Genomic DNA, 72,089 nt, shown 5'->3' with positions numbered 1-72,089 from the left:
GTGCACTAAAAGGACTTTGAAAAAAATAAAATAAAAATAACTAAAATAAAAGATAATGTTCGACTACGAATGTTAAGTCATGTAATTAAGTATAAGTTGTCAAAATCTTTACAATGAACATTCCACAATTTTTTAACCCATTAAAAATTGGCAGTAACAACATAATTTAAAAACAACGTGAACTATTAAAAAACACATAAAATTCAATAATGAAGTTAGTTAAAATAGACCACAAAATTTTGACTTTGACATTAAGCATCGATAAATTTAACTGTAATGTAGAAATAATATAAAGTCAGTATTTACATGGAGTTTATTTAGCAATTTACAAAATACCCTTAAAATGATTATTCTTAATTTAAAAAAAAAAAAAAAAACGCACACACACACACACACAGAATTCAACAATGAAGTTGGCTAAGTATTTGTAGACTACAAAATTTTGACATCATCTCTTTTATATTTCAAGCATTTAATAAATTTATTTGTAATGTAGGGATGTTATAAAATCAAGTTTTCAACGGAGTTCATTCCCAAATTTAGCATACAATCATTATCCTTATAATTTTGTTATTTATTTTTAAAATCAACGATATAACAATTGAATGAATACTTCTCATAATCTCTATTAATAACTGAATTAATAATTTTGATAGCCACTAACATTTGAATTAACTTTTTTATCATTTAAATTTTTAATTTCTATTAATAATGTACTAATAATTTAATAGTGATTTAAATAATAGTTTCTATAACTGGTGTTAATAAATTAATTAATTTATGAGACAATAAGTAAAATTATTAATATTTTGAAAATTTTACATAAATAAAATGATCGGTATTTTTAAACTTCTGCAGAAATTTATAATTTATTTTTTGTATCTAGTAATAGTAATTGAGTTAATATGTTTATAAAAAATAAAAATAATTGAATTAAAAATTTTGTCGCTCCTAATAGTTATTTAATGACTTGAAGTAACTAATATAACAACTAATATTTTAAAATTGTAACATAAATTAACAAATTACTATCTAAAACCTCCTTATAATAATGTTGTAATTTAATTCTAACCAATAATTTGAAGTAATATTTTTTGTAATTACAATTAAATTTATATAATAATAAGTATACTAATTATTAAAATATTTTTTATTAATATAATCCATAAAAATATTATGAATGTCATTTTGTAGCTATTTTTAAATATTCAATTTTAAAAACTACATTCAAGTTTATACTTTTTTTTTTCTTTTTTTATTTTTATTTATTTTTGTATTTATTATTTTATTTTATTTTATTTGTTTTACTAAAAGGGAGCAGCACCTCCATTTATTAATTAATAAACCCTTACTTTTTGTGGAGGAATACTATGGTTATAAGATAAGTAAAAGAGAGATTACAGAACAATTAAATAAAACTCTTCGAGAAACAACACTAACAACCAACCAAACTAGAACAACAAAATTAAATAAAGCTAAAAAAGAAGATAGAGACATAGAAACAATCATAAAAAATAAAAAAATCAAAATTCACCAAACAAAATTTGAGGGATGAACTAACGACGAACGGAAGTGAGACCCCACATATCCATCCAAAGAATACCTTTCAGATAACGTGGTAGAAGGTGTTATTTTTCGTAAATTGCATTATTTCCCATTTCTCCTTTTTTAATAAGAAAAGCAGTTGCACTATTATCTTCCCTATATTGATGTGTCATCATGACATTCACTCCTTCTAACTCCACCACGAGCTCCTCCCGAAATCCCAAAGATACCACAAAGTACATCTACCTTTCCGAAACCAATCAACTACAATTCGCGTATCACTTTCAATAATCACATTAAAATAATGCAATCATTTGCACAAACGAATTCCTTCAGTGATCGATTTTAATTCCACACTATTATTCGTACAATTGTCAAAATATCTTGAAAAAACCGCTTTTGCCATGCCATGGCAATCCCGAATAATTCCTCCACCTCCTGAAGTACCCAGATTGCCCCTATTGCTTCCATCACAATTAAGTTTTATCCACCCTCCTGGAGGTTTAACCCACGAAATAATTTTTTCAGGCCTGTCGCAAACTCCCTGATGCTTAATTTGAAACTCGTTCAATATCATAATGTCTGACTTCTTCAATTCTTGAAAAGAATTGGTGCTCTCAGCTATAAAACTAACCCATAATCAAACACCTTTCAACATCTAATCTGCACTTTGATAAACTCCTTCCATTCTTACTTTACATCTTCGATTCCAAAGGCACCACGTAATCAAACACGGAATCGGCCTGATTAAAATACTTTTAATAAACGATTTTCAAGCATAGTGGAACCAATTTGCCATTCTGTTTTTCTAGGGAAGGGATTGTTGGAAAGGATTCCCTAACACCACACTAGCCCGACGCCAAACGTCTGAAGCCACTTTGCCTAAAGAAAGAATATGATCAATGTTTTCCTACCTAAAAACTAGGCTGTAGTCCCAAGAGGAGGGCTGAATTGGGTTTAAAATTTTTTTCTTTTTAATTCCTTTTAAGAATTCTCAATCACTTTTACTTCTTTTAATGAGTTCTTGATTTCTTGTTAATTTATACAATACACAACAAATACTTAAGTCCTTATACAATTCACAACCACACAATTTATTTAACTAATCAAGTAACCAACCAATCAACCACAATATCCAAGTAAAGATATTAGATTCAGCTTTTGTTTGTTTGTAACCTTATATATATGAAAGTTTGATTCAACCTCTTAAAGTAAAGATTTATAATGCAAGTTTGTTGATATAAAGCCTTGTATTAATGATTTTTCTTTTTCAAAATGAAGTGCAATATAAAATCCAGTACTATTTCCAAAAGCTTAGACGTTAAATAAACTTTCAGTAAAAAGAGTCTTTGGGTGTTTCACCAATCTCTGTACTCCCTTACGGTTTCCGTAAAGTATGGATCAACCAACGTACTTCCTGTCGGTTTCTGCAATCCCAAAAACAAATTAAGCTTAAGTTTATTTAATATCAAATCCACGTAGTGTATATAATTAGGAAATTCAAAACATCCATGTAGTTTATATATGTTGAAAGTAAAGAGAGTAAGAGAAAGAGAGTGACACCAGATGTTTACGAGGTTCGACTTATCCCTAGCCTACGTTCTTGCCTTTAACAAACCACCAAATGATCCACTAAATCAGTTCTTTTTCCAAGCGGAACAACACCGTTACACACTCCTTCAATAGGCTAGAGCTCGCCTCTCCAAGTAATACCCCTCACTCGATCACTCCATCAATTAGGCTAGAGCGTGCCTCTCTAAGCGATACCCCACGCTTAGCCAATGATTCAAATACCTTGGAATCGTTAAAAATACTGCAAAAATACAAAAGAGTAGTTGCATACAAGAATACTCTCAAATAGAGTAGATTAGTACAAATTCAGCACTATGTACTTCAAGAATTTAAATATCAATATAAAATAGGATTGAAGCTCAAGTATAAAATTTACCAATATTTTGCTTAGATAAGGATTAGCAGTAGGAATAGATTAGGAAGATTAGCTCTTTCAGAAATTCAACAATATCAACGGGGCAAGGATTTGAGCAAGAGAGAACAACCGGTTTGCAAGATAGCTTTCAACAGATTTTTCTATTCTTTGGCTCTTGATATTATTTGATTTGAAAAACCATGTACTTATAAAGGTTTTAGGAAGAATTTCCTTGTTCCTCATGTAGCTTGGAGTGTCCACCAAGTTTTTATAACATTCACATTTGAAAAACTAGTTTTTAAAATTTTCTCATTGAAGTTTAAAAATTTGAAATCCTGTGGAGTCAGTCGGCTGGACATGTAACTGGGTAGTATATTTCACAAGGTCAGTCGGTTGGATAGCAGGCTAAGGCCTTTTTGTTTACTAGAAATAAATTCTATTAATTTTTCAGTCGGCTGGCTCGACCATGTTAAAAAATGGTCAGTCGGTTGGGCGTGTCAGTCGACTGACTAATCTTAGTTCAAACTGTTAGTCGGCTAAGAAGTTTATTCATTATAGTTTTTTTTTAGTTGACTAACCAATCTTAGTGTTTTTTGGTTAGTAGGCTGACTAGTCCATTTTCTGAAAAATTTTCATTTTTCATTTTTAAATCCTTTTTTTATTTGAAAGACTTTAATGTAACTTGTCAAAAATATTTTCCATGGTTTTAAAAATTCGGTCTTCTAAGTCCATATTCAACTTAAAAGAGTTTCAAAAATATTTTAAAATATATTTAAAATATAAAGTACTTACTTAAAGAATTCTAGGGCTTTGAACATTCTTGGCGCTTGAGTCTTCATGCTTGTCTTTTCCTTGAGCTTTTTTTTTTTTTTTTTTCTTTCTTTTGCCTTTCTTGTTTTTCTTCAAACTTTGATATACTTTTAAACTTTCTCTCATTTTCTTCAAGTTTTAAGATATCATCTTGAAATGCATACTTTAAGCTTCATATATCATCATTCTTTGAAGTATAAGCTTGCAATGGATCCTTGACATTGCATTTATATGCGTGATCCTTGTAAAATCCTAAAATATCATTACTCAACGAAATATGTTAAGTTTCTCTTATTTGTTAGTATCAAAACAAGATGTTAAGCCTTGTAAGGCCAACCATTTCTCCCTTTTTTATGATGACAAACAAGGAACAAAAATTTGTATATGCCTTAAAAAGATTCCCACTTACAATAAGTGTCATCTTAACAATATTTGTGATTTCAAGATCAATATCAATACCAATTTCAATATCATACATTATTATGCACACCACATCATCTTAAATTTAAGATCATTCAATGTCAAATACTTGTCCCCCTTTCTTAAAAACTTATTCAATATCAAATACTTCTCCCCCTTTGTCAAAAATTTCTCCCCCTTTTGCTACATATATCATGTTCAAAATTTCAAAAATTTTTAAATACCAAGCTCAATTTTTCAATTTTTGCTCAAAACTTCTCTCCTTTTTGACATCAATCAAAAAGAGTAGAAAAAAAAAAAAAAATCATATTTTGAGCATATGATACCAACTGAGATTTTCATTAATTCTAATACCAATTGAACTTTTAAATTTGTGACACCATTTGAAACATTAAAGAATGATTGAGAATTTACGATACCAATTAAAAAATAATTCACGATACCAATTTAAAAATTAGGGAAAAAATCATAATACAAGCAATGAGTCATAATATTCCCCCCCTGAATTTAATACATTCAATTTTGATACCAATTATGTTTTTTTTTTTTTTAATTATCATCCCATTTTTAAACATTTGATTCATATAATTTATATCCTCATGGATACTTATATCAAATATCAATATCATATTAATGTCACAATTATACTCATGAATATAATTATACTTGTCATGCTCAAATACCAATTTATATATTCATGGATACTAATACATTTTATAGATACCAATGCTAATGTCACATTATGCACAGCTCATGAATACTAAATTATGTAGATGCAAATTTTTCCATTTATCCATGTTGATCCATCATAAGCATAATTTCATATTCATATATCAATATCATATCAAAGTTCATGCTTCAAAATCATACTCAATAACTTCATGCTTAGATTTTCAACATATAATGAACTATAAATTATCAATATTTTCATTGTCTTTAGAGATTTCAAGATGTCAATTTCAAGATATACAAATGTAGCATATAACATATCATATAAGCATGAAGTATATTATTATCATGTGCATTGTACTACATTTTTGCTTGATTTGTTCTTATGTTGCTCAAGTATTTCATTTCAAACTTGTTTTTTTTTTTTTTTTTTAAAAATTACCTTCAATCAGTCGGCTAAGCTTTTGTCCAGTTGGTTGACCTATCCTTTCCCCTTAAAGGTGTTGTTCGGTCAGTTGACTGAACTTATGGTCAGTCGGACGACCTTTATGATTTTTAAGCTAAATACTTATGCAACAAGTTCTATTTGCTTCAGATATTATTTTCTTTTGATTTCATATAAACATCCAAGCTTTATGTATCTTAATGCTTTCTACTTTAAGCCTTGTATGATTCATTCACTGATTAAGGCCAACAATTTTCATCATAAGCTTGAAAAATTTAATCCTTATTCTCTATTTTAGTTTTGTTCAATATCCTTGTATGATTTTTCATAGATTTGATATTAATTGATTTTGAAGGATTTAGTTATAGTATTTCATCTTGGTACCCATACTTTCTTGGATGATTTAACAAGGGATGTTTCTTTTTTCTCTAAACTTGTTTTGTTTTCACGCCTTTCCTCTTTAATGGATATTCAAACTTAACATACCCCTTTTTCTTACATAGAAAACATATGGTATGTGTGTAGGCATTTGAGGAGGTGCTAGCATAATCTTTAGATGCTTTTGTAAAGTATCCCATGTAAAGATTCTTTTTCCTTTTATTTTCAATTTCATTGAATCCTCTGCCTTCTTTATTTAAAGACATTCTTTGTGAACCAATCATTTTGTCAAAATTTTATTTTCCTTTAGTGAAATTGTAAATGATTTTGGCTTGATCCTCAATTTCCTTTTTAAGATCATAAATTTCATAATTTTCTACATTTTTACCATTTTCTTGGTTTTTAGACATCTTAGTAATTTTATCCTCTACTTTAGAAATATATAAAGTTTTCTCATTTTTCATAGAGGATTGGGATTTCAAGTCTTCTACTTCCTTTATCAATTTTTTTTATTCTTGCTCTCTAATTTCTTGATTTTCAATTCTTTATCTTTTTCAGCAAGATTTTTAGATTTTAACTCTTTTATCATAGCTTCATTCTTATTTTCTATTTTCTTGATTTTCGAATTTTTTTCACTTGTAGCAATCTTAATTGATTCTAACTCTTTCATCACTTCATCATTCTTGTCTTTCAATGATGTGTATTGTTTAGTGACTTTGAATATCTTATGCATTTTGAATAAATCATTTTGTAACTCTTCATAAGATGACATGCTTTCATTAGTGGATTCATTAGATGAATCACTACAATAGCTATTCAAGGATTTGGATAAGGAGCTTTCCTCATCGTCCCAAGTCATATAGCAAGTATAAGCAACCTCTTCTTCACTTGATTCATTATCGGAACTACTTGTACTCAAATTGTCCCAAGTAGTGGCTTTCATTCTTTTTTCTTTTTCTTCTTAGAATCCTTTCTTAAGTAGTGGACATTCCGATTTAACGTGTCCATCCTTTTTGCAATTATAACATGTGGGGATTTTATTCTTTGATTTCTTTGTTTTGGTTTCTTCTTCATCTAATTTCGAGTTTTGGATTCTTCTTTTGAATTTGTTCTTTCTTCTAAGAATTCTTGCTAGCTTCTTGGATATATAGGCTAATTCATCTTCATCCATTTCATCTTTATCCTCATCACTAGAGCTTTTGTTTGAAGTTTTAAAGGCTATAGATTCTTGGGCTTTAGTTTTTCCATTCCTTTCATTCATTGACATTTCATATGTGATGAGACAACCTATAAGTTCATCTAAGAAGATGTTTTTCAAATTTTTTCCTTCGGTTATTGCAGTGGCTTTTGGTTCCTATATAGATGGCAGCCCTCTAAGTATTTTTCGAATCATTTCATATTTGGTGTATGTTTTTCTTAAGGCATTGAGGGAGTTTATTATATGTGTGAACCTTGTGTACATACTAGTGATTGATTCATCCATTTTCATCTTAAAAGCTTTATACTCACTTGTGAGCATGTCTATTCTACTATCTCTTACATCAATGGTTTCTTCATAAGTAACTTCTAATTTATCCCAAATCTCTTTGGCTGATTTGCAAGCTATGACCCTATTGAATTCATTCATATCAAGAGTACAATACAATGCATTTATAGTACTAAAATTTATTTGTAGCATCATATGGTCATCGTCAGTCCATTCTTTTTCTTCTTTGGGTATTTCCTTGCCATCTACTATTTTAGTAGGAATTAAGTCACCATGTGTGACAACCTTTCAAGCTTTCTAATCCATGGTTTGTAGATATATTCTCATCCTTTGTTTTCAAAATGTATAATTTAAACTACAAAGGATGGGTGGCCTAGTTGAGGATTGACACTCTCCAAAAGGAGCTACGCTTATGTGAGCCATTAAGATTTTTATATAACTACTTGTTAGGATTTGTTATAACCCCGCTCTAATACCAATTGAAAACTAAGGTGTAGTCCCAAGAGGGGGGTGAATTAGGTTTAAAAATTTTCTTTTAATTCTTTTTAAGAATCCTCAACCTCTTTTACTTCTTTTAATAAATTCTTGAATTCTTGTTAATTTATACAATACACAACAAATACTTAAGTCCTTATACAATTCACAACCACACAATTTATTTAACCAATCAACCAAACCAAACAATTTTCCAATCAACCACAATATCCAAACTAAGATATAAGATTCAACTTTTGTTTGTTTGCAACCCTGTATATATGAAAGTTTGATTCAACCTCTTAAAGTGAAGATTGATAATGCAAGTTTGCTGATATAAAGCCCTGTATTAATGATTTTGCTTTCTCAAAATGAAGTGCAATATAAAATCCAGTACTTTTTCCAAAAGCTTAGACGTTAAATAAACTTTTAGTTTAAAGAGTCTTTTGGGTGTTTCACTAATCAACGTACTCCCTTACGATTTCCGCAAAGTATGGATCAACCAACGTACTCTCTTTTGGTTTCCAATCCCAAAAACAAATTAAGCTTAAGTTTATTTAATATCAAATCCATGTAGTGTATATGATTAGGAAATTTAAAACATCCACGTAGTTTATATATGTTGAAAGTAAAGAGAGTAAGAGAAAGAGAGTGACACCAGATTTTTACGAGGTTCGGCTTATCCCTAACCTATATCATCGCCTTTGGCAAACCACCAAAGGATTCACTAAATCAGTTCCTTTTTCGGGCGGAACAACACTGTTACACACTCCTTCAGTAGACTAGAGCCTACCTCTCCAAGTGATACCCCTCACTCGGTCACTCCATCAATTAGGCTAGAGTTCGCCTTTCTAAGCGATACCCCACACTTAGCCAATGATCCAAATACCTTGGAATCATTAAAAATACTGCAAAAATACAAAATAGTAGCTATATACAAGAACACTCTCAAATAGAGTAGATTTGTACAAATTCAGCACTATGTATTTCAAGAATTTAAATATCAATATGAAATAGAATTGAAACTCAAGTATATAATTCACCAATATTCTTCTTAGATGAGGATTAGCAGTATGAATAGATTAGGAAGATTAGCTCTTTCAGAAATTCAGCAATATCAGTGGGGCAAGGATTTGAGCAAGAGAGAACAGCCGGTTTGCAAGATTGCTTTCAATAGATTTTTCAATTCCTTGGCTCTTGATATTATTTGATTTGCAAAACCATGTATTTATAGAGGTTTTAGGAAGAATGTCCTTGTTCCTTACGGTGCTTGGAGTGTCCACAAAGTTTTTATAACATTCACATTTGAAAAAATAATTTTTAAAATTTTCCCGTTGAAGTTTAAAAATTTGAAATCTTGTGGAGTCGGTCGGCTGGGCATGTAACTGGGTAGTATATTTCACAGGGTCAGTCTGTTGGACAGGAGGCTGAGGCCTTTCTATCTGGCAGAAATAAATTCTATTAATTTGTTAGTCGGCTGGCTCGACCATGGTAAAAAATGGTCAGTCGGCTGACTGATCTTAGTTCAAACTGTCAGTCGGATGGGCAGTTTATTCATTCTAGTGTTTTTTCAGCCGGCTGACCAACCTTAGTGTTTTTTGGTCAGTTGGCTGACCAGTCCATTTTCTGAAAATATTTTATTTTTCATTTTTAAACCCTTTTGTTTTTTTGAAGACTTAAATGTAACTTGTCAAAAACATTTTCCATGGTTTTAAAAATCAGGTCTTCTAAGAATTCTAGGGCTTTGAACATTCTTGGCGCTTGAGTCTTCATGCTTGTCTTTTCTTTGAGCTTTTTTTTTTTTTCTTTTTCTTTCTTTTGCCTTTCTTGTTTTTCTTCAAGCTTTGATATACTTTTAAGCATTCTCTCATTTTCTTCAAGCTTTAAGATATCATTTTGAAATCCATACTTTAAGCTTCATATATCATCCTTCTTTGAAGTATAAGCTTGCAATGGATCCTTGACCTTGCATTTACATGCTTGATTCTTGTAAATCCTAAAATATCATTACTCAACCAAATATGTTAAGTTTCTCTTATTTGTTAGCATCAAAACAGGATATTAAGCCTTGTAAGGCCAACACTGGCTTCTTTGTACGCAAAAATGTCAAGCCAAAACCATCGATATTCCTTTGGCTTGAATTCTATCATCTATAGCCAAACATTTAAACCAAACTCTCCATAAACACATTAAGATTCTTCTGGGCAATAAAGAATGCTAAAACCAGTTGTTCGACACAAAATTATCACTTCTACTCCTCACAGCCTCCCAAGCCCTTTTTGTAGAAAAATTACCATTAGGGGCAGGCTTTCAAATGAAAATATCCTGCCCACTCTTACCAACCGGCACCTGATGCAAAATTTCCATTGTTTTATCTGCACCAACCAATTCAAGTAATAAATTAGAGTTCTAATTATTATTTAGCCAGCAGTCCTTCATACCCAGTTTCTTATTCAGAATATCCTCAGTGTTTACAGATAATAGGCCTAATGACAACCACCTATCGAACCAAAAAGAAGAGTTCCCACCTTTCACCAAAAATCTAACATTATCCATGACTTCCGGAATGGTGACCATAATTGATTTTCAGAGCCGAGAGTCATTTGGTCTCCCATTTCTTATTAATAAATGATCATTGCTGCAATATTTAGCCTTGAAAAAACCTGCCCATAGATTGTTAGAAGTGAGCAACCTGAAGGAAAATTTTATGAGAAGAGATTTATGAATTTCCTTAAGATCTCTCAGGCCGATACCCCCTTCCGAGGTAGGTTTACAAATTTTCTCCCAAGAGCGCCAATAAATCTTCATTTTACCTTCCACCTCTCCCCATAAAAAAGTTAGTAGGAAGAGAGTTAATTGGAGAATATGTGACCTGCAAAACCTTAATAGCAAGCATCAAATGAATAGACAGACTAGACAACATATGTCTTAATAAAATTAATATTCCGCCTTGCGAGAGCAACTTAGATATCCACCCTGCAATTTTTTTTCTAATCTTCTCCACAAGAGGCTCCAATGTCCTAGAAGACAATTTTTCGGAAACCAAAGGCGCACCCAAATATGTAACTGGAAATTTACCTTCCATGAAACTTGTGATTCTCAATAAACCATGTTTCCGAGTAGGAGTGATGAATTTTGAAAGGAATAATGCTGACTTTGTCTTACTGATTTTTTGACCCGATTACTTTTCATACATTTCCAAAGCATAAATAAAATTTCTAATAGACCTCTTCCCACCATTTGTAAAAATAAGAATATCATACGCATATAGCAAATGTGAAACCAATGGGGCCCCAATCGGATAATTAAATTGACCAATACGACCTGTCTCATAGTTCTTCCTAAGCAACCTTATCAAAACCTCCTCCATTATGATAAATAAATAAGGAGAGAGTGGATCCCCTTGCCGCAAGCCTCTTGTAGATTGAAAAAACCCTTTAAAGGTTCCATTTATCATAACAGAAAACCACGGGGACTCCACACAATTTTTTATGAACTTGCAAAACCTCTCAGAGAAACCAAAAGCCTTAAGAACCTCCAAAAGAAAATTCTAATTCACTCTGTCATAAGCCTTAGACATATCGAGTTTTACATCACATTGCTGCCAGCCATTTTTTTGTGCAAAGAATGAACCATTTCTTGAGCAAGCGTAATATTTTCAAAAATACTACGCCCAGGAATAAGAGTGCTTTGTTCATGCGAGACCAACTTATCAACAATCTCGGTTAGTCTAAAAACAATAATCTTGGAAAGAATTTTATAAGCCATGGAGCATAAACTAATAGGCCAGAATTTATCAAAGCTAGAAGGATTATCCATCTTCAAAATTAAAACAATAAATGAAGAGGAAAAAAAATTGGAAAGAGTAGTGCCCTGAAAAAAATCCTTTGTCGCATCCAAGACATTTTTTTTTTTTACAATGTCCCAGCAAAATTTATAAAATTCAGAGCCAAATTCATCTAGTCTCGGACTGCTTTCTTTGGGAATAGAGAACACCATTCTTTTAACTTCTTCTTTTGTCAGTTCGTCGTAGAGGAAATTATTATCAACATCTGATATTTGCCTTTAAATTAACTTGGAGAGATCACATGGTTTAACCATTGAAGACTCTGAAAGAAATTTCTAAAAAAAAAAAGCAGTTGCTTTATTATGAATTGCTTTCGCACCCTCCAATATCCTCACGTCGTTTAGAACCATACGGTCTATATGACCCTTATTCCATCTCTGATTGATAACTGAATGGAAGAATTTAGTGTTTTGATCCCCCTTAACCAACCATTTTTTTTTTTTTTCACAATTTGTCCTAGGCGAGATGCTTCCCTATTCTCCCATACATGAATCTCCAACTTAGAAGTCAAGTAATCGACTTTGACGTCCTTAGAAAAACCTGCTTGCAACTGATTTTCTAGATATTCCATCCTTTCCTCAAAAGATTTTAGATTTTCTTCCACTTTCCCAAAGACATTTTTATTCCATGCACGTAAAGCAACTTTAGTTCTATTAAGAAGAATAACAAGTTTCAAAAGACTCGTGGCTGAGTCATTCTTGATCCAGGCATCTTTAATGCATGACAAAAACAAATCATGCAAGCTCCCCATATTCGGGAACCGAAATAGGGTAGGGTCGTACCGAGAGAATGACGTATTTGTATAAACCACCATAGGACTATGATCTGAGGATTTCAGGCTCAGATATTTAAATTGAGCCAAACCATATAGGTTAGAAAAAACATTATTGATAAGAATTCGATCAAGTTTAGCCCAACTACGAGCCACCCCTTCATGGCCATTGCACCATGATGTACGCGAGTCTGTGTTTGATGAATCAAAGAGACCACAATGATGTAAATAGTCATTAAACTCCATCATAGGTAAAAGTGGTCTTGGATTTTTGCTAATTCTTTTGATATCTGTTCGAATAACATTAAAATCACCTAGGACCAACCAAGGGAAATTTGATTGACACTCCTCCAGTTGTAGCCATAACTCTCTTCTTTCAACATAAAAACATTTGGCATAGAAAAAACTCACAAAAATCCTTTGTCCGTCCTTAAAAAACCATCTAGAAATCTTCTGATTCATGATTGAAATCACCTAAAAGGCATTCATTTCCTCCCAAAACAGCCACAATTTATCTCCCTTATTTTCATTAGATATAAAATGGTGATAAGTTAGAAAATTACCCAGCATTACCATCCGCTCCTCAGCCGCGAAAGGTTCTGAAATAGAAAACAACTTAACATTAAACTTTTTAATTAGCTTCTTTAACCTACCTCTAGACCTGCCCAACCCCCTAATATTCCCAAAAAAAAAAAAAAAATTTGTATCAGTCATAAATTTAATTTATGCGGTTGGATGAAAACCCTCTGAGATTTCCTCACAGAATTTTTTACGAAAATCCATCCCTACTCTGTATTAGACTCATACATTTTTTCTTTGCCCTTTAAAACTGACATTTCACCTTCCTCCCTCTTGGACAAATAGTCCCGAGCCAATTCCTCTTGATGCAATCCTTGGTCCCCACCTTCAGTCAGTTTAATACTATCCACATGATCCACTTTCTCTTGAAATATAGGTTCACCATTTGAAACTCGAGCATCATCATCACACCCGACTTCCTCATACCTCCCTTCATTACTCTTTGTTAAACCCTCATTGCCATTATTTTCCAATCCTTTCTGAGGTACATCAGAGTTTTTCCTTGCATAATTTCTTTTTTCTTGAACCACAAAAATTTATGCTATTTCAAGGGCCCTATCTTTGATCTTCTGCGTCATATGCACATTATTGGGTCCTGCTTCTTGCACCACCTTCTTTGCCCCTTTATCCACATTGGTAGCAGTTTCTATTGCACCGTTATTAGTCTTTGGTTTCTATATCTTTTTTTCTTTATACTTTCCATCCTCCCTTCACTTCTCTCCCACCCTGCAAACAATCGAGGTATGTCTTTGCCTGCAACATTTAGAGCAGAAAAAACCCATCTTTTCATATTTGGCCTCTTGCCAAATACATTGTTTTGGAGATAAAACAAGAGAAAATCCCTTTACCAGCTCCATTGCTAGGTTGACTTCCATGCAAATATGTGCCCTCGATGCTCTCGTACGGTTGATTGTTGCATTATCAGTTCCAAGATAACGACCAAAACGAGTCGCTATTATTTGAAGAAAATCCGTTTTGTAAAGATGCATTGGAACCTCGGTAAGAAAATCCATTGAGGAGCCAATGGAGATTCTTTTTTGGTATCAAAATCCTTCATCCACTTGAACAGTCGAAAGAATTACTGTCCATAGTTCTACCTTCCCTTGCCCAACCATGCAGAAAATCACATTCGTTTTTCATGTGAATTAATACGTGATAATCATCCATAACACTAATTGTTGGAATTTTCGTCAAACCCCATGTTTTCACAATCGATAACCGAATTTTATCAATAGATGGCCGATTCCTAAAAAATTTCATTACTAATGCAAAATGAAATTCGACCTCAGCCTTAACCATCTCTGCTTTTGAGAAAATAAATCTCAATTCCTCATTGATATTAACGAGCAATCTCATAGGAATTTCGAACGCAAGCGTCTCCACATTTTTACTCACAACTTGCGCATATGACTTGTAACGCCCCGACCCTTAATACGGCCCCAAAGTGCTACTATACATACATATCCTATACAAAATTGACAACATACATAACGACCCGCCCTAAACAGGGATATACGGGCATTCAATAATGATCTGTACTCACATATCTTGCAGAAAACATAAATCATTCATATGGATTCTAATAGACATACCAGAGTATCTAAATGTTCCTTTCATATAGTCAACCGTATGTAAAACATAAACTATATTACATTCCAAAAAAAAAAAAAAAAAACAACTAGGCTAACAACCTAGTACTCATACAGAAACTTACGCTAACTAACAGGACCCGACACTCCATAGCCTCTCTAGACGACTAGGGCCGATATCCTGTAGCTCTTGAAAACAAGGTTGTAAGATTGGGTTGAGACACTTCTCAGTAAGGAGGAAGATATTACATCAATGTGTGACTATACAGTTACATTCTTGTTTGAAAACAGTTACATAGATTGCACATTATCAATACCGTAATGTATATATAGTACATATATAAATCCCTGATAATATATAACCTAACATCGTTACAAGTGAGAGTTCTCAAGGTTAGGGTAGGATACAGGCCCATACACTGTACGATCCCTCCGGCCGGTACTCAGACTTGTGACTCTACTCAGTAAAGCTTTTGAATCATGTATATGCATATTTAGAACACTGTCCAACCAAAAACTATTACAACTATGCCAGTAATTCCCTATGGCAAGGGTTGTGCGATAAGAAAACACTGATCGAGCCTTACACATACATGCATCGTTAGGCATCATAACATACTGTAGTCCAACTTGGCCATCATCACCTTGATCCCTTTTGACCAGTGGCCCTTCTTACCAACTACTAGGTACCCGCACTGAACAATAACTACGTGTGATTGCACTGTACATCTGTTTTGGCAACGGTACTGAGCCTACATAATATAAGCTTTTTAAGGCTTCATATACTATTGAGACAAGCTGTGGTCCCAATATCATATATACAATTTACATTAAAACATAATAACCAGTGCAATTCAAGTATTTTCACAATCTCATTCATGCATACTTTCATTCATATTGTGGTAAAAATTGGCTCGTAACTTACTCTTTTCTCATACTTGGCACGATATCTAACCTGCACCTATTTTTTGTATTTTCTGATAATCACTTGGAACCTTAGTCCCCATAGTTCATATACATATATCTCAAATCAGTATAGATTCAATGCATATCATACATCACACTTATTTGGTAAATTATACATTTTATATAAACTGGTTCGTAAAGTATTATTTCTGTTGCTATTAAGAGTTTCAAGCATCTCCTACCTTAGTTTTAGTGCAAATAAAGTAGTTTAAGAAATTTGGAGATCATATACCAAAAACTCCATTTTTTCCAAAACCGTAAAATCGAGAAAACCGTAAGAATCAACATTTTCACCTAGTAAAACTTTACAAATAAGCAGTCAATAAGTACATATAAACATAAGCTACATATCCTGTGGTTTCTTTTTCTAAAAATACTGATGTAAACAAATCCCTTTACCTTTATCCCGAAAACTGGAACACGACCTTATTGATTCAAAACTACGATACGAGATCCTCAAAACCTAAAAATGGAAGAACAATACTTCAATATTACTCAATCTACTACGGATCTACTAAAACGAAAACTGTAACGACCCAATTTTTCATGCCATATTTATTTTTTTTCCTTAATATATATATATAACATATAGCAAATCTTTCTGTATTAACTACTGAAAACATCTTAGACCTAAAGGGAGCACTGAGGAAACTCTGTTCATATTACTTTCCTAAGCAGCGGAAAACATAAAACTATAAAATATATATATATATATATATATATATATATATATATATATACAATACCAAGAATCTAAAAAGTCCCATAATATACATCACAAAGTACCCCGTGATATCATAAAAAACCCTAAAATCTACCCAAACAACCAATACCCAGGAAACACTCACCCTTCAAAAAGGGCAGCGCAATAACCTCTCTAGCAATAACCTCTCTACCTGCGAACCTGATCTGCTCGCCTAACTGGATCACCTAAAAAATGTTAAGTCACTGGGATGAGACGACGCTTAGTAAGAAGAAATATGCTATTACTAGTATGTGGCAACTGAGTTACACATTTAATTTACTGATATAATACTGCACTGCAAAATTGATAGTCTAGTATACTGTACAGATCACATTTATTATAGCTTAAAATTCAATTGGTTATCTAAGTTTTCTAGTTACACATAATTCTAATATTATAATAAAACTGCTGCTGCACTGTATATCTGTATATATATAAACATCTGTAATAATACCCTAGGACCTAAATGTTATGATTTAACCCCTCATGACAGGGTTGTACGGCCCGTAGGTGGGACTTATTCTAGTTGGCCTACCAGGTAAGTCAATCTGAATCTCTATCAATCAACAATTTGGCCCACTGCAGTCTCTCCGGGCACGTTACTACTCTACCTCATCAAATCGGCCACCTCAACCTAGTCTTATGGGGAGACTGCAATCTCTCTCTTGACACAATTGGACGGAATCCACACACTATCTGAGATATGTGACTGCACTCTGATATAAAATAGCAATGGTACCATACTCTGCTATCGAAATCTGACTGAATATTTGCACAGGGTTTGATACTATTTAGTACTAATATATATATATATATATATATATATATATATATAATTATCTTACTGTTTTTACCATGATATTGAAATAACCATAACATTTCAAAAGTGATCTGCATAATCTGTATATCTAGTTGAATAACTGAATAACTGAATAACTGAGTGTTATGGTTTTGTAGTTACGACATTCTGAAAATACTATAACTATATTTTCTAGAAACCGTATATGGATATCTTCTGTTAGTATACTGTAAAACATGGTATTTGTAAAACTGTATTAATACTTACTAAACTGTTATGAACTCTTGTCACACAATTAAGGCATTAGATTCTCATGCTCTAAAATCTGTAACTCCTACTGTAATAATAATAATAATAATAATAATAATAATAATAATAATAATAATAATAATAATAATAATAATAATAATAATAATAATAATAATAATAATAATTTGGAAAAAAACTAAATAATATGCTGATATATATACACACACATAATTTTCTAATATACTTTCTAAAATCCCTAACATAGCATATTTCCTTTACCTATCTGACTGAGAGGCTGACCTCAACTTAACACTCCACTCTCGCACCCCCAGTGTACCAACCTTAAAAACCTGCATTTATATACACATATTCTCTAGTAAATCAATACACCCATAATTCCTAAAATTACCTATTCATAAATCTCTTAACCCATAATTTACTTGGGTTCCTGAACAGATACTTACTAGGGTCCTCAACCCATGACTATAGGGGCCCAAAACACCCTATTCCTGAAAATATGACACCCCAAATTTATTCCACAAAACACCAGTATATTCTTATAGTATACGAAATCTGACCTCAAATAATACTAGTAATACTGAAAATACCTAAAAATCTACTTACCCTAATTTTGGAATGATTCCCAAACTGCTCAAATTGAATTTTCGCTCTATTTAGGTTGTAGAGAATCTCCATAGGATCATTATAGTGGCTTTTGATCGTCAAATCGGGGAGAATCGGAGCCAGAAATCTAGAGAGATGGGAAAGAAACCGTTTTAGAGAGATAGAGAAGAGATATAAAATGAATTTCCCATCAAAAATTCGTTTTAGGCTATATATAAAAATGTTGTCCACGTGACCTCGTCGACGAGCCACGTCACCTCGTTGACGAGTCCATGAAGGCTATTCATTGACGAAGACAGTGCCCTCATCAATGAATTTCAGGCCCTAAAAAATAATCTCTCGGTAAATTTTCATCGACGAGACATGCGTCCACGTCGATGAGCCCAAGCAGACGATTTGTCGAAGAATGCTCCCTGTTCGTCGACGAGAGTCTCTTATATTCCCTTTTAAAATTATTTCCCCTTCTCTTTTCTTTATTATTTAATTCCAATAATTATCTGGGTTATTACAAAAACGAATTCAGATCGTTACCTCGATTTTAGGGACAATCCCAAAAATCTTCAAAATGACGATCTGATTCGCTATAACTGTAGAGTTTCTCCTTCTGATCCACGCGGAAACCACCGATCGTCGAAATGGACGATGAACGGCGAAGAATCGTAGAGAGAGAGAGAGAGAGAGAGAGAGAGAGAGAGAGAGAGAGAGAGAGAGAGAGAGAGCTTTTGGGTTTTCTTAACCCTTAAGCAACCAAAAATGATATTTATAGAGCCTTTGACCGAGTCAAATTCGTCGATGAGGTGGCTTCTTTGTCGACGAGCCAGCCACTCAGTTTGTGGATAAAGCCTTACCTTCGTCGACGAACCCTATCCAGATATTTTCTTTGGCTCACTTGGTATTTCTTCGTCGAAGATGCTCTGAATTTTGGTGATGAAGAACTGAAGGGACTTCGTCGACGAACATAATGCCTTTGTCGATGAACCCTGCTGAAATTTTTTTTTTTACCATTTATTTATTTATTTTACGAGCCTGGGTCTCTACAATCTCCCCTCTTTATAATAATTTTTTCCTCAAAATTTGCTAATCAATACTATGCATATTCTATACTTATAGCTCAGTCCTATCGAAGAGTCGGAAGTCACCACATAATGGCTCCGGCCCAAGTTTATTACATACCCTCACTTATGGCGGAGGAATACTGTGGTTACAGCATAAAGCGTTGGGAGCTTACAATATACATACAAAACTCTCCCGAATGTCATATCTACTTACCAAACGCACTAACATACATACATTCACTTACCTAACTAACTCATCCGTCTCTGAACAACTGAGGATACTTCTGACATATCTCAATTTCTAACTCCCATGAACCTTTTTCCACTACACGGTTCCACCACAATACCTTCACTAGCGGTATTTCCTTAGTTCGTAACTGCTAAACTTTTCGATCTAATATTTGTACTGGTACCTCCTCATACAATAAAGCATCACTGATCTCTAGAGGTTCATAACTCAGCACGTGAGATGGGTTTGATACGTACTTCCTCAGCACTGACACGTGGAACACGTCATGAACTCTAGATAGTGCTGGGGGTAAAGCCACCTGATAAGTTACCGAACCTATCCTTTCCAGGATCTTGAAAGACCCGATATACCTAGGACTTAAATTCCCCTTTTTTTCGAACCTCATCACCCCTTTCATCGGAGCGATTTTCAGAAACACCATATCTTCGACCTCAAATTCCAGCTTTCGTTGACGAATTTCAGCACAACTCTTTTTCCAACTCTAAGCTGCCTTGATTCTCTCCCTGTTCAACTCAACCTTTGAAGAGGTTTGCTGAATCAATTCTGGACCCAGTATCTGCCGTTTACCTACCTGATCCCCATACAATGGAGATCGACACCGATGACCATACAATGCCTCGTAAGGTGCCATCTCTATGCTAGCCTGGTAACTGTTGTTATATGCAAACTCAATAAGCGGTATATATCGTATCCAACTATCACCAAAGTCCAGTACACAAGCTTGCAACATATCCTCTAACGTTTGAATAGCCCTCTCAGACTGCCTATCTGTCTGTGGGTGAAAAGACATATTGAACATCAACTGTGATCCCAACGCATCTTGTAGGCTCTTCTAGAAACGAGACGTAAAACGTGAATCTTGATCTGAAACAATAGAAATAGGGACATCATGGAGTTGTACAATCTCCTGCACATACAACTTAGCCAGCCTATTTAGAGAATAACTGACTCTAATTGGAATGAAATGTGCAGTCCTCATCAGCCGATGAATTACAACCCATATAACATTCTGTCCGTGCATCGTTGCAGGTAATCCTATCACAAAATCCATTGAGATGTGCTCCCACTTCCACTTGGGGATGTCAAGTGGCTGAAGTGGTCCTACTGGCCTTTGGTGCTTTGCCTTGACCTGCTGACATGTCAGGCATTGCTCTACGAATCGGGTGATCTCTTTTTTCATATAAGACCACCAGAAAGATTCCCTCAAATTTTGGTACATCTTCGTACTGTCAGGATGTACAGTGTAGAGCGAACGGTGTGCCTATTCTAGAATGACCCATTTAATCCTGGCGTCATCTAGTATACATATCCTATTACGGAATCTCAAAATCCCATCACCGGAGACACTGAAATCTGGCTTTAACCCACTATGGACTCCTTCCATAACTTCAACTAGCTCTGGATCTTCCTTCTGAGCTGTTCAGATCTTCTCCTATAAGGTTGGATGTACCACCAAGCTAGCAAGAATATCCTAATGATTTCCTTCTACTACCTCCAAGCCCAACCTTTCCACGTCCATACAAATTTGATGCTGAACTCCCACTGCAGAGAATGACGTATCAACGAACTTTCGCCTCAAAGCATCAACTACCACATTTGCTTTTCCTGGGTGATAGCTAATAGTACAGTCGTAGTCCTTTATCAACTCAAGCCATCTACACTGTCTTATGCTCAGCTTTTTTTGGGTGAAAATGTACTTATGACTTTTGTGATCAGTAAAAATCTCACACCTTTCACCATACAAGTAGTGTCTCCAGATCTTCAATGCAAACACTACAGCTGCCAATTCCATATGATAGGTCAGGTAGTTCTTCTCGTACTCCTTAAGTTGACGAGAAGCGTAAGAAACCACCCTGCCCTGTTGCATTAGAACACAGCCAAGACCCTTCTTAGAGGCGTCACTGTAGATAATAATCCACCATCCCTAGATGGAATGGTCAGAACTGGAGTAGTAACTAGTCGCCGTTTCAACTGTTGGAAACTCAGCTCGCACTCATGAGTCCAATCATACCTCACATTCTTCCTCTTTATTCTCATCAATGGACCTGCTAAATTGGAGAACCCTTCTACAAACCATTTGTAGTAACCTGCAAGACCTAGAAAACTTTTAACCTCCTGAATATGCTTCGATCTTGCCCAGTACACTGCTGCCTCTATCGTACTTGGATCCACTGATACTCCTTCTTTAGACTCTACGTGCCCTAGAAATGCAATTTGTTCCAGCCATAACTCGCAGTTCTTCAGTTTAGCATATAACCTCTTCTCTCTAAGCACTTGCAGTACCAGTCTCAGATGAACTTCATACTCTGCAGCACTCCTAGAACATACTAGGATGTCATCAATGAATACTACGACGAACTGATCTAAGTATTCGTGGAAAATCTAGTTCATTAGATCCATAAATGCTATAGGTGCATTCGTCAGACCAAATGGCATAACCATGAATTTGTAATGGTCGCACCGAGTTTGAAAAGTTATTTTCAGAACATCCTCCGTTTTCACCTTCAGCTGGCGATACTCAGATCGTAGATCGATCTTAGAGAAGATCCGTGTGCCCTGTAGCTGGTCAAACATATCATCGATCTTGGGTAGCGGGTATTTGTTCTTTATCGTTACCTTATTAAGTTCTCTGTAGTCGATGCACATTCTCATTTACCCATCCTTCTTGTTTACAAATAGCACATGTGCTCCTTAAGGGAAAACACTCGGTCGAATGTACCCCTTATCTTGCAACTCCTGAAGCTATTCCTTCAACTCTCTCAGTTCAGCTGGAGCCATACGATATGGAGCTTTTGATATTGGCGCCGTACCTGGAGCTAACTCTATACTGAATTCCACCTCACGATCTAGAGGTAATCCTGACAAGTCTTCTAGGAACACATCTGGGAACTCGCACACAACAGGAATCCCCTCCAGTTCACATTCCCCTGCCGGTGTGTCTTTTGCAAATTCCAGATACCCTTGGTGTAATGACCTGCTTAATTTCCATATTTTTTTTATAATACAATAAAACCCATATAATAAATCCAACAAATCATAATCCACCTGGACCCGTGGGTACCAAGGATACATCATAAACACATAATGGAAGCCTAAGTAGCAGGAAACATACAATCATAATATCATAAATACGAAACCATCCATCACAATACCAGAGTTACTACATCTACTGTATTTAAGTATATACATCCTAAAATAAAGACCTAGGGACATTTTCCACAAAAATCCAACGTCCCTACTAAAAATTACCCTTCAGAGAGGGCAGAACAATAGTACTAAATTAGTAGAGCTTTACCCGCTCTCCTATCAGAGGCTCCTGAAATGTTTATAAAATTTTGGGGTGAGACACCTCTCAGTAAGGGAAAATAAACTAATACTAGTATGTGACAACATAAGTACTTCCGTGTTCTATATAAAATCATACATAAACATATCAGTATAACTGTCTGTGTCATATCTGAGAAACATATATTCTCATATCATTGTAGAACATACATGATTTTCATAAATATAATTCATCTTATATAACATAATATGAAAACAATCCTCATAGGTTAGCTGACTGTTGTCATGTATTACCCCCACATGATTGGGTTGTGTGGCCCGAAGGCGGGACCTGACAATGGTTGGTCGACCACTGCCAAGTCAAAAGTACAGTCTGTAAGTCCGATGGGTCTGCCAGACCTGGTTCGTACACCAGGGGTGCTCACACTTCTTAAAACTACATCGACCATCCAATCTCACACCACTCCGTACAACGGCTTTAACACAAATATCATGATGAATCATGAGCACATAACATTGGTACCGTACAAGTGCTAGCCTAAACCAAGCCAACCAGGTTCTAATAACATATAACATATAATTAAACTGTGATACATGGATATTTCATACTATTAATTTCCAAATAAATATCATCATGTCATTTTGCATATATACGTATATCATGAAAATCATCGGCTCGTACGCTGGTATTTCACATTTTACCATAGCTCAGCCCATATGCCGACAAATAATATCCATAGCTCAGCCTGTACGCTGGAAAATCATATCTATAGCTCAGCCCGTACGCTGACAAATCATATCCATAGCTTAGCCCGTACGCCGACAAATCATGCACATAACTTGACCCGTACGCCTACAAACATATAAAAATCTCGGCCCGTACGCCGGTTTTCCATTATAAAAATCCATATCTTTATCATATTCCCAGAAAACAGTATTTCATAATAATTTTCCACTCATGCTACATGAAATAGGTTTTTCGTATATTTAACATACCATTATTTTCATCAGTATTTTCCAAATATAAAACATACATAAATATATTTATTTTCTTGAAACCAAATGCTGTAATAACATACATATATTTTCATAAAATAACTAGTTTAGTTTATCCCCTTACCTGATTCCTGAAAATGCCTCCCAAGAAAACAGTCCTGCACCTGCAGGGTTCCCCGCTCAACATCCTAGAAACCACGTTTTCCAAAATTAAAGTTCAATATTTTTACGCGTACTATACTTCCTACAACTGTCAAGAAACCAAATATTGAGTAGAAAGTCTTACCCTGAATTTGGGATAGTTTCCAACTTAGCCCCACCGACGATCCACTCCAGCAGATTTGAAGAAAACTCTCTTAGGAGTGTCATGGTGGCTTCATATCGTCGAACCGGCGGGAATCCAGCCCAGAAATTAAGAAAGAAGAGAGGGAAACCGAAGGGAGAGGAGAGAGAGAATTTGTTTGCGTGAAATCTGCCAAAAATTTATGTTTAGAACTATTTAAACTGTGGCCTTCGTCGACGAGCCATGTCATCTCGTCGACGAGGCCAAGAAGAAGACTTGTCGACGAACTCTCTCCTCATTGACGAAATTCAGAATCACCCAAAACCCTGTCTCGGTATTTTCTCATCGACGAGACACGTCTTCGTTGACGAGCCCAATTGTAACTTCGTCGATGAGGCCTGCTGCCCCTTTCTTTTCCCTTCCAACTTCTATTTTCTCTCTCTCTGTTAATATTTAAAATACCATAATTTCTCTCGAGTCACTACACTTGGCATCCCTCTAAAAGTAATCTCCTAACTTGCAAAGCTGAGGGGATCCGTGGCGCGAAGTGCACACACGACCTAAAGAATTTGAATTCCTGCTTCCCCGGAGGTCTAGACACCACTTATCTCATGTGGCAATCAATACTGGCATAACTGGTAGACTACCAGTCCATACCCAGAATAATATTGAAGCCATGCATATCAAATAAAATGAGACTAACTAGAAGTACACTCTTTTGAATTTTTATTGGAAGGTTATAGATTACCTTACTACATACAACTACTAACCTTGAAGGCGCAGCCACTAGCAGTTCATAATCTAACTGTTGAGTCTCAATGTCACACAGTTTAACAAATCCTCAGGAGATAAAGGAATGCGTTGCACCCGAGTCGAATAGTATAACAACTTTATTGGAAAGCATGTAAATGGTACCTGTGACAACATCTCCTGTATTCTTTGTGTCACTAGGAGTCAGGGAGTACACCCTAGCCTGGGTTGTCCCTCTTTGCTATCCACCCCACTGTGCATGAACACCTCCTCCATATGACTATTGTGGAGCTCTGCTATTCATCGACATGCGACAATATTTCTTCTGATGTCCTATCCTACCACAATGAAAACAAACTCCATAACCCGACAAAAACTTCCCCGAGTGAGGTCTCCCACACTTGGAACAAGATGAAGTAGTTGTAGTACTCTAAGAAGCACCACCATTGTTCTTTTTCCAAGAGCCTAATTTGCCCCTCCATAAGAACTGGAAGGCGTAGGTCTCTTCTTTGGAACCTGCACCTAAAGGTCCTCCTGCAAACTCTCCTCTACTACTGTGGCTTTGTCAACCAGAGTGACAAAGTCCTGCATCTGCTAGATCGCAGTCTACTTCCTGATCTCTTTCTTCAGACCCCTATGAAACTTCCAAGCCTTCTTTGCCTCATCTAGAATCATGAAAGGAGCAAATCGAGATAGCTTCTGAAATCTGGAAGCATACTACTAAACCGATAGCTGCCCTTGCTCTAGACTCACGAATTCCTCCATCTTGGCATTTCTAACCGTGGCTAGAAAATACCGTTCAAGGAATAGATCTTTGAACTGAGCCCACGTTAGAACCATAGAAGTAGGTTGATGCTCTTCAAGCATCTTAACTGACTTTCACCACCTATCTGCTTCGCCTGTCAGCTTGAACGTCGCAAAGGCTACCTTCTACTTCTTAGTGCAGTTCAAGACGTCTAAAATCTTCTCAATCTCCCCGATCCAATTCTCAGATCAAATTGGATCTGCACTCCCTATGAAAATGAGAGGTTTCAATCGTGTAAACTGGTCAATGGAGCATCCTAACTCAGCGAGGGGATGATCTTGAACCTTATTCGTCCAGACAACCTTGGCTATAAGCTACTGAGCGAAGTCCCATAGCTCTTTAGTAGAGTCATTGCTAGCCTCATGGCCAGCACCCTCACTACTACTGCCTCCAACGTTGGCAGTAATATCCCTGGATTCCATCCTAAAAAGAAATTAGGAAACATCAATTAGAAGCTTAACAACCTACTTATCAGTTACTAACACGAGACTATGAAACTCATTTCTCCTAAGAACCTTCCTAGTATCGACGTACTCTGATGACTCACATTCTCATCATAACTCGAGTTTCGCCCTTCCACTTAGAAACCAAAATCGCCAATAGATTGTCGTGATTTTCTAAACCCTTCGAATGATCTAGAAAAACATAGAAGTTTGTTGATGGATTTCTATCCCCAGGTATACTAAGATAAACTCAAAAATCATATTCACATCCTAAACTCTGGTACAGTCTACTCTACAGAACCTAACAACCCAAGCTCTGAGCATATCCATAACCAAGCAGTGCAATTCACATCACACTTTCGGATGGCTATGGGCTTTGATACCAAACTGTAATGCCCTGGCCCTTAATACGACCCCAGAGTACTACTATACATACATATTCTGTACAAATCCTGACATAGTACATAACCACCCGCCTTAAATAGGGATATATGGGTATTCAATAATGATCTGTACTCACATATCTTGCGGAAAACATAAATCATTCACATGGATTCTAATAGACATACCAGAGTATCTAAATGGTCCTTACATATAGTCAACCGTACGTAAAACATAAACTATATTACATTCCCAAAAAAAAAACCAACGAGGCTAACAACCCAGTACTCATATAGAAACTTACGCTAACTAACAGGACCCTACACTCCACAGCCTCTCTAGATGACTAGGACTGATATCCTGTAGCTCTTGAAAACAAGGTTGTAAGATTGGGGTGAGACACTTCTCAGTAAGGAGAAAAATATTACATTAGTGTGTGATTGTATAATTACATTCTTATTTGAAAATAGTTACGTAGATTGCACATTATCAAATACCATAATGTATATATAGTACATATATAAATCCCAAATAATATATAACCCAACATCATTACAAGTGAGAGTTCCCAAGGTTAGGGTAGGGTACAGGCTCATACATTATACAATCCCTCCGCTTAGTACTCAGATCTGTGACTTTGCTCAGTAAAGCTTTAAAATCATATATATGCATATTTAGAACACCGTCCAGCTCGAAACTATCATAACTATGCCAGTAAATCCCTATGGCAAGGGTTGTGTGATAAGAAAATATTGATCGAGCCCTGTATGTATAGGCATTATCAAGCATCATAATATACTACAGTCCAACTTGGCCATCACCACCTTGATCCTTTTTGACCAGTGGCCCTTCTTACCAAGCTTACTACTAGGTACCCACACTGAACAATAACTATGTGTGGTTGCACTGTACATCTATTTTGGCAATGGTACTGAGCCTACATAATATAAGCTTTTTAAGGCTTCATATACTATTGAGACAAGCTGCGGTCCCAATATCATATATACAATTTACATTAAAATATAATAACCTATGCAATTTCAATATTTTCACAATCTCATTCATGCATACTTTGATTCATATTGTGGTAAAAACCGGCTCGTAACCTCTCAGTTTTATCCTTTTCTCATACTTGGCACAGTATCTAACTGGCACATGTTTCCTGCATTTTCTAACACTCACTTGGAACCTTAGTCCCCATAGTTCATATACATACATCTCAAATCAGTATAGATTCAATTCATATCATACGTCACACTTATTTGGTAAATTATACATTTCACATAAATTGGTTCGTAAAATATCATTTCTGCTGCTATTAAGAGTTTTAAGCATCTCCTACCTTAGTTTTAGTGCAAATAAAGTAGTTTAAGAAATTTGGAGATCATATGCCAAAAACCCCATTTTTGCCAAAACCGTAAAATCGTGAAAATCGTAAGAATTGACATTTTTACCCAGTAAAACTGTGTAAATAAGCAGTCAATAAGTACATATAAACATAAGCTACATATCCTGTGGTTTCTTTTTCTAAAAATATTGATGTAAAAAAATCCTCCTACCTTATCCCGAAAACTGGAACACGAGCTTATTGATTCAAAACTATGACACAGGATCCTCAAAACCTAAAAACCGAAGAACAATACTTCAATATTACTCAATTTACTACAGATCTACTGAAACGAAAATGAATTCAGATCCTTACCTCAATTTTAGGGACAATCTCGAAAATTTTCAAAATGATGATCTGATCCGCTATAACTGTAGTTTCTCCTTCTGATCCATGCAGGAACCTCCGATCATTAAAACGGACAACGAACGGTGAAGAATTGTAGAGAGAGAGAACTCGCTAGTTCTAGAGAGAGAGAGAGAGAGAGAGAGAGAGAGAGAGAGAGAGAGAGAGAGAGAGAGAGAGAGAGAGAGAGAGATTTTTAGTTTTCTTAACCCTTAAGCAACCAAAAATGATATTTATAGAGCCTTTGACCGAGTCAAATTTGTCGACGAGGCGGCGCCTTCGTCGACAAGCTAGCTACTCAGTTCGTGAATGAAGCCCTACCTATGTTGACCAACCCCATCCGAATATTTTCTTGAGCTCGCTTGGTATTTCTTCGTTGACGACGCTCTGAATTTCGGCGATGAAGAACTGAAGGGACTTCGTTGATGAACATACTGCCTTCGTCGATGAATCCTGCTGAAATTTCCTTTTTACCATTTTCTTATTTATTTTACGAGTTTAGTTCCCTACACGACTGCACCTTGGGACTAGCCTGGATGACATTCCCCACCGATGGTACGGCCATCGGCGGGGGGACGACATTGAAGTGCAATATATGAAGATTAGAGTTAGACTTTTCTAAATGGGAAAGAGACTGACCTGCATTGTTTGGCGACTCTCAAAGTAGCGACGATATGCTGTTTCCGTGATCTGTCTTCGACGGTGATGGCGCGTAGTTTTGTCACAAATCGTTGTTCTGTGCTACCTCTCGTTCGTCCCCTCAAAAAAGATTCTTGAGTCTTGGCATTCGCTTCGTAGGGTAGGAAAAGCGGCAACGGACGGCGGAGAGGTTAATTTTTTTTAATAACCTACTGGTTGCAACCTATTGCGAAGAAGAGAGGATGTGATACGGCGGTGGGGCAGATCTACGACGGAGATGACGACTACCAAGCTGCGCCAAAGACGATGGAGACTGCCACGGCTACGACAGAGATGATGGAGGTTGCAGCAGTTATGGCGGAGATGATGGACGCTTCGGCTAGGTTCTTTCAAGAGAGATGCGAAGCAGCAAGTAGGTCTCCGGAGCTGGGTCGTGGGAGCTATGGCGACTAAGACAGAGATGGAGAGAGAGATGGGCACGATGGCGGCAAATGGTGGGGTGGCGACGAAGATGAGCAAAGTGACGGTTGCTGGGCGTGGAGCTGTCTGAGTGTGGCTATTCTGGTGTGGCTTGTTGCCGGAGATGATGATGATGATGATGGTGGTGCCGACATTGGGGAAGGCGAGATAGAGAGTGGCTGAAGAATTGCTGGTGGCGAGATGGAGACGATGAGGTGCGCGAGCGAATGAGATAGTGCGATGGCCAAAGAGCGTTGCCGTGGGGAGTGACGCCGGAGCTGGGTCGCCGGAGTTGCTGTTGCTACTGGGCGTGGCCGTTCTGCTATGCTGGTTTGCGAGAGAGACGAGTGGGGATGGAAAGAGGATACTTAGTATTATATAATAATATTTTAATTTAAAAATATATTTTCTTAAAATTTATGCTGAGTTTCTCATTGATTCAAATTAAATAAAAGCTCAAACATAAATGAAAATTTTATTTCGTTTTATTTTTCTTTCCCTTTACATTTTCTTAGCTAGAACTTCTCAATAGAATTTTAGAAAGTTAGATAAATAATCACAAACATAACAAACTAAAAAAGAAAAGAAAAAGGAAAGATCAAAATTATTGAATTTTCATTTTTCTAACTGAGAAAGTCAAGTAAAGAAAATAATTATTTGAGTCAAACTAATCAAAACATCAAACAAACTAAATAAAAAAAGTCATTAAATGACTTATGTCAATGCATCTCAGAAGATGCATTGACCTAGATGACAACTGTATGGTTTAAAAATGTAGATGATATTTTGGGTTTTAAAAATTTTCAACCAAGTCATTACTAACTTGTTATTTTCTTAAGTGTGGTTAGTTACCTAAACATCTACCAATTTCATCCTCTAAGTTAAGATTAAATCAGGAACTGATAATCTTGGTTTGCTTAAATCAAAGCAGGATTTGGGAGTACATTTATGCGAGCATCACAAAAAATAAGGTTATTGTTGATGGTTTGAAACCGTCACTAATACTTATCAGTGACGGCTCAGTGATGGTTTCGGATTGGTCACTAAAACGGCTGTGACAACTAAATTTTAGTGACAATTTTTAAAACTGTCACTAATAGTCACTATATCAACTTTTAGTAATGGTTGGAGAATCTCACTAAAATTTTAAAGTGATTAAATTTTTTTTGAAATCACTCACTAATCCTTGTAAAAACTTGTAATTATATTGTAGTAATATTGAACCAAAATTAATGAAAAATTCATAAATTGTTCAAAAAACATAAACAAATTGTTCAGAAACATCATATATACATGGTTTGTTCAGATAACAAAAAATACATAAAAAAATGTTGCATCCGACTGTAGTGCTTGACATTGTACTTATCTTCTTGTGACAACCCATAGACTCGTTCGAGTAATATTATAGAAAAAATTAGTATACAATTTTTGAATATATAGGTACGTACTATAAGTAAAAATGATTTGATAGCAATAGTGATCGGACATAGTTAAACAAAAAATGATACAATTTTAAATAGTTAAGTTTGATCAGTCGAAATTAACCCCACTCGGTGGCTACCTCGTACGCCCAACTTGGACACCTGAGTGCTTAAATTGACTAAATTTGATAGGTTAACTTCTAAGAACATACTTTTCAATTGGGGAGGATTTTTTGGGTATCGTCAGCTTCATAACGCTGAGCTCAATGTCATGGACGTGTCAGGCTTGACCCCACTCCATTTGAACTTCGTATGCCCGACTTAGACACCTAAGTGCTTAAATCTACTAAGTTTGCTAAGTTAATTTGTTTGTATTCTAACTTTACTTCTAAGTGCATAAAAAGCTTCTGGGGAGGACTTTTTGGGCACTATCAGTTGCAACACGTCCAACTCAATATCACGAATGTGTCAGGACTAACTCCACTTGATTTGGGCCTCATATGTCTGACTTGGACACTTAAGTGCTTAAATCCACTAAGTTTGTCGAGTTTGTTTGCATTCTAATTTTGCTTCTAAGTACACAAAAAGCTCTTGAGGAGGATTTTTTAGTCACCGTTAGCTTCAATGTGTCCAGCTCAATATCACGAATGTGTTGAGATTGACCCCACTCAATTTGGACCCCGATGCCCGAATTGGACACCTGAGTGCTTAAATCCAATAAGTTTGCTAAGTTTATTTGTATTCTAAATTTTCTTCTAAGTGCGCAAAAAGCTCCCGGGGAGGGGTTTTTGGACACCGTCAGTTTCACCACATCTAGCTCAATGTCACAAATGTGTTGGGATTGACCTCACTTGGTTTGGAGTTCATATGCTTGACTTGGACACCTGAGTGCTTAAATTCACTAAGTTTGCCAAGCTTGTTTTGTATTCTAGATTTACTTCTAAGTGCGCAAAAAGCTCTCAGGGAGGAGTTTTTGGGCATTGTCTACTCCGACACGTCAAGCTCAATGTCACGGACATGTCGAGACTGACTCCACTCAGTTTGGATTTCGTATGCCCAACTTGGACACTTGAGTGCTTAAATCCACTAAGTTTGTTAAGTTTGTTTGTATTCTAATTTTGTTTCTAAGTGCACAAAAAGCTCATGAGGGGAAATTTTTAGGCACTGTCAGCTTCGGCACATCTAGCTCAATGTGATGGACGTGTCGAGATTGACCCAACTTGATAGTTATGGTGTATTCCTAAGAGAGGAGTGAATTGGACTTTTAAAAACTTTGCGGATAATTTATCCCAATTCACACAATAATATCCCGATTAAAATAAAACATTTGAAGATATTTAAGTCTAGTTTCATTATAGAAATAATTTCTATTTTCATTTTCAGTTATCTAAATAACTATAAAAATATCCCCTTATTTTTAAATTTTTGAAATCACGATTTAAAAAAAAAAAATTCTAAACCTTTCCTTCACACATATTTAGAAAAAAAAAACAGCAACATTTTTACTATTTTTAAAAATTGTATAATCTAAAAAGGAAAATAATTTTTCAAACTAACTTAATTTTCTGTTCAAGAAAAATACAAAATGATTGACAACCCGTTGCCTCTTCTTCTCTACACGACTACACATTAATAGTTATATATAGTTGCCTCTTCTTCTCTACATGACTACACATTAATAGTTATATATATTACCACCATTAATGTTTCTTTTTGAAAAAGGGTATGATCCCATTTAACGTGGGGGAGGTGAGGTCAATGACTGGCAAGGGTGAAAGGTACAAATGGGTCTCCCACCCCTTTAATGGGCTAGTAGGAAATTTGGTGGACAATGGTCCACTTGGCTTTTATTTTATTTTATTTTTTCAGCTAAAGGTGGATGACACCTCCAATTATTTATTGATATACCCTCACTTTTGACGGAGGAATATCGTGGTCACAAGACAAGCATTGGGAGATTATAGATAAAATATATTAAAGGCCTTCCAAAAACAACACCAACAACTAACAAAAATAGGACTACAAATCCAAATAAAACTAAATAAGAAACAAATTTAAGCAGACATATCAAAGCAAAAATAAAAAATAAACTAAAATCTAAACCAACTAAACAAAAATTGAGAGGATGAACTAATGACGAAATGAAGTGAGATCCAATCTATCCATCCAAAGGGTACCTTTCAGAGAACGTGGTAAAAGATGTTGTTCTTCGTAGACGACATTGTTTCCCATTTCTCCTTCTCTAGCGAAAAAATCAGTTGCACTATTACCTTCCCTATATTGATGGATTACTATGAAATTCACTCCTTGTAACTCTGCCACAAGGCCCTCCCAAAAATCCCAAAGATACCATAGGGTACATCTACCTCTTCAAAACCAATCAACAATAATTCGCAAGTTACTTTCAATAATTACATTAAAATAATGAAGTCGTTTGCATAAACAAATTCCTTCTAGAATTACTTTTAATTCCGTACTATTGTTCGTACCATTACCAAAATAGCTTGAAAAAGCTGTTTTTACCATGCCATGACAATCTTGAATGATTCCTCCACCACCTGAAGTACCCGGATTGCCCCTATAGCTCACATCACAATTAAGTTTTATCCATCCTACTGAGGGTTTAACCCATGAAATTATTTTTTCAGGCCTAGTGCAAACTCCCTGATATTGAATTTGAAACTCTTTTAAAATCGTAATATTTGATATCTTCAATTTTAGAAAAGAATTAGAGCTCTCAACTAAAAAACTAACCCAGTATTGAGCACTTGTCCATATCTAATCCGCACTTTGATAAACTTCTTCCATTCTCGCTTTGCTTCTTCAATTCCAAAAGCACTACGTAATCAAACACGGAATTAGACCGATTAAAATACCTTTAATAAATGATTTTTGAGTATAGTGAAACCAGTTTGAAATTCTGTTTTCCCAGGGAATTAACCATTGAAAAGGAATCCCCAACACCATACTAGGCCGATGCCAAACCTCTGAAACCATCTCGCCTAAAGAAAGAATGTGATCAGCGTTTTCCTAACTTCTCTGCATGCAGCAATCACAAGTCGAAACTATCGATATTCCTTTGGCCTGAATTCTATCATCTACTGTCAAGCTTCTAAACCAGACTTTTCATAAATATATTTAAGATTCTTCTAGGCAATAGAAAATGCCAAAACTAGTCATTCCACTCCAAATTATCACTTCTGCTCCACACTGCCTCCCATGCCTTTTTTATAGAAAAATTGCCGTTAGGGGCAGGCTTTCATATGAATATATCCTGACCACTTTTACCAGTTGACACATGCAAGATTTCCATTATTCTGTCGGCCCCAACCAATTCCATTAATAAATCAGAGTTCCAGTTGTTATTCAGCCAATAATCCTAAATACACAGCTTCTTGTTCGAAATATCCTCAATACGCATCGCTAGTGGTCCTAATGTAAGCCACCTATCGAACCAAAAAGAAGAGTTCACACCTCTCACCAAAATTTTAACATTATCCATAACTTCCGGAATAGTGGCAATCACTGATTTCCAGAACTAAGAGTTATTTGGTCTTTCCTTCCTTATTAATAAATGATCACTTTTACAATATTTAACCCTAAAAATACTTGATCATAGATTGTTAGAAGTGAGCAGTCTGAAAGCAAATTTCATGAAAAATGATTTTTGGACTTCTTTAAGATCTCTCAAGCCTATACCCCCTTCCGAGGTGAGTTTACAAATTTTCGCCCTAGAGCACCAATGAATCTTCCTTTTACCATTCACCTCTTCCCATAAGAAATTGGCAAGAAGAGAGTTGATGCGAGAAAATGTGACCTGTGAAAAATTAATAACCAACATCAAATGTATCGGCATGCTAAATAACACATGTCTTAATAAAATCAACCTTTTACCTTGCGAGAGTAACTTAAATTTCCATCCTACAATTTTCTTCATAATCTTCTCCACAAGAGGCTCCAAGATCCTAGAAGACAATTTTTCAGAAACCAAAGGTGCACCCAAATACGTAACTGGGAATTTACCTTCCATGAAACCCGTGATTCTTAATAACCTACGTTTCTGAGTAGAAGTAATGTATTTCGAAAGGAATAACGCAGACTTTGTCTTACTGATTTTTTGACTCGATCACTTCTCATACATCTCCAGAGTGTGAACCAAATTTCTAATAGACCTTTTCCCACCATTTGCAAAAATAAGAATATCATCTGCATAAAGCAAATACAAAACCAAAGGAGCCCCAATTGGATGATTAAATTGTCCAATATGACCCATCTCATAGTTTTGCCTAAGCAATCTTGTCAAAACCTCATCCATTATGATGAATAAATAAGGAGAAGTGGATCCCCTTGCCTTAAGCCTCTAGTTGATTGAAAAAACCCTTTAAAAATTTTGTTCATCATAATGAAAAACCACAGGGACTCTAAACAATTTTTTATGATCTTGCAAAACCTCTTAGAGAAACCAAAAGCCTTAAGAACCTCCAGAAGGAAATTCTAATTCACTCTATCATAAGCCTTAGCCATATCCAGTTTTACCATCACATTACTGCTAGCCATTTTTTTGTGCAAAGAATGAACCATTTCCTGTGCAAATGTAATATTTTCAAAATTATTACGGCCGGGAATAAGAGCACCTTGCTCATGTGAGACTAACTTATCAATAAACTCTGTTAGCCTAAAAACAATAATCTTAGAAAAAATTTTATAAGCCATATAGTACAAACTAATTGGTCGGAATTTATCAAAACTAGAAAGATTGTCCATCTTCGGAATTAAAATAATAAACGAGGAGGAAAAGAACCTCAAAAGAGGAGTGCTTGAAAAAAAAATTTTGCCGCATCCAAAACATCTTTGTTAACTATGTCCCAACAAGAAATATAAAATGGTCCACTTGGCTTATATAGTCTATCTTCTTAGATATTTGTGGGTTGCATTGCTAATTGAAGATCACACAAATGTCACATGCAATATGACATAATGTGAATAGTGACTTTCCAATCAAGAGGTTGGTGTTCATGTCACCTCACCAAGTTAACAAGTAATTTCTTTAAGAGAGAACAATTCAATGACTTCAAATGATTGGATAAGATTTTATTTCTATTATTGATATCTTCATGGACAGCATATTGCTAGTCATCAAACATCCACCCAACCCAAATTGTCCTATATTTTTTTCTCCATTTTTTAATTTTTTTTTAAAAAATCTTTAGAACTCATGTGCCATATACTGATGCTAATCTATCCCACTTACTGAGAAGTATTTCACCTCAGAATTTAAACATTTCAGGATATCCAAATGGATGAGCGGAGCGAGTTCTGAGATAAAGGTGGTTTTAGTACTGCCCTAATTGTAGGATAAGTATTTGAGTTGGAAGAGGGATTTTGTGTGAGTCCCTAGAATATTTATATGGATTTTTGGGGATGTATATGTATAATTATGAAGTTAGAAGGACTCTGGTATTGCATATAAGGTTCAAGTGTATCATGTTTTCCGCTGCACGGTTGATATGCATTTATGAACAGGTATATCCCCGATACCCCACTTTTGGTCCGAATTGACTTTTGTTTATAGTTTGTGGTATTAGAGTTTATTAAGTAAAATGTAAATAATAATAATAATATAGCTAAAAATTTTGGGTGTAACGTTACTGCTCTCCAAATTCCAAGGCTATCATAGTCTTAATGTGCTTGCTACTTAATCACCAAATTATCTTATAAAGATAGTACTCATCTTTAGGTTCAAAGTTACATAGCTTGTGATGCACTCTTCAAATCATTGGCCATAAATCATGCAATTTGTCAATTACATGCTTTTTGTGTTGATGGTTTTTGAATATTAAATATTTTGAAGATTTTTTTTAAAAAAATTTACTATGTATAATTAATTGAAACAAATATAGATATTAATGCTAAATTTATTTTTTTAGAACAATGAGATTAATTGATAAAAACTTTTGCTATATTTATGGATATAGATGCCAATTAGGCCTTTGGGATAAAAAAAAAAAATACATTTCCAAATTAAATGTTCTCATTAACAATTTTATTCGTAATCAATCATTAAAAAGCTCAAAATATCATTTGAACATGTCTTCTTCATTCAAGACACCATATTATCATATATGGGTTATTGCTCCCTCCAAATTCTCATTACGTTGCAATTAGCTCAAGGTGCAATTAATTGGCAGATGCTTTGCCTCGACAAGATGCTATGGGGAGTAATAGTTTGTTTACAAATAGTAGTCAACTTCTTAGAGTTATCAAGGTGCAATTAATGACGATGTATGAGCGATGAAAAAATACTCTAATAAATACATGGAATTAAAGCAACAAATTTTATTTATCCATTTTCTGAAGCAAAAGATTGGCCAAAATGTAATAAAATTAGCCACGATTGAACTTTTTTGCAAGACATGCACAAACAATAAGATTACATAGACAAAATTCAAACAATTTCCATTGAATCAATTTATTCAACATTGCGCTATATATATAATATAGGCAATTGTAAACCGCTTGTGCATGCATGGCTTTTGCTGCTGACACTCTAACATTGATCAACAAAAGAAAATAACGATACATACTAGCGATCTTCCTCACATCAAAACTAAAACAATATACATATCCAACTATATATATATAGTCACTCTTTCCTTCGCAGATTAGGCTTCAATGAAACCAAAAACCGAGATCCATCTCAACAGCTGTGAAGGCAAGGCAATGACTTTGGAAGCGCGAACTGAAATTCATGAAAACATCTCTACTGCATTTTGAATGCATTGGTCATCCATCATGATCGATCCAGAAAATGATCCCCCAGGCAAGGCCAAAACTGCAGTCACCCAAAGCTCAAAAATATTAATTAAGCCAAAAAAAAAACAATTAATATATACTTTTTGTATGTGGCAGCTAGCACTATATTTATGCATTATAGACAGAGCAATGATCGTACTTGCTATGCTTTAATTAGTTGCTCCTATTCGGTTGATGAAGCAACTCCTCACTAGATATGGATATGTGGTTGCTGGTTATCTGGAAGAAAAAAAATTAACACCACTTGTTAATATAAATTTTTGTTTTGAAAATTATAATCAGTAAGCTGGATACGGTATCTGTAGTAAGTAAAGTGCGTACTGAGTGGTGCTTTCAGAACGAAAAAGCAAGCTCCAATGACAACGTAACACAGCAGAAGAACCATTCCTTTCAAGTAATGAGAAGTCCCATCCTACAAAAACATCAATAGACCCATGTCAATTAATTAATAAGTTAAGGATCTGATTCATATCCCGAGTTTTTTTATTCGGGTCTGTTTAGGATAGGCGTAAATAAATTTAAATTTTTAATAAAAAGGAATGAAATGGTATAAAAATTAATTTTTATAATTTTATAAATTTGTCATATAAATTTTCATTCTATTTTACTCTTAATCTATTTAATTTTAGCATCGAGATACACGAAATCGAGAGAATAACTATGTTGGGATTAATAACTGACCTGTAAAGTGAAGGCAGTGACGAGTATTGAGAGAGCGAGAGAGCCAGTTTCGAGGAGGCTGAAGTCAAGATCCATTTTGATGCCCATTGTCCATGCAACGAGCACGCTTAATGGAACCTGATGAATATATATATATTTAGAAGAAGATTATAGATAAAAATAAGAATAAAATTAATATCTAAATTCATAGAGTTGTAGTGATCATCATGAGTTCAATAAATTTCTCAAAATGCTTACCACAAACACGGCAATTTGAGTGGCAGACCCCAAAGCAACTCCCAGTGATATATCCTGCATTTCAATTAATCCAACATCTATGTTGAGCATTGGAATCACCATAGAAGCAAAAATTCAAAAAATACATTTGGAAGAAGTAATTACATAAAGGGAGTTTAATTATTTGGGTTTACTAGAGCATTATGTGGACACATGCAAATACTAATATATTTGTTTTGAGTTTTGTATTTTCAATCTTGTTTTAGGTAGGCGCAAGTGTACATAAGATAATACTTACCAACTTGTTCTTAAAGGCGAAGATGATTGCGCCTGCATGCTCCGCAGCGTTCCCAACAATTGGAAGCAATATTATGCTGATGAAGCTCACAGAGATACCCCATGAATCTGATGCATCCTGCACATTTATAAAGATCCAAAAGGAGTTTCATATACATGGGGAGAATTTTATATATAAAAATTATAAAAATAGTTAATTTAGTTACCTCGATAGTGCCGACGACGTACTCAGATAACAAAGCAATTATGGCAGTCATTCCAATCAGCCAAACAAGTCCACTCCAGAATCCTATGGTTGCCACTTCCTCTGACATCTCCTCAGCATCTTCCGCTTCCTGCATGAGATAACCATGATAGGATTAAATTAGCTAGGATTGGAAACTGTTTTATATATATATATATATATATATATATATTCATCATTTTCTTTATTAATTTATCACAAATTCGTTATATACTGGAGATGAACAGGAATTAATTAAAGAAATGATTAACTAGTTAATTAATTAATTACCTCCTGGGCTTCGAACAATTGGCGGTGAGTGATCAACTGGAAGATGAGGTACGCAAAGTAAGCGATGAGCATCACGATGCAACTAGCTCTAGACAAGAGCAGCGTGGGATCGGCGGTGGCAGCCGCCGAACTCCCGCCGGCGTACCGGAACATCAGCGGCAGCATGTGGCACAGCAGCGCCAGCAGCAACAGCAACGAGTTGACGTCGGCTTGCTTCTGTACCCGATCAATCAATGATCAATCAATGAGCACGCATGCAAATTAGTAATGTGCACATATAAATATAAGTAAAAATTAAGCAACGTACTCTGTCAAATTTTTGTTCTTTTTTGAGGTTGGCGAGGCCTCCGCAGAAGAGGGAGGTGCCGAGGACGAGGAGGAGGTTGGAGAGAATAGAACCAAGGAGAGAATACTTTACAACACTTATTTTGTGTTGGCTTAGAGCAAACAATGCTATTATAAGCTCCGTTGCGTTCCCGCATGTGGCATTCAGGAGTCCTCCCACTGCGATTTCAATTCCAAACAAATATATTATTACCAATGTCAATGAATGAATCCTCATGTAGCAGACTGTTTGATTCAACTTCTTCCCTTTTTTTCTTTTGGGTTAATCAAACTAAACTAATTGGAGTTGAATTAATTACCTGTTGGACCGGTATAATAAGCAATTTGTCTGCAATTTTTCGGAACACAAGAAAGAAAGATAAAAAGGAAAAGAGAAAACATCAATATTGGTTAATTCCAAATGGATATGCAGTGAACAGTTGAAGAAATATATTGAAAGGAAACAAAAAATGGGATGGATAAGATTCCTACTCTGTGAGAAAGCTGACACGTTCAGCAAGCGGTGTAAGTCCAAGCAAGCTCAACCCGAAAACCCAGGGCTGTGGTTATGCATTTTCCATGCAAGAAATTCACCATAGAAATTAATTAATTAATTTGAGAAAGATTAAATAGATTAATTGCACAATCATGAATCTCAGCTTTTGTGTTTAGAATATGAATATATATATATATATATATATATATATATATATATATATATATATTGTGGTTCTTAGGGTTGCTCATCAGTCCACAGAAATCTCAGACATCTCCGCATTTTTGCATATATAACAAAAAAGCTGCAGTGGCGCTTTGGCTTGAAACTTTAGGCCGACTTTGTTTGTTTCCTTGTGGGCTGAAAGCAACTGTGAACCACCCATTCACGATTCCTTTAAATTTAGTGTCTCAAAAACAATGAAACAAGGTTGAGAGAGAGCACGATCAAGCAAAAGCATCCCACACCAGTGTCTAAATCAATTTCTAAAACTTCAAACAATTAAATATATATGCCAGTAATAGCAGGATATAGTATATAGAAAACAACTGTTAAATTAATTAATTTACTTACTCTTCCAAACCCATAACACTGCGCGACAATGGCGAGGGGGATGGTCGGGAACAGAACCGAGAGCTTAGTCCCCAAAACAACCTCCTGCAGATTGGCCAGCACCTGCCTGAGCACCCCGAAGGGCAGCTTCGACACGAGGCCAAGGTCCGACCTCTTCCGCAGCGACGAGGACGACATGTTGTGCGCTGTCCGCCCGTGCCGAATCTCCTTGCTCACCCCCTTCACCCCACCGTTCTCCAAGTTCCACGGCTCCTGCAGTCCCGCCATGCTTCCCACTGAAAGTACACAACAACAACAACACAAATTAAGCACAAAGCTGCAAGTTCCCTCGCGCTAATAGCTTGCTAGCTAGCTTTCTTCTCCGCTCAATACTTAGGATGTGGAGTAGTGTGGGCAGTATGTACAGTTATAAATAGGGCGTGAGGTATACGTGTGAAGCATATCATATGGGGTTCCCGTATTTTCCTGGAAGTTTCATTTTTTGGTTTTTGCCTGATTTTATGATTAAAAATACTCCCATTTAAGGGATACGTACAAGCCGGGAAATACTAGAGATTTGGTGCTAAGGATGTTGTGGCGGAAGTGTTCCGAAACAAAAAAAAAATCATTGTGTTTATAAAATAAGGTTTCAATCAAACCATTTTAACTTCGTCGTGATTCATCATTATAGGAAATATAATAGTACGACTGAATGAGAAATAATATTATTTACAAAAAGTAATATCTTTTACCAAGTATCCTTTGATCGGATAAATTGAGTTTCACTTTCTTTTCATCTTTTCTATTTTTGTTTAATTGTTTTAGATTTTTTTATTTTAATTTATTTTATTATTATTTTTGTTAGGTTTGTTTAGATTTATTTTTTATTTAATTTTGTTTAGATTTATAGTCCTATTTTGATGGGTCATTGGTGTTATTTTTATGAAATCTTTAATATTTTTTTTATCTATAATCTTTCAATAGTTATCTTGTAACTACGGTATTATTCTACAAAAAGTGAGGGTATATCAATAAATAATTGAAAGTACCCCCTCCTTTAATTAAGAAAAAAAAAAAACCACTATAGATTTTAAATCTATACATATACATATATATACATATACATATATATATATATATATATATATGGATAAAAAATAGATTCCGTTAATTTATTAATTAAAGAGCTCGAAACCAAGAACCTGCAGACGCAATGCAGGTGACTACCCCACGGCACAGGCTCATGGGGTCCCGTACCCAGGCCTTGATTTGGACGCACTACTGCGAGACCCATACCCGAAATTTCACCACCTTGGAGTAAAAATAAAACCGCAGTTGTAACTTGCATGGTTGCAAGTGTCCCTAAAATTATAAATCTTGATGAACACACACACACACACTCACACACAAACATATAATAGTTTTGACTTTTAGAAAAGGAGTTCTATTTTTTTTTTGGATAGGGGAAATTGTTGTGTGTGCTTGATATATGTATGTTCTAACCTAAGTTTATGCTTTATATATAGTTTTTCTCAGTAAATATATATATATATATATATATATATATATATGCTAGCTTGATATATATATACACATTAAATATTTTTTTTTAAATATTTTTCTTTACTTAATTAGATTTGTAGCTTCCAAAATATATATATTCTCATTCATGCACACAATCTAATAATAGAAGCTATAGTTGCACAATGAGGATTGATTTTCTATTATTTTTGAAGCAAAGAAATAAAGTAGAAGGGAAAGAATATTTCTTCTTGATTAGTGTAAAGTAAATTAAAATTAAAAATAAAGATATTTGTCTATTAGTTTAATTCACTAATTAGGGTTGCCATTTTTATTGATCCTCTAATTTCTTCTATTTTGATTCTTCAACCAAAGTAATAGTAACATGGTAAAGAAAGAAATCGCATTTTCCCTCTTTTGTTCCTTTTGCTTTCTACCAAATATAACCTAAATCAATAATATGTACTTGGATTCTACCAAAAAAGCCTGTTTAATTATCTTAAATGTGTGTTTAATACTACTACATTGTGCTGATTAATTTACCATATTAATGTTGTTTTCATGTACATAAAAAAGTTAATGGAAGAACTCCAAGTCTCCAATTGCTACAAATGTGTAAATGCAATTAGTGTCGTTAATGTTGGGTTCTACTAACATTGTTGTGGAACTAAATTTTTAGTCCATGGATATACATCATAGCAATTTGATTAGGGCAAAAAAGAGTAGAGGAGTCAAATATAGAGAAGATAGAAAATTGATTTGCGATGACTAAAGTAATGCTATATGACTACTAATTCAGGTTTCCAAGGCTTTTTCAATACTATCAAACACTCTAAATATCTAGATTGATAGCACGTAATTAGGTTGATTATCTTTCTACTATGCTTGATTTGTGCATTTGACTTATTTACGTAATTAGGTTGATTATCTTTCTACTATGATTGATTTGTGCATTTGACTTATTTAATCTATCTTATCCATCTTCTTTGGGTCTAGAGGGTTATTTATATAGCTACTATATGAGTAACACCATTTCAATAAGGATAATATTCTTATAATGGGATTGTTACAACATTAAATAGCCATTATAGTCTTCCTCATGATGGACTTCTTAGAGTAATTATAGAAACTAAAAAACAACCTAGTCATTAAAGATGTCATAATGATTTAATTATGAAGCAAAATAATAAACAAATGGATAAAATGTTTTAGTCATAGTAGCTAACAATAATGAGCATATTCACTAGCAATAATTAAAATGAGGGAGTTAGGGAAATTAAATATTGATTCAGGTGAAGTTTACTAAACTTGCCAGTACACCAAACGGTCTTGGACTAAGGTGAACTCTGCGGTTCAAACCTTGTCGCCTGTAGTGCACATCCACGATTTATCTCCTACGTGTTGGCTGAGGGTACGACTAACGTAGACGTGAGATTAGTCTAGTGCAAAAAACCCTAGAAACCCAGCGTATCCAAAAATAAAATAAGGGCACCCCCACTAGATAGGGTTTTTGTAATGGACATGCCTCTTAAGAAGCTCTTTAGAAAACATATTGAAATGTTGAGATGTCCCCTAAAAATATCATTGTTGAGGATGCTTAGTGAAAATTACCCCCATGTGGGCTTTCATCCTATGTACATGTCTCCTCAAATTTCAAGTGTAAAATGACTTTTAGTGCACTATTTAAGAGTAATCTATTAGTGATGTATACAAGATATCTCTAATTTTGTCCAAAATAAATTTCATATTTTTTTTCCTATACCATGTCTTATGCGCAATTGAATCAACCAATAAACAAGACTAGATAGTACCGAAGGCGATAATCTCTAGTTCCAACAAGTCATCTATTCCATTTTCTTAGCTTTCCTTCATATCAAGTCCTTATAAACCCACTCTTCACCAAGAAAATTAGTTACCCCCATCTTCCATATATTGAAGTTCCCCTTACTGTTGAACTTATTTAACTTATTTAACTTATTTGAGTCAAATTGTTAGTAGTTGTAAGAATTTGGCTCTGCTGTTGTGAGTGAGAAGCCCTGGGCTGCAATGGATCAAGTGTGGGGAGGAGAAGAAGAGAATACAAAACAAAGCAAACGATGATAACATAAGAATTCTTTGCGTGATTTTTCTGTATTGGATCAGCAAATATATACAGTATAAAATGGAATAAAAAATGGTTAGAGGCTAACAATAGGAATAAAAATATAGTTATTCCTAACAAAATCCCTATAACAGAATGGAGAAAATAAAACAAAATAAATAAATAAAAAAAATGTACAGCCACGGTTATGAGCATCTGCCTGTACCCACTTCATTCTTCAACAGCCCCCCACAAGATGGAGAGTAGATGTCTTCTACTCCCATCTTGGATAAGCATGAATAAAAAGCCTGTGAGCCTAAGCTCTTTGTGAGAATATCTGCTACTTGTAACTTGCTTTCCACATGTTTTGCTGAAATGCAACCTTCTTGAATCTTGTCTCTAATTAAATGACAATCTATTTCTATGTGCTTTGTCCTCTCATGAAAAATGGGATTGGTGGCAATGTGTATAGCTAATTTGTTGTCACAGAATAAGGAAGCAGCCTGTGGATGAGCAATTTGTAGATCGTTAAGTAAATACCTCAGCCAAGTCAACTCACAACTCACATTTGCCATCGCGCGGTACTCTGCTTCTACAGAAGACCTAGAGACCACACTTTGTTTCTTTGATTTCCAAGACACCAATGATTTCCCAAGGAACACACAGTAGCCTGTCACAGACCTTCTAGTGTCTGGACAAGCCCCCCAATCTGAATCACCAAAGCCTCTAAGATGGATTTCTGAGTCCACTAGATAGAACAAACCTTGTCTCGGTGATCCTTTGATGAACCGCAGTACCTTGTGGGCTGCCTGTAGGTGTGGCATCCTTGGATTCTTCATGAATTGGCTTAGCATTTGGACTGAGTAAGCTAATTTAGGCCTGGTTATGGTCAGATATAGTAATCTACTGATCAATCTTCTATAAAGAGCATGCTCAGGAAGTAATTCCCCTTCTTCTTTGGACATTCTCACATTTTGATCTAAGGGAATCCTTGCTGGAGTGGAGCCAATGGTACCTGAGTCTCTTAAAATGTTTAAAGAATATTTGCGTTGACATAAATGAATCCCCCTTGCTGTCCTTGCCACTTCAATACCCAAAAAATACTTCAGCTTGCCAAGGTCTTTGATTTTGAATTAGTCATCAAGAGACCTCTTCAATTGATCAATTTCATCCATGTTATTTCCAGCAACTATTATATCATCCACATATACAAGAATAGCTGTGAAAGAGCCCTCAGTTACCTTTGTGAACAAGCTGTAATCTGCCTTGGACTGAATATATCTGTTGACCTTATCGGTCACGCTCGATTTTGATTATGAAAAATACTCTTTGTATCTAATGGGTGTTTGAGGTTTTGTGCAGAAACTAAGATTGTTAAGATCAAGATGGGCATAAAGCAAGTAAAGCCTGAAGATCGATTATCGATCTTAATTGTAATATAATTCATTTGTGAAAATCAGTCTGTAATAGTAAGTAGGGCTGTGGTTTGTAATAAACTCACACACATCACATGCATGATAAATACGTAAGTTCAAACAAAACGTGAGTGAGAAATGACCTTAGAAAGACCTAAGGGTTCGGTTGACCGACATTGAACTTTTTCGGTGTCTTCAAATTGGACCCCAAGTGACCCTAGGACACTCACATTTGCACCTATGTTTGTTAGGCACTTGAATAGGGTCTGTATGTTTCAAAACTGGACTGAAATGCACACATGGTGCACTTTCGGTCGACCAGCCAAGTCAATTCATTTTGGCCTGGTTGACCGAACTAGACCTGGGTCAACTATTGACCAAGGTCCTGGTCGACCGAACCTATGCAGTTCAAAACCCCCCGGTCGACCAAAACCCTATCTGGTCAACATTTTGACCACCTGGTCGATAGAACCAGGTAGTTCAAGAAGCCCTGGTCGACTGAAACCCCCTGGGGTCAAAAGTTTGACCATCTGGTTGATCGAGCCAGGTTTGTACACCAACTACCTGGTCGACTGAGGGTCCTCGGGAATATGCCCAACTGTCTGGTCGACCGAACCAGCTGGTTCAAAATGGCCTAGTTGACCGAACCTCGAAAAATTGAGAAATCACCCTCTCCTAGCCGTCCGAGCCCTTTATTCAAAAGTCCCCTGGTCGACCAAACCATATGAGACTTGGTCGACCGAACCTATTCTAGTCGATCGGACCTCTCGGGTTGCCTTGACTTTTACCACAGTTAAATATTTTTTGAATAGGGTTAAAATATTTTAAATGTCGTTAAACTTTCTTAGTAATACCCAATAGGTCCCCAACGGTCATATTTCCTCCCATGTCTATATATATGAGATCAGTTGTGAAAATTAGACAATGATTAGCTACTTTGATTAGGGGAGAATTCTTCGAAAACCCAAAATCCTATACTACTCATTTTTGATCCACATTCACTCATACTTACCTAATACTATTGTCTAAACCCTTTGTAAGTCGATTGAGTGTTTGTTTGGAAAGGTTTGCTCTATTTGTTCTATTTCATTGACACGATTTTCTTGAGAGCCAAACCTAAGGATTCTTAGGGGATTTTGTTGATAAGTCTATCCTAAGAAGACTTTGATAGATCTTCTAAGCTTGCACCTTCATTGCAATATCTTGAGAAGATTGTATTTGTTTTTGGTTGCAAAATACTTTCCAATATCTAGTGTGCTTTATCTTGATAAACCTTTAAAGAGATATTTGTTTGTGTGAGAAAAATCTTTGTTGCTATATTCATTGATTTATATCTTTAGTTGAATACAAAAGATTAATCTCATTTTGCAAACCAAATCCATATATATTATTGGAGCATCATATGATTGAGAAAACCCGCTCATTGAAATATACATACATATATATATATATATATATATAAATATATATATATAAATATATATATATATATATATATATTGTCTTTCTAGTATCTTTGTGTGAACTATTAGTTTGAACATATCTTGTGATACAAAGATTGCTCGTTTGGCACACTCACGTACTAATCACTTCGATAGTAAATCTATTTGAGAGTAGATATCTTAAGACCACATTGAGCTTACTTATTATATCATTTGTGGTTTATGCTATTGCGCGCTTTTGGGTACATATTTGTTTTACACGAAAGCACAATCACTATACTATCTGATTATAATACATATCTTTTGTATTTCCAGGCACGAGCCTGAAGAGGGAGACTAGCCTTGGAATAGTCCCGGATTGACTTAGATCCGGTTAGGAAAGCTAGGTACGTCGTCCTGTTAAGGTGTGTAGGTTGAGGTCAGCCTTGTGTTAATTTGACCTGGTTGTAAACGGTGTCACTCCACCCTTAAGTGAGCTATTAGTGGAATCCTCGGACTTGCGAGCTAGAGGCGGGGACGTAGGCACAGTTGGTCGAACCCCGATAACATATCGTGTGTTATGTATATTGTCGCACTTTATATTTATCGCACGTGTATGTATTATATAAATGATGCGCTTGATTTAAATTTCCGCATATTATATTCATCAGCGTATTTGGAACTGAATAGAAAGACCCTAGGTTGTTATATTCAGCTGACATCATCTAGTTTAACCTAGGAAAGAAATTTAAAATTCCAATTCACCCCCCCTTTTGGGAATACACAAATTCTAACAATATCCTTGGTGATTCTTAATAACCCACGTTTCCGAGCAGAAGTAATGTATTTCGAAAGCAATAACGCAGACTTTGTTTTGCTGATTTTTTGACCTGACCACAAATTCACCCCCCCTTTTGGGAATACACAAATTCTAACAATATCCTTGGTGACAAACGTCTTGGAAAAACGTCTGAGAATTCTCTAACCACAAGAATATCGGCTTGTTCTAGTCTCCTTTTGGCAATTCTTTAATATAGGCAACAAATCCTTGGCAACCATCTTGAATCAGTTTCCTCACCTGAATAGCTGACGCAAGCTGTGGCGAAGAGGGCACACGTGAACCAAGAAATATGTATTATTGCTTACTAGGAGGTCTGAAAACCACTTCTTTCAAATGACAATCAATATTAGCATGATTAATTGCCAATCAATCCATACCCAGAATTATATCAAAACCCTGTATGTCTAATATTACAAGATCAACTGGCAGTACTTTTCCCTGAATGGTCATTGGGAAGTTCCTGAGTATCCTTTTACATCTCATCACTGATCTAATCGGCATAGCTATAGCCAACCCAACATCTAACAATTGTGCCTCACACCTCGTCAATTTAGCATACACCGACAAAATAAAAGAATGGGTGGCACCTGTATCAAATGAAACAACAACTTTATACGAAAAAGCAATAAGGGTACCTGTAACTACGTCTCTAGCTACTTCGGCGTCACCCAACGTCAATGCATAGACTCTCGCCTATGCAGTGTTCCTCTGATGGCTTCCATGGGATGCCTGATAACCACCCCAAATTGGTCTGGGAGCTTTTCCCTATGCTGGCAATCCTTGAAATGACCAAGACCTATGCCCAGGTCTCCCACAACGATAGCAGACGTCCTCTCTCATTCTACATTCACCCGGATGCCTCCGGCTACATCTAGGACAAGTAGGAATAGTTTATCCACCTTGAGGACCACTGCACCCCATCATCCGTCCCTGACTACCTCTCTTCTCCATAGCCCCCGACCGAAACTCGCTTGAAAATCTTGAGGTGTGGGCCTTTTCCTCTAACTCTGAGCTGCGACACCTCTCTGCATGTCACTCTCCATAACGACAGCTCTGTCCACTACCTCTGCGAATGTCTGAGCCCGAAAGCCGATGACTTGCTTAAACAAATTCTGCCTCAGGCCTTCCTTAAATTTCCTTGCTTTCTTCTCCTCGTCGGGTGCCAAGTGTGGGGCAAAACAAGACAACTCAATAAACCGCGTGGCATACTGTGATACTATCATCTACCCCTGAGCTAAATGCAGGACTTCCGCTGCCTTTGCACTCCGGGTGATAGTAGGGAAACATCGTTCGAAGAACAACTCCTTAAATAGACTCCACATCATTGACACGGGGTCATACCTTTGTTCCTCAATCAATTGCACTGATCTCCACTAGTGCTTTGCCTCTCCTATTAGTTTAAACGATGCAAATGACACTTTCTGTTTGTCTATACATGAAAGCACTGCCAAAATCTCCTCAATATTTTGTGGGCCAGCTCCTCCAGAAAAAGATGGAGGCTTCATCCGCGTAAACTGCTCGATCATGCAGCCACGCTCTCCTGCACTTTTAGCCATCTCAGCCATCACTTGCTGGGTGACGCTGTGCAACACTACATCTGTATCTCCACCTCCCATACTGGAGGGTCCTGGTCTATCACCACTAGCATTCATACCACTGTTCCCTGGATCAATCCTAAAAATAAAAGGAACATTATTTAAGGATCTTATCTCCCGTACAAATCTAATTTATTCCTCTCAACTAAAACCTCAAATTTACTATTAACTTTTCCCCTATTCTGAATCCTGCAACCCACAGAAACGACTCGTAAATAGTTTACTATGGCTTTCCTGAAATCGTCACTTTAGGAAAGACACAAAAACCACCAAAAAAAATCCTGCACCCTGTCTACAGAACAAAACCTCAAATCCTTTTCCTATATTTTGGTATTGTTTCTACTACACTCTAGGGTCTACAGAACCTAACAACCTAGGCTCTGATACCAAACTGTAACGCTTGCTTTTAAAAGCCATTTTTTCTCTTGAATACATATGTAATATATAGCCAATTTCTCTGTATTACCTTCTGAAAACATCTTAGGCCCAAAAGAACACTGAGGAAAACTCTGTACGCAATACATTCCTAAGCAATGGTAAACATAAAACTATAAACAATATTTACAATACCAAAAACTTCAAAAGTCTTAAAATATACATCACAAAATACCCAGTGACATCATAAAAAATCCTAGGACCTACCCCCAAATCACTAACACCACAGAAACACTTACCCTTCTAGAAAGGGTAGCGCAAGAACTTCTTTACGCGCGAGCCATATCTGCTCGCCTAACTGGATCACCAGAGAATAGTAAGTCACTAAGATGGTACAACGCTCAATAAGAGGAGATATTCTATTACTAGTGTGTGGCAATTGAGTTACACATTTAAATCTACTAATATAGTACTTGAAACTAAAAAGCTGCTAGTTTAGTATACTATATAGATCACATTTATTTTAACTTAAAATACAACTGGGTATCCGAGTTTTAAAGTCACATATAATTCTAATAATATAATAAAACTATTGCTGCACTGTATATCAATATATATATATATATATATATATATATAGAAACATCTGTGATAATACCCTGGGAACTGAATGTCATGATTTAACCCCTCATGATAGGATTGTGCGGCCCGTAGGTGGGACTTACTCTAGTTGGCCTACCAGGCAAGTCAATCCATATCTCTATCAATCAACAATCTGGCCCATTGCTGTCTTTCCAGGCATACTACTACTCTATCACGTCTAACTGGCCACCTTAACCCAGCTTTCTGGGGAGACTGCAATCTTTCTTGGCACGGATAGATGGAATCCACACACTATCTGAGATATGTGGTTGCACTCTGATATAAAATAGCAACAGTACCATGCTCTACTGTCTGAATCTAACTGAATATTTCCACAAGGTTTGATACTATTTAGTACTGATATAGATATATAATTATCTTATTGTTTTTACCATGTTATTGAAATAACCATAACATCTTTAAGCTGATATACAAAATCTGAATTTATGATTGAATAACTGAATAAATTGAATAACTGAGTGTTATGGATTTGAAGTCATGGCATTTTGAATAATACTTTAAATCATATTTTCTGAAAACTGTTATCAATATTTTTCTGCTAATAAGCTGTAAAACATGATATTTGTAAAACTGTATAAATACTATACTAAACTGTAACAGACTCATGCCACACAATAGAGTAATTAAATCCCATGCTTAAAAAATTGCATCTCTTGATATAATAATAAAATTTTGGAAAATTAAATAATAGTACTAATACATACATAATTTTTTGGTGAACTTTCTAAAATTCCTAGCATAGCATATTTCCCTTACCTGACTACTGAAAAGCCTCTACAGTGTCTAGTCCTACACTCGCAGGGTTCCTCGTTCGACACCCTGAAACAATATCTCCGTGAACAAAATTTCAGTATTTCTTCGAGTACTACATTTCCTACAACTGTGGAAAAGTCAAATACTAATTAAAATGCCTTACATTGAATTTGGGATGGAGTTCAAGTCAACCCCACCAACGATCCACTCCAGTAAACTTGAAGAGAACTTTGCTAGGAGTGTCGTGGTGGCTTTGGATCATTGAACTAGCAAGAATCCAGCCTAGAATCTTAATGAAAAGGGGGAAGGGACAAACAGGAGAGAGAGAGAGAGAGAGAGAGAGAGAGAGAGAGAGAGAGAGAGAGAGAGAGAGAGAGAGAGAGAGAGAGAGGAGGGTTTCTTCATGTGATTCTGCAGAAAAATTTGAGTTTAGGCTATTTATACACCTGCACTCGTCGACGAGCCACGTCACTTCGTTGACGAGGCCACGAAGGAAGTTTGTCGATGAACGCTTATTTCTTGTCGACGAAATTCAGAGTTGAAAATAGCCTTTTGGTATCTCCTCATTGATGAGACTCACGTCCCCATCGACGATTCTAATAGGCTACTTTGTTGACGAGGCCTTGCCAAATCATTTTTAAAATCCTTTTTCCTTCTTTTTTCTTTATTTAATTCCAATAATTATCCGGGTTATTACAATGACAATTTGCAAGTCAAAGAGTCTTGGGTTTTCAAGAAGCATTTATTTCATTTTAAGTTCCTAGACTCCACTGAGAGTTATGGTGTATTCCCAAGAGTGAGGGTGAATTGGGTATTTAAAAATTCTTTTTAGGTCAATTTATCCCTATTTTAATTCTTCAATCAGTATAACACAACCTAAGGTTTTTCTAAACAAGCATGAATCCCAAAAATAATAATGTATGCAAATATTTTAAATAATTATAACATTCAGCACAAATTGAACATAAGTATACAAGCGCAGAAAGTAAAGTACGGAAATTAAATAGAGTAGGGAAGAGGGAGCGCAAACGCAAATTTTTTTATGAGGTTCAACAACTCCCACCTACGTCCTTGCCTTGGGCAAACCACCTAAGGATTCCTCTATCCGCTCCTTAAAATTGGGATGGAGCTTTCCATTACAATCCGCTTCTTACCAAGATGAAACTTCCCTTTACAATTTGTTGCTTACACGAGGCATAGCTACCTCTTTACAATCCGCTGCTTCCACACGAGGCGTAGCTACCTCACCACGGTTCACAATCCAAACCGTAAATACAAATGATATAAGGAATGAATTTTTCATACAATGAAATGCTTCTCAATAAGTTGAGTTGTACAATGTAAAAACCTTAATGCACTCTCAAATGATTAATAAAATTTGAAACTTGGTAAAGTAAGGACATTCCTCTCAAAAATATTTTTCAAGTAAAAATGAGAGAGTGAGATGATTTGCTCAAAGTTACCTTGTAAAACTCAAAATATTTTCTCCAATGGATTTTTCAAAATGAAAAGTAGGAGAAGAATATTTCTTCAAGATTGATCTTTAAAAAAAATAGCAAGAAGACTCTCAAGCAAAATAAATGGAAGAGAATATATGTTCAAGCCTTGCTTGTATAACCCAAAAGAATTTTCCCAAAAATATTTTCAAAAAGAAAGAGTAGGAGAAAATAGATTTTGATCTTCAAAGAGAGTACAAAGATGAATAAAAATGAAAGACTTTTCAACAAGGCTTTCCAAGTGTCTCTCTTGTCTTCTCCAAGTGTATAGACTTGGTATTTACAGGAAAATGGGATATATAGCCGTTTATGGCTGTTGGGGTATTAAAATATAAATAAATTTTAAAACTAGCCATTTTTTGGCCGTTAGGGTGCTTTTTGTGCGGATACCCTTCAGGTTTTCAAGCATAATTTTTTCTATACAACTCCAAATTAGACGTTCTTGGTATCAACCGAAAGCTAAGAGAAAATACCACAACTTTCATGTTGAACGTACTTGGCATCAACTTTCATGCTTGTTCTTTAATTATTGATACATGTTACACCTTGGTTTGTGATGGCCTTCTATTTGTGATTAACCTTAATTTCCTTTTCTTTTTGTTGAATGTCATTTTTTTAAAACCTAATCGAGGCGGCATTTGACTTTTATCAACAATTAAAGTCATTTTCGTATTAATCATTTTTATGACCATGAATGAAAATGGTGATAGCTATATATGACTTCTTTTATAGATGTTCCTTGTCTAAGAATAGGATGATGTAACGGACTCCACTTTCTTTACTTCTCAAGAAAAGGCAACATTTGCATCCCTGGGAAATTATGTAACTTTTAATTTCCCACCATTTTACTCTAGCCTGGAAAAGTTATTTGAAAAGAAAAATAGATCCAGGAGGACCACACCAAAACACAACACATCATTCCATTTTTAGAAACCTGTACTGGCATGTATGTTAAACATGAGCACATGGAGGTATGTTTAAAGGAAAAAAAAAACAGGGACCTTCATCTAAGCGCTAATGGGTAGAGGCCTTTCTTGCTTTTTTGAATGTGATTGACACTGCCAGACACACCAACCATCTAAATTTGGTGCTAATTTTAAGATAAGGAGTTTTTTTATTGATAAAATCGCTCAACAATGAGATAGAGGAAACATGAAGGGAATTTTTCTACTGTAGACACCCTTCAGTATTTTATACATAACTTTTACTATATAACTTTAAATTGAAGGTACTTGGTATCAGTATAAAGCTAAGAAAAAATCCTACAACTTTTATGTTGGACACTTTTTAAGATAAGGAGTTATTGATAGATAAATGTACTCATCAATGCGATGGAAGAAACATGAAGGGTTTTTTGAAAAAAAAAAAACTTGTTGGGGAAAAAATGTTTTTATGAAAAGTTTATGCCCCTAAGGTCAATCTAAGGTCTTGGTAATTTTGTGAGAGCTTCAATTCAAATCATATGATTATGCATGCACAAATTGAAACCTAATTACTATTACAACTTACAGAATAAATAAAATCTTCATGCTCATGCTCCTTAATACTCCATGGAATACGCCATAATTTGTGCTCGATTAGGTACTCATTGGCTTCCATTTTGTATCCCTCATTTGCGCCTTCTACATTATAAATATGTTCAAAGACTAAATAGATAAATGAGATACTGTGGTTTGTCATAATCAAAATAGGGATCAGACTCAAAAAGTCAATCATAATTATTCTAGTTCCTAGGCACCTATTTCCTATGACAAACTATTTCCTATGCCAAACTATTTCCTAGGAACCTCATTATAGATGTTTTAAATGTTTTATTTTACTTTTTTATTTTATTTAATCTTTTAAGAAGTCATGTGCAAGTAAGGCTATAAATATTTCATCATTTGTATTGTAAAAGGCATCTTGCATTATCAATTAAAAAAAAGAAGAAGTATTTGCTTGAACTTTTGAATCTTGTTCCTTTCCTTGCGACTGAGTAGTGTTAGGCTACGTTCCATCTCCCCGGAGATTAGGTGGCAAGAGACCATGACAACATCAATGTCATCATCAACACTACACACCCACACCTTTTTCATAGCTCACAGCCACAACCACCTCAAGCTTCATTCTTGTCTTAAGAATCCTAAGGATCAACAATCTTATTTGTGGTGTGATCAAGTACTCGTGTGTCTTGGCGTTTGAGATTCTGAAATTTTTTGTAAGCTCATTTCAATTCCTTGTTTGTGATCATTTAAAACAACCCCTAAAAGTACCTTGTAAGCCTTGAAACTCTACCCAGTGCCTTGATTGAAAAACCTTGTTCTTTCTCTTTGAATCTTCCTAGATTTTTAACATGAACAAGCTTGCTAGTACCATGCTTATGGATATTTGATTTGTACGCTAGGAATTGTGATCTAAGACTTCTAATATAACATATTTTAAAGTGAACTTGATTACTTGAATGAAATGATCCACTAAGGGCTTTGAACCAAATCATATACGTTTTCAAAATCTCAACAACCAGTGTTCATTAGAATATGTTTGTGATGTTCATGCTTAATTAAATCAATTCTTCTTATAGATTATGATATTATGTGTGTGCTACAAAAAGGGTCAATCTTAGGGTTAGAGCTACTTAGAACCGTCCTACATCATATTGGTATCAGAGCCTAAGTTAGGTTCACATTTGACCCTACTTTGTGTGACCAAACACCATTCCAAAGGGCTCCCCTAGTGCTGGCCAAATCCTTCCTCAACCTCTAGGATGTCTACTCGAGTTGAGAATCCTTACTGAGGTCGTAGGACTTATTTTGAGAGAGATGCCTCAATAGATGAGCTTCAATATCAAGTCCATGACTTGAATCAAGAGCAAGTTGAGACCCAACAAAAACTAGATAGGTTAGAAGTCCAACTAGTCCATAACCCACCCCAAGACAATTTAGAGTCGCTCATTGAGTGAGTTAATGATGATGAACAACCTAGAGAGACACTTATGCCTCCAAGAGAAAGACCACCTCTTCCTCCACAGAGGCGAGTGAATCGCCAAGATGACTTTATTAGGAGACCCCCACGCCATGAGCCCTATACTCAACATTAGGGTGATGAGGACTATGACGTTGATGACTTTCAAAGTAGGAGATCTTACTGTAGGGACCATCGTGATCCTTACGAGGATGTAATGAGGCAAGTGAAGATAGAGGCCCCCACCTATGATTGACAGATGGACCCTAAAGTCTTCCAAGATTGATTGACTAAGATGGATTCCTATTTTGACCGGTATAGGATGACTGACCCTCATTAGATTAAGTTTGCAAAAATGAGGTTGACGAGGCAAGCCAAGCTCCATTGGTTGAATGTTGAGAGGCAAGAGGTGATGTTAGATCATAGTACCATTGAGCATTGGGACCTAATGAAGGATATGTTGAGGGAGAAGTATGTATCCCTTAGCTATAGATAGCGCCTTATGGATAAGATCTACAGTTTGCGTTAGGGTAGCATGACCGTGTCAAAATACATGGTTAATTAGATGAGTTTTTTATAAGATATGGCGTCTATGAGAATGTTAGTCAGTAGATCTCCCAATTGCGCATAGGATTAAAGCCTGAAATGAGGAGAGAACTGTTTCCCCATCACATTGAGTCCCTTGAACGGGCCTATAATTTAGCTCATGACTTTGAGCAAATGAATAAAGGACCCTTTGGAAAACGGTTTGATGCCTCTTCAAATGAGTCATACTCTTGAAAGGTACAAAGTTATGACAAGTCTCGACCAGTGTAATAAGGTCAAGTCACCTCCCGAGGGAGCTATCCCACCATCCAGCAACCTATGGACAAGGGAAAAGCACCCATGACTGGATCCTCTCGCCAGAGTTGTGATAATGCAATATGTTTCAAGTGTGCCATAAATAAGGACACTTTGCCAAAAAATGTCCCACAAGGAACTTGACACTTAATAAGGAAGATGGTGAGGACAAACTTGAGGAGGATCAAGTATATGTTCTTCAAGTTGTACCTAGTGAGGACGATTTGTCAAGTGAGCCAGATGAGAGTTCCCAATTGAGTTTGATGAGATGCATTATGATCATTCCCAAGGATCAGGAGGACTGGCTTCGCACTTTTGTTTTCCATACTTACATCAAGTGTGATAGTAAAAGTTACAAGATGATCATAGATGGTGACAGTTGTATGAATGTTGTGTCTAAATGCATAGCTAAGAAGTTGGGATTGAAAATTGAGTAACACCCACAACCATATAAGGTAGCTTGGGTTATTGCCACCGCCATGTCCATGAGCCATAGATGCCTAGTCCCCATTAAGATTGGTGATTATGAGGATGATATTTAGTGTGAGGTCCTTCCCATGGACATTGCCCATATTTTGTTAGGATGACCTTGGTTGTATGATTTGAATTTCTTACATAGTGGGCATGCCAACACTTATTCCTTTAGGTTTAATGGCAAGAGAATTGTTTTGAGTCCACTAGAGCCGAAAGGAAGCAGTTTGAGCAGGATAGTCGAGATACACAAGTAGTGGATATGGTTGTTACTAAGGAGGCTGAGGCACCCCTTCTTGAGTATGAAGCACAATTGGAAGTATCACCCATACTTTTTGATTTTGAGGATGTCATCTCTGAGCCATCTATTACCTCCTGTAAGATACATTCAACATGCCATTGACCTTGTTCTTGTGTCATCTTTGCCTAATTTACCACATTATTTAACGAACCTGAGAGAACATGAGGAGTTTATGAAGCAAGTGAATGAACTGAGAGAAAAGGGCTTTATTCAAGAGAGCATGAGTCTATGTGTCTGCCCTGCTCTCCTCACTCCCAAGAAAGATGGAACTTGGAGGATGTGCATTGAAAGTAGAGCAATCAACAAGATCACTATCAAGTATAGGTTTCCTATAACTTGACTAGATGATATGCTTGATTAGATGGTAGGATCCAAGACTTTTTCAAAGATAGACCTTAAAAGTGGATACCATCAGATTAGAATCAGACCAGGAGATGAGTGGAAAACTGCCTTCAAGACGAAGGATGGGTTATATGAGTGGTTAGTTATGCCATTTGGGCTAACTAACGCACTGAGCACTTTCATGAGAGTTTATGACTCAGGTATTAAGGCCTTTCCTTGGACACTTCCTTGTAGTCTACTTTGATGATATATTGATCTATAACCGGACTAAGAAGGAGATCCTTGTCCATTTGAAGAGAGTGTTTGAGGTTTTAAGGGAGAAGAAGTTGTATGCCAATTTAAAGAAGTATACTTTCATGACTACACATGTAACAACCTGCTTATCTAATCATATAATAAAACATATTTAATAATAAAGTCAACCCAAACCTGTGGGTAACGGGGACACACCTGATATTCACAGCGGAAACCTAAGCAGCAGTAAATGTAAATCACATTTTCATAACCACAAAAAACATAATACCAGAGTCATAACACAAAACACTATGTTTATATACAATCTCCCAAAAATACAAAAATCTCTCTAGGATCCCACATCAAAAACTCCTGATCCTAGTTCAAACTTACCCTCCTAGTGGGGCAGCACAACTAACTCAACGGCGGGCTCAATCCGCCGGTCTTCCTGGGTTTCCTAAAAATTATTTAATGTTCGGGGGTGAGACACTTATCAGTAAGGGAAAACAAACTAAATACAGTTGTGCGGCAACATGAATATTTGATGCAATTATACATATACAGTATATTTCATATACCTGAAAACATTCATCATATCATACTGAATAATCATATACTTTCGTATTTTCTAATAAATCATACAATCATAAAATTTCTGATATAACTGATAATACTGAAAATTCACCCAAGATGTATAGCTAGCTGATATTATGTATTACCCCCCATGACGGGTTGTACAGCCTAAAAACGGGCCTAACAATGGTTGGTCGACCATTGCTGAGTCAAGAATGTCAGTAAGTACGATGGGCCCGCCATACCATGGTCTAGACTGCTAGGTGGACGTTAACAACTCTACACTGAAAGTCACATCGACTATCCATCTCCTACTCCCTCGTGGGGTGGTTAGCACAAGTTTGAACATAGATATCTGATCTGTATAGCAATGGCACCGTGCTCGCTCCTGTAACTGAACCGAACTATCATCCTGGTTCTGATAACATATAATACAAGATAATAAACTTGTTTAACATAAAAATATTGATAGCATTTTCTATAATAACATACATACATATATATGACCTTGTGCTAATTTCTTTCATATCTGCGGCCTTGCGCCGAACATTTCATAAATACGACCTTGCACCGGCTATCAATCACGGCCTTGCTCCAAAAATTTCATTCCTATCATTCTGAATAAATAATTCATTTATCATGTATTTTGAAACTATAATGTACTGCAATATTTCACAATTCCTGAAAACATACTTTATTCATAACATTACCATATCATAATACTTCCCATGTAAAATAATATCCATGCCACACATTGCTGTATAAAACCATACATTATATTCTATAATCATACTTTCTAGCATTTCATTCATATATATATATATATATATATATATATATATATATATATATATATATATAATAGCAGTATTTTCTCAAAGATGCATTTTCTCCATGAAATAAAAATATATTACATGCTTTTCTGAAAATTAATTTGCTGATAAATAATAATAATTTACATGGAAAATAATTGCTTTAGTTTATTCCCTTACCTGAAACTGAAAAGAAACCCCCTAAATGCACTGGTCGTGCACCCGCAGGGTTCTCCTTTCAACACCCTGAAAACGACAACTCTCAGAACTAAACTTCAATATTTTTTCATGAATATCATTTCCTATAACTAAGGTAAGACCAAATTTTGCATAAAAAGTCTTACCTTAAACTAGGGATGAATTCCAACTCTGCCCCACCAATGATCCGCTTCAGTAGATTTAAAGTGAACTTCCCTAGGAGCGTCGTGGTGGCCTCAGATCATCGATTTGGCGAACATCTGAGCCAAAATCAAAGAGAGAGGAGAGAGAAACAGTAGGGAGGAGGAGAGAGAGTGTTTCTATTGATTTTTCTACGTAAAAATCCGAGGTTTGCACTATTTATGCCGTGGGCTTTGTCGATGAACCACGTCACCTCGTCAACGAGGTCAATAGAAAATTCGTCAACGAACTATCCCCTTCGTTGACAAAATTTAGAGGCCCAAAATATCCCCTCAATATCTTCTCATTGACGAGGCACACCTTTGTCGATGAAGCCTGCTGCCTCCTTCTGTTTCTGTTTTCCATTTCCTTTTCTCTTATTATTTAAATATCATTATTCTTAGGGCCATTACATTCTCCCCTCCTTATAAAATTTCGTACTCGAAATTTACTATTCATATAACTCATCCTTTAAGGCAAAACGGTCTACTTATTTTATTACTTATCCTCACTTATGGCGGAGGAATACCGTGGTTACATTTCGAGTCCTAGGAGATTACATATAGAAAATAAAATTCCCCCAAAACTAAATTATTACTTACTAACTAAAGTATTACATGTACTTGCAAAAGAAATGCTACATATTTACTTACATTTCCTAATTATATCTAAACTTCTTGGAACAATTGCAGGTACTTCTATTTGATCTGTTCCTCGAGCTCCCAAGAGGACTCTTCTATTGCATGATTCCTCCATATAACTTTTACCAGAGGAATCTTCTTATTACGTAGTTCCTGTTCTTTTTTGTCTAACTGCTTTGGTACCTCCTCATAGATTAGAGAATCACTGAGCTCTAATTCACTATAACTGATTATATGAGAAGTATCTAGGACATATTTCCTCAACATGGAAACATGAAATATGCCATGCATCCTTGATAACGCAGGTGGTAAAGCTAACCTGTAGGCAACCAGTCCCTCTTTCTCTAGAATCTCAAACGGACCGATAAACCTAGGGCTAAGTTTACCCTTTCTTCCAAGCCTCATAACTCCTTTTAACGGAGCTATCTTCAAAAATACATGATCAACAATATCAAATTCCAAATTCCTGTAGCGATTATCACCATAAATTTTCTGTCAGCTCTAAGCTGCACTACTTCTATCCCTGATGAGCCGAACCTTATCGTACGCCTGCTGCATAAGCTATGGTCCCACAATTTGTCGCTCACCTATCTCATCCCAATACAAAGGAGATCGGCGTCTCCTACTATATAAAGCCTCAAATGGTGCCATGCCAATGCTGGCCTGATAACTGTTATTATACGCAAACTCTACCAGCGGCATGAACTGAGTCCAACTACCCCCAAAATCTAATACATATGTCCGGAGCATATATTCCAATATCTGTATTGTCCTTTCAGTCTACCCATCTAACTAAGGATGGAATGTCGTGCTAAACGATAGCTGAGACCCTAAAGCTTCCTGCAAGCTTTTCCAGAACTGTGACGTGAAACGTGAGTCTTAATCTAACACTATGGACACAAGCACTCCGTGAGAATGAACTATCTCCTGAATGTAAATCTCTGCCAAATGGCCGAGGGAATAACTGATCTTGATAGGGAGAAAATGGGTGGTCTTAGTCAACCGATCTATTATAATCCAATTTGACCAGCTCCAGGGTACATGGGTGTATTCTAAGATCCACCTTAGGTTAGGCTACCATCAAGTAAAGGTAAAGGCCGAAGATGTATCGAAGACGGCTTTCAGGACCAGGTATAGGCATTACGAGTTCCTTGTTATGCCATTTCGTCTGACGAATACTCCTGCGATATTTATCGATTTGATGAATAGGATTTTTCATCCATATTTAGATCAGTTTGTGTTTATTTTTATTGATGATGTACTGGTCTATTCGAGGAGCTATGAGGAGCATGAGATACATTTGAGGCAGGTTTTATAGACACTCAGGGAGAAGAAGTTGTACGCCAAGTTTAGTAAATGTGACTTCTCGCTCAAGAAAGTTGTGTTTTTGGGGCATGTTATCTCAAGAGACAGAATTTTTGTGGATCCCAGTAAAATTAATGCGGTAGTGAATTGGGCTAGTCCGAGGAATGTCCAGGAGATCAGGAGTTTCTTGGGGTTAGCTGGTTACTACCATCGTTTTGTCGAGGGGTTCTCAGCTTTATCAGGGCCTCTGACACGACTAATGAGGAAAAATTCCAGATTTGAATGGGACGACAGCTATGAGCAGAGTTTTTAGGAATTGAAGCAGAGGCTAGTCATAGCACCAGTACTGATCATCCCATTAGGGGGTGAGAGTTATACTGTCTACAGTGATGCATCCTTGAAGGGACTTAGCTGTTTATTGATGTAGCATGGCAGGGTGGTGGCGTATGTGTCCAGAAAGTTGAAAAATAATGAGAAGAACTTCCCTACCCATGATCTTGAACTGACTGCAGTGGTATACGCATTGAAAATTTGGAGGCATTACCTGTATGGCGAGCGGTGTGAGATTTTTTGCGAGCACAAGAGTTTAAAGTATTTCTTCACCTAGAAGGAATTGAATATGAGGCATAGAAGGTGGTTAGAGTTAATTAAAGATTTCGATTGAACCATCAATTATCACCCAGGAAAAGCAAATGTGGTAGCTAATGCATTGAGCATGAAGTCTAGGGAATCATTGTTGGTGGCTATGGAGATCTAGTATTTGATAATGGTGGATTTGGAGAGACTCGGCATTAAATTGGTTGAGGGTGATCCTTAGGTATGTATCGCTAGTTTAGTGGTGCAACCTACTCTGCAGAAGAGGATTAAAGAGGCTCAGAAGGAAGATCTAGAATTAGAAGAGGTGATAGATAGAGTGTAGGCTAGTCAGGAAAATGAATTATGTATTTTAGATGACAGAGCTTTACGGTTCCGTTCTAGATTATGCATTCCTGCTAATGTTGACATCTGAAAGATCATTTTAAAGGCATATCCTACTACACCTCATCGCTGACCCAGTTGGTGTAGTCACTAATAATTCAATATCTAATAATTGTGTGTCTGCCACGCATAATTTAACACATTCCATAGATGCAAATGAGTGTGTGGCCCTTGAGTCAAATAGTGCAATAACTTTAAATGAAAACATATTAATCATACCCGTCACCATGTCGCCGGCCGCCTCAGCATCACTCGGCATCAGAGCAAAGACCCTAGCTGGAGCCATATTCCTCTGCTGGCCTCCACGTGGCTCCTGGTAGCCTCCTCAAGTGGGTCTAGGAGTAGGAGCAACACCAATCTAAGCCTTACAATCCCTCATCCTATGCCCTGACTCCCCACACCGGTTACAGATACCTTGCCTAGCATGACACTCCCCGGGGTGTCTCTTCCCATAAGTTGGGCAAGTTGGAAGTGGCTGCATACCCGGGAAACTGCGAGTCCCTGCCTCCTGCCTCCGGTCTCTACAGTAGCCACCTCTCTTCCACGAACCACAACCAACTCCTTGCTGGGAACTAGAAGGTGTGGATCTCTTCTTCTACCTATGCTCCTCAACCTCCAACCGCTCTCCAACCTCCTCAGTCTTCAATATCGACACCTGCTTATATATTTCTCTCCTCATACCTCTTTCAAATTGCCAAACCTTCTTCGCCTTATTTGGAATAATGTACGAGGCGAAGCAAGATAGTTTGATGAACCTCGCTACGTACTACTGCACAGTCTGTTGTCCCTGCTTCAGATTTAGGAACTCCTCAATCTTAGCTTCCCTAGATGAAATCGAAAAATACATGTCGAAGAATATCTCCTTAAACCGCTCCCATGTAATCTCCACAGGTACTGTCATTTGCCGCTCTAAGAGTTTCACTACTGTCCACCATCTCTCAGCCTCTCCAATTAGTTTATATGTAGCGAATAGCACCCTCTGCTCCTCAGAACACTGTAGTATTGCAAATACTTTCTCAATCTCCCACACCCAGTTTTTAGCGGTTGCAGGATTAGTTCCTCTTGAGAAAGTCATAGGATTCATCTTAATAAAGTTCTCGATCTAGCTACCCTGACCCGCTGACGAACCACCTTGTTTCCTCGAACTCCTAGCAATTTTTGCCATAACTTGCTGTGCCATGTTACGTAAAACTGCATCAGATTCACCACCGACAACGCCTGAGGGTCCAGCCTCTTTTCCACTAGCGTGGGCACTACTGCCACCAGGGTTCATCCTGAAAAAAAAATAACTTATTTTAGAACCCTATCACCATACATATCATCCAACTAATATATTCACAATTAATTCATCTCTCCTGATCTTAATTCAAGGTTCAATCATGCAACCTAGATACCCAACTCGATGACAGTTTACCATGACTTTCCTGAAATCGTCACCCCAAGAAAATCACACAAACCACCATGGAATTCCTGCTTCTAGACTACAAAATCAGACCTCAAATTCCCTTATCCTATACTCTGGTATTATTACTGCTGCATTCTAGAGTCTACAGAACCTAGTATCCTAGGCTCTGTTACCAAACTGTAATGACTTTCTAATCTAATCATATAATAAAACATATTTAATAATAAAGTCAACTCGAACCCGTAGGTAATAGGGACATACCTGATATTCACAGCAGAAACCTAAGCAACAGTAAATGTAAATCACATTCTCATAACCAAAAAATACATAATACCAGAGTCATAATCCAAAACACTGTGTTTATATACAATCTCTCAAAAATATCTCTAGGATCCCACATCAAAATCTCCTGATCCTAGTTCAAACTTACCCTCCTAGTAGGGTAGCACAACTAACTCAACGGCGGCCTCGATAAGGCGGTTTTCCTGGGTTTCCTGAAAATTATTTTATGTTTGGGGTGAGACACTTCTCAGTTAGGGAATATAAACTAATTACAGCTGTGCGGAAACATGAATATTTGATGCAATTATACATACACAGTACATTTCATATACTTGAAAACATTCATCATATCATACAGAATAATCATATGCTTTCATATTTTCTAATAAATCATACAATCATAAAATGTCTGATATAATTGATAATATTGAAAATTCACCCAGGATGTATAGCTAGCCGATGTCATGTATTACCCCCCATGACGGGTTGTGCAGCCTGAAGGCGAGACCCGACAATTGATGGCCAACCACTGCCGAGTCGAGAATGTCTGTAAGTACGATGGGCCCGCCACACCCTGGTCCGGACTGCCAGGTGGATGTCTACAACTCTACACTGAAAGCCACATCAACTATTCATCTCCCATCCCCTTGTGGGGTGGTTAGCACAAGTTTGAACATAAATATCTGATCTGTATAGCATCGGTACTATGCTCCTGTAACTGAATTGAACTATAATCCGGGTTTTAATAACATATAATACATGATAATATACTTGTTTAACATAAAAAGATTGATAGCATTTTCTGTAATAACATACATGCATATATATGGCCTTGTGTTGATTTCTTTCATATTTGCGGCCTTGCGTCGAACATTTCATTAATACGGCCTTGCGCCGAAATCATACGTAAAACACGACCTTACACCGGCTATCAATCACGGCTTTGCTCCAAACATTTCATTCATATCATTCTGAATAAATAATTCATTTATCATGTATTTTGAAACTATAATGTACTGCAATATTTCACAATTCCTGAAAACATACCTTATTCATAACATTACCATATCATAATACTTCCCATGTAAAATAATATCCATGCCACACATTGCTGTATAAAACCATACATTATATTCTATAATCATACTTTCTAGCATTTCATTCATATATATATATATATATTTTTTTTTCAACATAATAGCAGTATTTTCTCAAAGATGCATTTTCTCCATGAAATACAAATATAATATATGCTTTCCTGAAAATTAATTTGTGATAAATAATAATAATTTGCATGGAAAATAACTGCTTTAGTTTATTTCTTTACCTGAAACTGAAAAGAAACCCCCTAAATGCACTGGTCGTGCACCCGCAGGGTTCCCCGTTCAACACCCTGAAAACGACAATTCTCATAACTAAATTTCAGTATTTTTCCGTGAACATCATTTCCTATAACTACGGTAAGACCAAGTTTTGCATAAAAAGTCTTACCTTAAACCAAGGATGAATTTCAACTCTACCCCACCAACAATCCTCTTTAGTAGATTTGGAGGGAACTTCTCCAGGAGCGTCGTGGTGGCCTCAAATCGTTGATTCGGCGAATAGGGGAGCCAAAATCGAAGAGAGAGGAGAGAGAACCATAGGGAGGAGAGAGAGAGAGAGTGTGTTTCTACTGATTTTTCTGCGTAAAAATATGAGATTTGCACTATTTATACCCTGAGCTTCGTCGACGAGTCACGTCACCTTGTCGATGAGGTCAATAGACAATTCGTTGACGAACTCTCCCCTTCGCCGACGAAATTCAGAGGCTCAAAATATCCCCTCGGTATCTTCTCGTTGACGTGGCACACCTTCGTCAACGAGCCTATACTGCCATGTTTGTCGACGAAGCCTGCTGCCTCCTTCTGTTTCTGTTTCCCATTTCCCTTTCTCTTATTATTTAAATACCATTTTTCTTCAGGCCATCACAACACATGTCATCTTCCTCAGTTTTGTTGTGTCTGAGCATGGCATTTCTGTTGACCTTGATAAGGTCAAAGACATTAGAGATTTGCCTACTGCTTGGAACATATATGATGCGAGGAGTTTTCATGGGTTAGCCACATTCTATAGGAGGTTCATCATGAACTTTAGCACCATTATGGCCCTCATTACAAAATTGCCTCAAGAAAGGATAATTTACATGGTCGAAATCTACAGAAAAAACCTTTTTGGATATAAAAGATTTGATAACTAAGGCACCATTGCTACACCTCCCAGATTTCCATAAATTATTTGAGGTTGCATGTGACGCCTCAAGTGTCAGAATTGGAGGAGTACTTAGTCAGGAGAGACACTCCATAGCCTTCTTTAATAAGAAATTGAATGAAGCAAAACAATGGTATTCTACCTATGACAGGGAATTTTATGTTGTAGTATAGTCACTACGACACTGGAAACACTACCTCCTTCCTTAGGAGTTTGTCTTGTACTCAGACCGGCAAGCCTTTAGGTATTTACATACTCAGAAGAAGTTAGGGCATAGTGTAGTGCCCCGACTCGGCACGTGGGTTCGGAGTGCTAGTAAAGCATATAAGTCTCTCTAATAACACACACACACACACGCACACACACACACATGCACACACACACACACACACACACACACACACACAGATATATATATAATTTGCAACCCACCCTAACTAGGGAATCCCGAGTGCACCTGTCATTGCTGGAATTAAAAACCATACAACGAAAGATTTCTAAAAACATCAAAACGCTTTACCAGAGTTCTAACTATCCCCAAATACATACATAATTCCATCTCATAATATTACAACCCAAAAAGAGCAAAAAATGTTGTCTAATGTCTCACCAGCTCTCATAATCACTAGTAACTATTTAATCCCAGTCTCGTAATAAGCTAGGCACGATTCCCTGAAGGACCTAAAAATGATTTGTATAATGGGGTAAGACATGTTGGCCTTACATGGTTTTTCAATCTTGTTTTGATGATAACAAATAAAGGATAACCTAATATGAGTTAGTTGAGTGGTGATGTTTGAGGATTTAGTATAAGACAAAGTTCAAAGGGAAAAGAATGGAAAGCTCAAAGAATCACAAAGTCTTATTCACATGAAGAAAAGATTCAAAAAGAGAGCTCAAAGAAACTTCAATATGAGCAGAATATGAGGACACTTAAAGCTGACTCAGGGTTCAAGTCAAAAGGATCTTAAAGTGAAATACCATGGAAGGCTTGAAGAAAAGAGTTTTTTAAGCTTTAGGATCATGATGTAAGTACTTATTTTTTGAATACCATATGAAATAATTTTGAAGCTCTTCTAGGGTACATTATGGACTTAGAGATCTTATCTTTAACCCCAAAAAATGTTTTAAATTTAATCAAAGAAAGAGAGCAAAAAGGACTTTTAAAAAAAAAACTGAAATTTCTGAAAGTAGTCTGTCCAGACGACTGAGAAGAATCCATAGACGTCTGAAGAATTTCTTCAAAAGTCTAAAGATTTAATTTAGAAGACTAAAGATTTTATTTTTGAAACACAGAATAGGAAGAAGATCTTCATACGGTCAATTCAGTCCTTTGAACAAAAACTTTAGAAGTCTGAACCTACGCTTCAAATGCCTGACCCTGTGTTCAGTTCAATTTTCTAAAGCATTAAGGAACTTTAGAAGACTGAACCCAAAAGTTCAACTGTCTGAACACTATTAACGGTCAGAAATTTTAAATGTTTTAAATTTCAAATTAAGGTTGCTTGTGCCTCAAATTTTCTAAAAACTTGGAAGATACACCAAGTAAACTTGGGCATCATAAAAACACTTTTCTAAGCTTATAAATACATGGTTTTTCAAATCAAATATACTCCAAAAAAGAAAGAATTGAAAAATTTGCTGAAAGCAACTTGCTCTTGAAAAGCCCTCTTGCTCACTCATTGCAATACTCTTTTGCTAAGAAAACTGAAGTACTGATCATCTCAAATCTAGTTCCTAGTGCTGATATCCATCTAGAGAAGGTATTGGTGAATTCTATACTTGACCTTCATATTATTTCATCTTGATATTTAAATTTTGAAGTACATAGTGCTGAACTTGTACTAATTTGCTCTTTAAGAGAGTGTTCTTGTACGCAACAATTATCTTGTATTTTTGTAGTATTCTTGGACGATTCCAGCTTATTGGATCGTTGACCAAGCGTGGGGTATTTCTTGGAGAGGTGATTACTCTAGCCTACTGAAGGAGTGCCCGAGCGTGGGGTATCGCTTGGAGAGGTGATTACTCTAGCCTATTGAAGGAGTGTGTAAGGTTTTTGTTAGTTTAACTAGGCTTTTCAATCTTGTTTTGATGATAACAAAATGAAAGATGCTTTAACATATGGTGTTGAGTAATGTGTTTTTAGGTAAAATGACTCTCAAGGTTGATAAACTAAAAGCTATTGCTAATTTAGTGGAAGCTCTTTAGAATGTCAAAGGCAATGGATGACAAATGAAGAAGTTAAGGGCAAGAAAACCCAAAGTCAAACGTGAACCTCAAGAGGCTGAAGAAGGCTGAAGGACCTACTGATTTAAGGAGATCATAATTAGAAGGACTGTTGTAAGTACTTCTAAACCAAATGCCATTTAGATATGTGAAGCTCTCATAAATCAAAAGAAACTAAGAAACACCTTGTTAAAAGAGCTTAAAATATATTTTTAAAATGGTCTTAAAGGAAGGAAAGTTTTCAAAAATAAAAAGAAGCTAGGCACCTGAAAGACGATTGTCTGTCTATGGACAAACGATTGGCGAAATTTGAGTATTTTAAACTGAAGATAGTGTCTTGGCAGATGACTGCCAGTGTTCTGGGTTTAAGATTTAACCATGACAGACGACTACCAGCATTCTGAGTTTCAGATTTAACCATGGCAGACGACTGCCACATGGAGCAGATTTCATATCTCAAACGGGAAGCTCTCTTTTAAAATTTTGAATTTTAAAATTAAGTCAATGATTTTTTTTCAAATATTACCTAACTTGATGGGGATATTCATCTTTGAAAAAGCGTATAAATACCTCCTTGGGTAATGAAAAATTTTGAATTTTAAAATTAAGTCAACAATTTTTTTGAAATATTACCTAACTTGATGGGGACATTGATTTTTGAAAAAGCATATAAATACCTCCTTGGGTAATGAACAAATTTGAAATTCAAAATTAAGTCAACATTTTTTTTCAAATATTACCTAAGTTGATGGGGATATTGATCTTTGAAAAAGCCTATAAAGACCACCTTAGATAATGAAAAATATACATAAGATAGAATACAAAAGAAGAGAGATTAATAAGTCTTTTGCTGAAACTCTTCTTGTGCTGAAATTCTCCTTGAGCTCCATCTACCCACATCATTTTGTTGGAGAGAAAGAAATTCTCCTTGAGCTCAATTTGCTCACATATTTTGCTGGAGATGAATTATACCATTTTGGTAGATTGAAAATATGAAAGCTCAATTCCGGGTGGCAATTCAATTTTTTTTAAGAACCATCAGTGACTTCTAAAACTTTAGAGCTTCATATATTCTATATTGCTTTGGTTTTTAGAAGTAAAATTTTGATCTCAATTCATACAACCTGCTCAAAATTTTGAGAGTATTTTTTGTACGCAGATTTATTTTCCATCTTCTTGTACTTTGAACGGTTCAAAGGATTGATTGGATCGTTGGACCAAGCACAGGTTGGTGCTTGGAAAGGTTTTTGTCTTCCTGAAAAAGAGGGTAAATTGTGTAACGACCCAACCCTTTATGTGGACCCAAGTGTCACTCACTCATACCAAAATACCTGTACCTATTTAAGATACATAGACAACGCGCCCTAAACAGGGATCTACGGGTGTAAACCATACATAATTATAATGTAAATGTCGTGGAAAAACATAAACATTCGTTGGGATTTCTACTAGACTTATACCAGAGCTTACTAACACATCCACAAGTACATAAATCCAGACATAGAATAAATCTTGTTATTACAATTCTCCAGAAAGGACCTTCATCTAAGTTTAATACATGATTCGAATGCTTACGTAAGCCAAACCAAAATACAACCTCCCCAGTCGCTTTAGCAACTAGGACTGACATACTGATGGACCTCAAAACAAAGATTTTATAATAGGGTGAGACACCTCTCAGTAAGGAAGAAAGTGTTACAACAGTGTGTGACTACATATATGCATATTTCATACAAACTCATACGTTTGAAACATTTGTTTATAATACTGTAACATATAACATTTATCTGCACATCAAATATTTAAATCATGTATATGATTATTAGAACACCTCCAGCTTGGTATGACAATTTGCCTATTTACCTCGTGGCACAAGTTGTGCACTGATTGCCTCTGACAGTGTCTTGTTTGTGCAGACAAAGCCGAGCATCTTTTATAGTTTGACCGCCCCTTGGTTTATTTTTACCAGCAGCTTACTAACTCCTCGCAAGTCGATCATCTAATGTACCCATACTGATTTCTCATGTATGGTTGCACTATACTGCCAGCATTGGTACCTAGCCCTAGGAGTCTTTTTCAACCCCGAAACTGGAGTATCTTTCAACCCCTTTTACGGAAGTTTCTTTCAACTTCTTTTGGTCACAAGCTGTGGTTCCAGTATCATATATACAATTTATAGAAAAATATAGTAACCTGTGCAATTCCAGTATTTTCATAATTTCAGATAATCACACTGGGTTCAAATTGGTGCCTATCCACTTAGTTTACCTCTTTTTGTTTACTGATACAGCTTGGTGTATCACCCGTCTCTGTTTTTTCACATACTCGGTATAACAAATTGGAACTCCGTTCCCATAATATATATCAATAGTATAGAAAATTCATACATTTCCATTTCCACATACTCAGTATAATAAATTGGAACTCCGTTCCCATAATCTATATCAATAGTATAGAAAATTCATACATTTCCATTTCAATATTTATCACACGAGCTTAGTCCAAAAATCCGCTAAATGATATAAATCCGGTAAACATCATTTGAAAGGAAAAGTAAAGGATTCAAGCATCTCCTATTACAATATAAATGCAAATAAGTGATTTTCGTAAAATTTGAAGATCGTACGCCAAAATCCTCATTTTTACCAAAAATCGTAAAAATCGTAAAAATCGTAAAACCGACATTTCTACTTGGTAGAATTTAGAAAATAAGCAGTTAAATCATACATATAAGTATAAACTAACTTTTTAGCTATTTAGTTTTTCAAAATAACTATTGTAATCAAATTCCTCTTACCTTGAACTTGAAACGAAACTTCATATGAAAATGATCCAAACCGACAACCCGGGATCCTAAAAACCTAAAACCACAAAACATAACCTTACTATAATTTTGACTACTATTTAAATATCCAATCAAAATTAAGATTAGATCCTTACCTCGATTTTTGGACCCAAAAATCTTTAAAATAACGATTTGATTCGCTAAAGTTCTAAAACTTCTTCTTCTGATCCCCGTAGGAACTTCCATTTTTAGAAATAGATGACGAATAGCGAATAATCTTAGAGAGAGAGAGAAATTTCGTGGGTAGAGAGAGAGAGAGAGAGAGAGAGAGAGAGAGAGAGAGAGAGAGAAAGAGAGCTTTTGGGAGCAAACTTAGCCCTTAAGCAAAAAAAAAAAAAGGATATTTATAGGGCCTTTAACCAAGTCCAACTCGTCGATGAGGCGGCGTCTTCA

The 72,089-nt window shown here is 36.0% G+C and overlaps 1 protein-coding gene across 2 annotated transcripts; it reads right to left on the bottom strand.

The window, feature by feature from the left end:
* Window positions 1-37,141: 37,141 nt before the first annotated feature.
* Window positions 37,142-41,151, bottom strand: LOC131168525 (vacuolar cation/proton exchanger 3). Of its 2 annotated transcripts, XR_009140320.1 has the most exons (12): window positions 40,738-41,151; window positions 40,161-40,228; window positions 39,989-40,017; window positions 39,652-39,848; window positions 39,345-39,560; window positions 39,037-39,165; window positions 38,832-38,948; window positions 38,555-38,608; window positions 38,318-38,434; window positions 37,958-38,048; window positions 37,776-37,855; window positions 37,142-37,655 (listed from the first exon to the last, which is right to left on the bottom strand). XR_009140320.1 is itself a non-coding variant. In XM_058128026.1 (11 exons), the coding sequence occupies exons 1-11, from the start codon at window positions 41,002-41,004 to the stop codon at window positions 37,827-37,829; spliced, it is 1,314 nt and encodes a 437-aa protein (XP_057984009.1). In that variant the 5' UTR covers window positions 41,005-41,114; the 3' UTR covers window positions 37,142-37,826. The 2 variants fall into 2 exon arrangements, 1 of the variants encoding a protein (XP_057984009.1); XM_058128026.1 differs by having other exon boundaries at window positions 37,142-37,855; window positions 40,738-41,114.
* Between the last annotated feature and the right edge of the window lie 30,938 nt (window positions 41,152-72,089).

The sequence above is a fragment of the Malania oleifera genome, chromosome 11 (genome assembly GCF_029873635.1).
Source record: "Malania oleifera isolate guangnan ecotype guangnan chromosome 11, ASM2987363v1, whole genome shotgun sequence".
NCBI lineage: Eukaryota > Viridiplantae > Streptophyta > Magnoliopsida > Santalales > Ximeniaceae > Malania > Malania oleifera.
Note: the sequence above shows the minus strand (reverse complement) of the source record. Positions and strands in the feature narration are given on the sequence as shown.

Bases quoted from the DNA above. Each gene is read 5' to 3' on its own strand.
- LOC131168525 (XM_058128026.1), bottom strand. From the start codon at position 41,004: ATGGCGGGACTGCAGGAGCCGTGGAACTTGGAGAACGGTGGGGTGAAG. The intron at 38,949-39,036 runs GTAACTAAATTA...ATAAATGTGCAG, and splicing joins ACGTCGTCGGCACTATCGAG to GATGCATCAGATTCATGGGG. The intron at 38,049-38,317 runs GTCAGTTATTAA...ATGTTTTTGTAG, and splicing joins TCACTGCCTTCACTTTACAG to GATGGGACTTCTCATTACTT.